This window comes from Gobio gobio (genome assembly GCF_949357685.1).
Source record: "Gobio gobio genome assembly, chromosome: 2".
NCBI classification, from domain to species: Eukaryota; Metazoa; Chordata; class Actinopteri; order Cypriniformes; family Gobionidae; genus Gobio; species Gobio gobio.
The window spans coordinates 33,015,605-33,080,635 of record NC_137098.1 but is presented as its reverse complement, the minus strand read 5'-3'; the positions used below and the strand labels follow the sequence as shown (position 1 = coordinate 33,080,635).

The 65,031-nt window shown below is 39.3% G+C and overlaps 3 protein-coding genes across 3 annotated transcripts in view; all 3 read left to right on the top strand.

Annotated features, from left to right (window-relative positions):
* Positions 1-7,358: 7,358 nt before the first annotated feature.
* lingo1b (leucine rich repeat and Ig domain containing 1b) lies at positions 7,359-21,030 on the top strand. Its single transcript, XM_079802603.1, has 2 exons — positions 7,359-7,676; positions 18,131-21,030. Exons 1-2 carry the CDS (start codon positions 7,665-7,667, stop codon positions 19,985-19,987), a joined length of 1,869 nt encoding a protein of 622 aa, XP_079658729.1. The 5' UTR covers positions 7,359-7,664; the 3' UTR covers positions 19,988-21,030.
* Positions 21,031-36,938: 15,908 nt separating this feature from the next.
* On the top strand, positions 36,939-39,207 carry LOC307118151 (E3 SUMO-protein ligase ZBED1-like; the record flags this gene model as incomplete). The annotated part of the gene is made up of 2 exons (XM_079803634.1): positions 36,939-38,009; positions 38,416-39,207. The coding sequence occupies 2 exons, from the start codon at positions 36,939-36,941 to the stop codon at positions 39,205-39,207; spliced, it is 1,863 nt and encodes a 620-aa protein (XP_079659760.1).
* Positions 39,208-60,630: 21,423 nt separating this feature from the next.
* The window catches only part of kcnq1.1 (potassium voltage-gated channel, KQT-like subfamily, member 1.1), a 45,124-nt gene continuing 40,723 nt past the window's right edge, over positions 60,631-65,031 (top strand). The window contains 1 exon segment of the mRNA XM_079802592.1: positions 60,631-61,152. Coding sequence (XP_079658718.1) covers positions 60,857-61,152 — 296 coding nt within the window. The 5' untranslated portion in view covers positions 60,631-60,856.

Genomic DNA, 65,031 nt, shown 5'->3' with positions numbered 1-65,031 from the left:
CAACAATGCAGAGGTTATTGCTATAAAGATTATGTAAGGAATAATGTACAATCTGCCAGACATTGTTGCAAAACAAACCCTAACTGGGCGGTCAAGACCCGTGGAGCACAGGCGTCTCATATAACCATGACAGAGTTTATTTTGCAAACATTGTACATTATCCAGCTTGTTACATGGCTGCAAATAATGTAAAAGTGGAAATTAAATATTGATCTTAGAAATTGATATTATTGTCTACAATGTAAAAAATAATTACCCTAGCAATAATGCGAACAATGCAACAACCTTGCAGTAATATAAAACCTGAAGTCCTGATGGCCGAAGTCGCGTTTCGATGAAATAGCGAGTCTGTGATGTGATATGAGAGACATGAAAGTAACGCCGTTTTTGGTTACCTGAATGAGCAGAAGTGAATATTAGGAAATATCTAGTCCCTCATATCCATATCTTCAGACTGATGGCAAAAGGTCTGGACTCCATAGCAGCTTTCATTGGCTAAGGACCGGCCAAGAGGCTGTCTTACTAGGGATGGAACGATTACCGGTTTCACGATAAACCACGATAAAATTTACTGACGGTTAGTAATATCGTTTAAAATATAATTATCATTAAAACCGCGTTTGATTATCACAAGTTTGAAAACTTGCGCTAAATCCTGTCCAGCGTCAGTCTGGCGCAGGCGCAGCGCACAACGTTGTGTTTTGAATGAGAGGAAATGGCAGAAGGCAGTGACGGCGGCTGGAGATTTTTCAATTTTTGGCTTTTACAAAAGTCCTGAGGGAAACTTAACCGAAGATGGTCACACTGTCTGCAGAACATGCAAAAAGAAAGTTGCTGTAATAGGGGGAAACACTTCAAATCTGCGTACGTAAGGCAAGTGGACTTTCACCTCGATACGAAAACTACGTCTGGGAAATAATAACGTGAAGCTTGAGCCAAAGACGAACAGACAAGTTCAGACAAGAATAGGGTGACATTTAAGGGATGATAATGTATATTCATTGTACACTTATTACACAGATTTTCTTTACCACATTAATAATTACGGGGGACATATTGAATTGAGATTAATGTTTTAAATCTTACCTGTTTATAAATCCATTTTGTACAGTGTACAAAACAATCGTCCAGACAAGATGATCACAAGAAGTTATGGTAATAATTATAGTAGTATTAATGGTAAAGTTCTCTGATTTCATATTTCAATACAATCAAAAACAGAGGCACAAGTTGCATTTGAATGAAACGAGAGCGTGCGTCCGTTGTGATACGTGGATGTGCGCTGTTATAATGCGTTGCTATTGACGACGGTCATTATAAAGAAAATGCCACAGAACAGAATCTTGCTTAAAAAAAAGTGCATAGACCTTCTCGTTTTATTTATTAACAGACTGGCATGTAAAACTCTTGGACATATTCAATGCCGTGAACTCGACATACTAACGAAAATCCAACATTTAGTTGATTCTGATAAGTCACAGTTTTAAACACAGCTGATTTCTTCTTCCAAGAGGGGGTTTGGCATCACAACAACTTTGACCATTAAAGAATGCAACACATGTCTCCCAGAGATCCTGTAGAATTCAACTTATCAGATGACAACTTTGAAACTCTTGAAGTGTTTCCCATTGTGTGTGCCTTATAAGACATTCAGCCAACGGACCATGGATGTGACTTCTGAGGCTGAGACTATGAATTATCTGACTGCTAAATTCTGCAAATGACAAAGAAGCAAGTTTTACGGAGCTGTGTAATAAATAATTACAACAGCCAAACACTACTGTATATATACTAACATCCATAATCTACCCCACAAAAGGACAGTTAATAGACTATACATTATTATTCATGTTTCATGCAAATCTAATCCCCCACAGTTTTAATAGTGCCCTATACACACAACATCTGTGGCAGCAGAACTCTAGTTTTCATATGCCCCTTGGGTCTCGCACAAAGTTACAAACCATCTCGGTCTTAAGCATACCAATTGGCCGACTTTAAAACTGCTTCTATTGTACTCTGCCATGGGCATTTCTCTCTCGTTATATCAACATGTCTTCACGTTATTCTATTAGTGTGCTTAAAATCTGTTCAGGAGAAAATGACTAAAACTTGCCTAAGGTGACCCGCACATGTGCTTTTAGGTTATTTTAGTCTCGTTTTCCCCTGATGTTTTTCTCAAACCCACATAGTGTACGTGGAGTTAAATTTTTTATTTATCATCGTTACTTACAAGTGCTTTAACATTTAGCTGTCACCCTGTAGACCGTTAAGACCTGGGAGACAGATCTACTGAGGGCTGGATCTAGGCCAGAGGAAAACAGCAATATCTGGAAATACGTCTTTTCATTGAAATGTAAATTTTGGCCTCTGGATCAACATTTCCAAATCCTGTCCTACATTTGTTAGTACAAAACCGATTTTTAAAATCAAACTAACCAGAAGCCCCACTTACCTGTATCATCCATAAATTACCAGTGATGTAAGAAGCCAGAATGTTGGAGGCAACCTTTGTTTGGTGATACTGATATTGCAGTCTGCGTGTAATGAGGTCATTCATCGTCCTTTGATGCAGCAGAGCTGGGCGGCCTGGGAACAAAAGGTGGCTGGCGGCAAACCTGACTCATAATGACAGAACAGACAGAGTCGTCTCTGCTAATGGCAGCCTGTCATGATTCTGATGATTTCTGCAGCTCTATTTCACTGGTTTTGTCCCTGAGCAGTTTGTCTGCATGATGAAGTGCTGAATGCATTTCTGATGGATCGCATTTGGTTGGTTTGCTTTTTTGGTTGTTGCTTTTTTTACCAACAGAATGTGAATGACTGAGTGTGACATATGCTCTTTTCTCTTCTATAATTTTGTAGACACCACTATTATTTTGTTCTGATTTCTGAAATGAAATTGAAAGCACACCCGCCAGGCAAGCTGGGTGGTTTCTGGCAGTTTGAGACAACATATAATGTTTTACTCATTTAGAAGTTTTTACTCAAACCTTTCCATTTTTAATTCTCTAATTTAAATATTGAAGAGCCCCAGTTTGGTATAAGTCAGTGGCATTTGATTCAATGATTAATGCCTTTGTTGATTACACGAAAATGTTTACAGATCTCATACGGAAACTTTTCTGGCTGCTGAATAGTAAATCATCTGCCTGGCCTGAAGATCATGCTCACAGCTCCCCGCAAACTGTCAGGCATATGCTTCACTGGCCAAGGACTCAATTGGGTATAACAACTGTTGTCGTGTTTGTCCAGTGGGATATGACGCCTTCAGAGAACAGCCCTGCACTGCATACAGCTTCATTATGGGCATAAATAAAGCCTGAAGAACAGTACTTATGACTCTCGGACAGTTGGACAAAAGAACAGAATTTGCTGCAGGTGGTGTTAAATAATTCATGGACTTGTGAAACTCCCTACAAGTTGGGAGAGATTTTGCTGTGTGGTAAAAATCCATCTGTTTTTATGAACACTTACCACACTGTTGTTAAAGTAAACGCATGGAACCGGGGTAAAATGTGAGTCGGTGATCTGGCTAAATGTCTGATTGTGTGGGTTCTTGGTGACACTTTACACTAAGTTACGTTAACATTTGTTAATGCATTTGGTAGCATGAATGATACTTTTACAGCATTTATTATTCCAGGTTAATGTTCATTTCTGAATTATATAAATGAATCTATTATGAACATAACAATGCATGGTAGTATGTTTATACATTAACCTAAACAAATGTAGTTTGATTTTAGTTCATGATACTTAATGTGGTAACAGATGTTTTTAAGAAATTAAAACTTACTGTAAAGTTTCTTTATTTTTTTTTATTTTTTTAGTTTCCAAGCCATTTTTATCAGAATCATGACGATCCCACATGGCATGTTCCACTTGTAAAAGACACAAGGGAATTACACTTTATTTACATGCCAATTTCGCTGGCACATACTGTATGTGCTTGTGCTTTATTAGCTTCAGCTACTGATAGAACTGTGTTACGTGCCTAGCACTGATGACACAGATTTTTGTGAGATTTAGAGATATTGGATGCTTGTTAATGTGTCATGGCCAAAAACAGGTTTACATTGTACTGTGAATTCATGTTTCTGAACTGTGAAAAGCTAAATATAGCATACATAATGTTTTCATATGCTTGTCATCACCTGATGCCCCTGTAGACAGAGTAGATTTGTTTTATGATGACGCCGGGTATTACATACACCGCAAGCGTTATGTATTTCAAAATTAGATTGCCCCAAACCATGAAACAGCTGCTTGGAAAATAAGAATTCTTTGGAGCACACATAAAATAGAACAAATACATCCGAAATGAACCTACAAGCATCATGAAGACTGTTTCTTAGAGACATCAAGAAAGAGAGAAATTGATTTCCTTTTCTTCAGCCAAGACTCATTAAAATAAATGGCAGGATCAAAAAGCCAAGTTTGATTAAAGCCACACTTTGATGTAGTCATTTGCCACCTGTGGTTGTGTGTCCCTACCCAAGAGGTTCAGGAGACAATTGGGAGAGCGGCAAGGAAGATGGCATTTCTCTTTGAAGCACATCTGTACCGACCACATCCCCAAAGTAAGCCTATTTTCTTCCATCACTATCACTGTCAGGTGTGAACACTTCAGGTCATTTTCAGCTTCAGGACTTTTTTGTTCTTATTACCCATTTGCAGGGTTTACAGAATTCCAGGGACTCTCAAGGGAATGAGCTTATTCCTTAAATGTCAAAATGTCCCATGTCAAAATCGCCTCTACTGCACTACTGACATCCATAATGTCATTCATCTGATTTCTGTTCCCTGCATTATTTAAAAGAGAGGGACACTGAGAAATATTACAGAAAATAGAGAGGTTCTCTACTGCAGAGCCACTCTGAAGTTAAACACGTTTTTAGGAGATCACTGTTGCAGCAGAGGACCTTTAAATTAAGCTCTTAAAATAAACTCTTTGAACTTTAAAGAACAAACTGTGCATTGTAGCAAATTTGAGATCATGGCTGAATGGTAAGAAAATACCTGTCTTCTGTTGGTTAAAAAAAGAAATGTTTGATTCTATAGGGTTAAAAGTGCACATGCTTGGATTTTTTGAGAGCCTGCTTCCTGTAGTTTAGCTCCAACCTGCTCCAACACACCTGTCTGGAAGTTTCGATAATGTGTTCCACTTTCAAATGCACACTTGGGTGAATCCCTGCGGCCATTTTGAAGTGCGGCCAACGCCCCTCGCTTCGTCAAGTGGACAAGGATAGTTTGTTTAAACAGACCAACTACCCATTGATTTTGACCAAGTGAGTGAGTTTACTTATTCAGGCAGATCCATATACCACACAATACAAAACGATAGTGATGTCACAGCAGATCATGCTTAATTTACCCCCACCCCACACAACTCTAGTGTATGATATATCATTATTTTAAGATATAACTACATAATACTTGGTTCTACCTGACTGTTTGTCGTAGTTTATTGTATTTACATTTTATTTGGAGGGAAGTTAGCGAACCCTAGAGATCCTGAAGACCTCGATTAGCTGGTTCAGGTCTGTTTAATTAGGGTTGGAGCTAAACTCTGCAAGAGAGTGGCCCTCCAGGAACAGGATTTGATGATTTGTTTCTGTAATTCAACAGGTTTGAACTACAAAAACACTAGAATCTATATGCAAGTGCAGTGGTTTGGTTGTGCTGGTGGTTTGTGTCCTAAAATACATTTGATTAAATATATATAATACCACTGGGTTGGGTCATCACTTACTGTCTAATGTAAAATCTGGGCACTGAAGCAAAGCCATTTGAGAACCAACTGTAGCAAACCATGGTTTACAGGCTGTAATAGGTCCTGTCCGAACTTCATGTTTCCATAGAAAATACGTCAACACAGGAAAGATTCATGGGCTCTTGAGACCTACAGTATGTCTCGCCAGGTCATAGCAGGTCATTTATGTGAACTAAATGTGTCAAAAGGCATAAAGTGGTGATGAAAAGTTAGTTATATATAAGTCTACTACTTCTTAGTGAGACCTCTTTAAGGATTAATATTTACTCTGCAACTCGTTGCATTGCAACTACAAAGTACTAATGCTTTTGTAGTATGATTATACCATTTTTTGTGGCTCTTAAAAAAAGAGCAGGTTGTTCAGAGAATCCATGAGGCGAATATTATTTCAAAAAGCCACTTTGGAACTGGCAATTCTGTAATGCACAGCTCTGTAATATGTAGTGATAATTCTATCACAAGAACCTTGACTGGTGCCATATACCACACACCAGCTTATCTAATAAGTCACACCATTGCCAGCTCTGCGTTGGTGTTCCATGGGAAGATTAGAGCATTAACAAAACGTCTAGGACAGATCCACAACGGATCACACACATGCACAGTCTCTCTCCCACATCGTGCCTTGATCTGGTTGTACTGTGCGGAGTGAATCCCTCACACACGTAGGGTCGGTTCTGCTGCTCTTCGTCTTCCTCCTCTGCCCTTTCGCTCACAGGAATATTGAGGCACCTCTTCAGTCTGTTTGTGCTGCTTAACAACCCCTGTGCCTCGTGCTCCACACCACCCTTCCCCTCCACCCCCATCAAATCTGCATTTGATTATCCCCCCCACCACCACCAGTAATCTCGCTTGTCTCCCTACCTGCCGCGCCACCGCCTCTCGCTTATTGTTTAGTATAATGGTGTGGGGACTTACAAGGATTTACACCTGATTATATCCCGCAGGGCGAATCCCCCATAGACTGACCTTGCAGTTCACTACTGCGATTGGCTAAGCAGACTCAGCCCATTCGGCCAAATTCCTCATCTCTCTCTCTCGTTCTGTGTCTCTGGCTCTCTCTCACTCTCTCTCCATTGGCTGTTGTTTATCCACCCTGCCTGTTTACCTCCATGAGTCATCCATTTGTCACATTGCAGCTCCCGGTTGCTTTTGACGAACGCTGCCTTTTGCATAAAAGCCCGGCATTAATCGCCATGTTCTGACAGGATGATGGCGAGGTAGAGACAGGTTTCACAAAGGTATACTCAAATTTCTGTGTCAACCCCCCCCCCACCCCCAATGCCAGCATCCCTCCATCTCTGCTCCTGTTTCCTGCTGCAGTCGGTCTGATGAACAGGAGAATGGAATTTCATTAGTTACATTGTCCCTGTTTTGAGCTTTGTGCCGCTTCTTTTTTCCTTCCCCCTCCTTCTCACTCCTTATCCCTCTCTGCCTGCCAGTCTTAGGTTTTCTCCCCCCCTCCCTCCCTCCCTCCCTCCCTCCCTCCCTCCGTCTCTTCCATCTCTCCATCTCAATGCGCCACAGCTCCTCCCTCCACCTTGCACAGCTTCGACTCCTCCCTCTCCATCTTTCTTCCCTCACTCGCGCTCCCGCTCTCGCTCTGCTGGGTATGGCATGTATGTGAGCGGGTGCACTCCTGTTTACATGCATGCCTGCATCTGGGACAGACTCTCATGTATTCTGTGGACTGTAGCTGCTCGTGCTCCACATTCTGAGAATTTTCTGGACCCCTTGCTTGCTTTGAGGAATTGTTTGTCATTTTTGTTTTTCCTCTCACTCATGAAATTCTTCAAAGGCCTCCTGTGTGCCACCCTGCCACTCTGGAGCGATTCGGATCCAAGCTGCACTCCGGCAGAATGGAATTGCCAAATTTAGACACCACCGCATGACGTTTCTGGTAAGAGCAGATTGCATTCAGTTCCAGATAAGCATTTCGAGAACTCTGAGATCCTGTAAAGGGCTGAAAGATGAGATGAGACTGGGATTTTCAGGTGGGAAATGTGTCCGAGAGGGATAGTGCACAGGCTCAGGAGAGAAAGATGCTGAATAATGCTTCTTAACCGGACATGGGACCAAATACTGTGGACTGTCAGTGCACAGGGAGGGGGTCATTTGCTACAAATGAATATCTGGCCATGTAAGCATTCATGAATATTTTCACCTGCACTGTTTCTAAAAAAAAATATCATTCCCACCCTCCTCATTTTTTTATGAGTATTTCCTTTATGATACATGTTGTCTATGGTGCAGGCTTGAGTGTATTTTCGGTGCTGTTGTCATGGTTAATTGCTCAAGGCTCTTTATATTTCAGGATGCATTATGAAAGAAAATAATGTATTGCTTTCGATGTGTTTGAGTCTGTAATTCACAGACCTCATTATAGAGCCTCTTTTCTGCCTTCTCTCTCTCTCGCTTTCTCTCTCTCACACACACTTACTCTCTTTCTTGCTCTCTTTTTCCTCTCTCCCTGTTTTACTGCTTGGAAGCAACTTCCTCCGCAGCTAATGTGGCGTTTAAAGAAATAACAACATTACACTTCATTTCTTAATCTTGGCAAGCTGTCAAAAATACATTAAGAGGAGCCTTACTGGATACATCAAAGATTCATGCTATCTCAGTGTTCTCATTGGTACATCCGTTACAGCTGTCAGATCCCTCTATCCATAGTTGCCTATGTAAATGTGCATTGTCAGTGCACATCTATAAAAAACAACATTTGTTTTTATATTATTCGCCATCATATATAGAGGCCAAAAATGTCCACACAAGGTGTGAGCCAATTCTCCGATTCAAATCCAAGACACCATGTGCTCTGTGAAAACCACCTTCTGCTGTTTTTTCCCTCCCCTGAACACGGGGTTATCAATCAAAACACAATGCATCTGCAATATGCATATAGGCTTGTGTTGGATAGGGAGACTGGAACATGAAACAACTGCATGGCAACAGTATCCTGGCCACATTCTGAAGATGCTATAGCTGCCAGCGGAGAAATCCAGGCCAAAACATGGAGCCGTGGCTAAAAATTCAGCACTGAATAGTGACACAAATAAGACAGCCTATACATTGAGATATGTTGAAGTATTCTGATGATTGTGTTAAAAGGCAATCTCCCCATCGAGCAGATTCTCAGTTAGTGGTAATAGCTATTATGATAATGCTGCAGTCTGATAACAAACAGCAGATGAAACAAGATAAGGCAGTGCTACAAGAGAACTGCATCACCTCATGGTCTTGTGCCATGCTTTCACACATAGATTAGAGCCTGTGCCTGTCAGCCCTCATGTTTTCACAGCTTTTGTGAATGATGCAGCCCAGGCAGTAAAAAGGGGCCAAAATCCCACAAATCATTGAAATTCAGATCCTTTTCGATTGCGAACCTGCCACTTCCCTCTCTGCTTCCCTATTCATTCTCTTCTATACGCTTTTTAAGCACTCAGTGAGGGCCTGCTTTCGGCCGTGGCATAGATAGACAGAGCAGGCGTGCATTTGTCCTCATTGTGAAGGGATGCAAGCATCGGACGCCATCAGCGCAGCGGCTCGTTTCTGTCACACAAAATGAGGGACTATTGAAATAGTGCTGTACATAGCGGGAAAGCCAGCAAGGGGCTGCTGTGAGAGGCGACCGAGTGGCATATCAGACAGCGCACACTCACTCCAGCCTCCCACAAATGTATTCAGAAGGTCACAGAGTCGCTTCACTGCAGCAGATTCACCCATTAAAATTTAATCATAACAGCTTTATGTAAAAAGTAAAAAATATGAGACCGGGCCCATTCCTTACTTTATTGACACCCCGTTTCTAAGGGTTACGTGTGCATGTGAGTAAAAATGATGTTTACGTGTTTGAAGCAATGCCGTCTGTCGTTTTGAGGAAGTTGGTGTCGTGTCTCCACTGATCATCTGGGTGGCTGCTGATGGCAAAATTTGCGCCTCGTGAAAGACGAGAGGAAGCTATCATTGATTGTATCAGTCAGAGTAATCAAATTATTAGCCTCGGATGGAGTGCTGGTCAGAGGAACAATGCTAGCATAATTCAGGAAGCTCGTGAGTGATTATCCTGTGGCTAATTTCGTGAGATAAGCCCCTACCTAATAGAACCATTGATAAAGAACTCCAAGGAGCTCGGCTTGAGCTAGATTGCTTTTGGGATTACGGGTGTCCTATATTCTCTCCACATTTTCTCTCTTCTTTTGTTTCAATTAAGCCCTAAACAAAGAGCCCAGTGTTTAAAAGAGGAAGAGTGGTTGGAGTAATTACCAGCTTTGCCTGCTGGTAGCAGTAAATTTAAAGTGAATCTCAAGAGCATTAATGAGGAATGAAAAATATTTTATGGATTATTATTAAACGTTGGCGGAAAACTGAGGGGAGGATTGACATGGGACTGGGCCCAATTAGACTTCGCACCATGACAAGGAACCTGACAGCAGCCGTATCTTTGGAAATTTAGCCAGACCATGGGCTGAAATAACCTATATAATGTTTCAGCAGACTGATGAGTGGGCACATGCTTGATGCCACTTACGAGGAAAAGATGTGTTTTATTGTCAAGTGTAAGAGACAGAAACACAGTGCATCTGTTTCATTACCAGCCCTTGAAGGATGCTTATTTTAAACTGCAACCATCACATATTGCTCCATCGGCAGTTAGTCAGAAGACCAATATTTGGAAGACAGGTCGTAATTTATTCCAATCTCAACCATGTTTGGAGTTGAAACATTCATGTCATTTACTCAATTTATGATAGCATGAAACTTCCAGGCCACCAGTCGGCACAAAGAAGAGTGTTGCTCTCGGTCTGAATCTTTTCAAATGGCAGTTTTCATTTCTGCTTCAAATTTAAATGCTTTTAGAGGACAAGCATGGCAAGCCCTGGGAAGTCATTGTGAATATGTATTAATATAAAATTCTATATACAAAGTGTCCATACAATATTCCTCTCCATGCAAAAGCCTCGCTTTGACAGTTTAGTCATACCTTTTGTTTGAATGGTATAAATTTCAGCGCAGTGCTTGGCATTTTTACTTCAACAAGTCTAGAGTTCTCTATGTTTCGACATCAAGGTTCATGTTAGTTTTTCCTTTAGTGGAATGTAGCTTTCCAAACCTTGGGCTTTGATCTAAATCTTACTGTCATCAAAAAACAAGATCAAAAGAGAGGAGTCAAATGGAAGCAAACAGTTGGAAGATACATCTCTGCTTTGAATGCTGAATCCGTAGGCTTAAAACCCAAGCTGATTTGGTATACAATGTTGTTTGTGTGGGGTAGGAAGAAGACAAATGTATGGGGCAAGCAGGGCTGATTATTGATTTGGCTCAGGTCCTCACTGATTAACTGCTGTTGTAAATACCGATAAAGACACCTGCTTATGTTGTGATGAATGGTAGTGACTTGATTTGCTACTCACAACTTGGGCTGCCTTAACGCTGATTTCAGTAACCTAGCATCCAGAAATATTTGTAAACAAAATGTCTCTTTTCCACTCATATACTAGTCAGTTATATTATAGGTACATCGGACAATGATCCCGCACGTCCTGATTTTGCTTAGTTAGACGCGTTCCTGGGACAACATTCCTGTCTGAAAATTAAAACATGCCCATATCCCTAACCCTGAACCTAACCCTACTCATAAGTAATCCCTAAAATCAGAGGGAAACGATAGGTGAATAACACTGCTGTAGAAGCACCTAACCCTGGTTGTAAGCCTAAACTTGACATAAACCGTAAACTTGTCCCTCAAATGTGATTGGTTGATTGGAATGTTGTAGAAATGATCCTGTAGATATTCAGCAAGTGAATGTGACTCCAGCTGTGACAACTGTATCCATAAAACATTTCTTTACATAAAAGTTTTAAATGATCAGGCTATAAATGAATTGAACGTTACAGACACAGAGCAAATGGGTCACCAGTGCCATTTCACAACCAGATTGTATGAGAGCAGACAACTAATTACCAGCAATTTAGCAGATAACTATTTATGTATTGGGAATATTTAGATAGCTGTTAACCACTGATTCGCTTCATACTGTGAAATGCGTGCAGTGTGATCAGGGATGCCAGAGAGGGAGAAAAAGAGTGAGCGACAGACAGAAGGAAAGAGATGATGAATAAATAGATTTGAAGAATGAACAAAATTAACTCCCTCAGGCCAGTAGAGCCAATTAGTTGCTGCAATCTATATTCGCTTTACTTTCAACTCACAGTAGCTTTCTATTAAGACTGTTGTGCCTATTATAAAACATTGTGCTTAGTGGTATCATTTGCCAGCACAAATGAATCATTATTTAATCCTTCTCTAAAAGAATGTAATAACAATCAAAGCAAAATAAAATATTTTCTAATTGTGATTCCAAATAGTTTTTACTTGTGACTCACAGCAGACCGTCCTCAAAACGCATCTCATTTTCATTATTTCTCTCCTGTGTTTTTTCTTCCTGTATTTGTATTTATGCATTTCAAATGAGTAGAAATAGGAATACAGTCTGATCTTTTTGATTTATGAATCATGAATTTTAATTTAACCAGAATTCATTTCAAAAGCCTATAAAAGTTTATTTATGCACTAAAACAGCAACCTGAGTCAGTGTTTAATCTGTTTTCTCTCACTATTGTATAATACATATTCTAAAAATTACACAATGATGAATCACACCACCATTACCAAATTATTATTAGTTAATAGAAAGCACAAAACCCTGCTGTTTACTGTAAATGTTTTTTTTTCTCCCCCAAAGTATAACTCTTTGGAGATCAAAACGATTTATTAATTACTATGTAAAGCATGTTGTTTCATTATTTAACTACATAGTTGTAGTTAAATCCCTGACTGAAGCACTCATTTTGTGTTTAATGTACATAGTAGAACACAGTGCCAATTGGAATGCAAACAGTACATAATAAACCCAGTGCACTTAAAACACAAGTGTGAATGTAGGAAGCAGAAACCAAGGAACAATGAAAACTGTGTGAAGTTAAACAGAGCTTGGATTAAAATACTGTTTTAAAATGGCCAAAATGACCAAAATGGGCCCACTTATTTTACCCAAATAAATAGGGATCTGCAAGTGGGTCACTCCCAAGCTTTCCTTATTTTTCTTGTTTGGTCAAGCTGAGGCTCACCGCCAAGGTCAAGAGTACGATGGTGAACAGGGAGAGAAAATAGAGAGACTGCGTAGAAGGTCCGACGATATATTTGTTTCTCAAGGTTATCGCCAGGATGAAACAGAGGGGATGGAGTGGGAAGAGAGAGCAGGAAGATGGACCTTTGGGTTGAATTACATTTGTACATGAGTGGGAGAGACAGAATATCATCCAGTGAGCACTCAAACACATGAACGGTGTAACATGAAAATATAAAATCAATTCAACTGATAGCCGTCCTCTGTGGTTTCATATGACGATGAATCTTGATATCGCCGTGACGGGCGTGCTTGGTTTCGTCTGTGTAATTAGCCTTGAAACAATACCGCCATGAAAAACAATTGTTTTTTGTTGACAAAGGTAAATACTCATATTTGCTAAGAGCTTCAACCTTAAACATTAATTTCTCTGTGAGGGTCTCTAGCTTAAACAGATAAATAGCTCGGTTTTCCAACGTTGGAGGCAGAATTGATTTTGCCCTCTAGCTTGACAGATAGCCCTGAAAGTAACAAATAGCAAAGAAGAGGACAAATCTTTGAAGCGCAACACTTATTAACTTCATGAGTGCTGGGAAGGTGCAGTAATCTAAAAGAGATCTAGGCCTCCATTAGTAGAGGAAGGAGGCATCAGTCGGAAGACACCTTGTGAAAAAGAAGCCTCGCTAATTCCTCCCACCTGCTGACAACAGATAATTGAAAAGCAAGTCTGCAGACCCTTTCATTATGAACCGGATATGGACTTGTCAATTACTTGCTCATATTTCATTGACTGATTGATCTTGACCTATCAACAGTCTTCTGAATTGCTTGAGTTTGAGTTACTGTGGATGTTGCAATATGGTAAAAATAGGGCATTACATTTGAGGGTCCCTTTCTCAGAGGAGCACTATGTTAAAATAAACGTGTGTTTGACACTTTATTTCTTCCCTTCGAGCTAGCAGGCAGGGTTGAATGGGTATGACCTTCCCATGTTACTGAGGGAAAAGAACAGAGGAGAAAATGTAATTTCCACCACAAAGATCTTAGGAGAGCAACCCACTTTAAACAGCACGCAGCCTGTCGTGTGCCTGAATGTTGGGTAGTAATTATTGAACAAAGGGAATGCTTAGCGCTGTTCTAAAATAGGAATGTTGATGCATACTCAACATATCACACTTTGAATGTAAACAACTGCACATTTAATTAGCTTTTTAAGGGAATAGAAAATGTATGACAACATAGATGGACTTTTAATAGCGAGGTGCATGCTTGTTACAGAGCTGGCTCGACTTTAAGAATCCAATACAAGCGCGCTACTCCCTTTTCCCATATGCAGAATGGCTCTCATTGACTACTGTATATTTCTTCAAATCAATCAGGCTAAATGCGCTCATTTCTGTCTGAATGTATTGCATGCCAGGAATGGCTGGTTACACTAAAGTGCCCTGAGGTAGATATGCCTTTAAAGACACAATTCTCCACATGGAAATTCATGCGGGGGTGTTGACTAATAAGATGAGCTATTGACCATGTGAGTTCACTATATTGAGAATTACTCCGTCAATGCAATGTTCTGGCAGTGCAAAAGAGAGAAGCAGTTTTTTCCTTCTTCATACATTATTCATAGTTGCCTGACAGACTTTGATTTGTATGTTTACAGAATGGGGGCTTCCTGAGCGATGATTTAATCTTTTAATTGGATAATAAATCCAACACTTTGTGTAGTGGCTTTTCAATTGCCATCAGTTGACCACCGAGGCCAAATTAGTTTTAAAGCATTTGCATACCTTAGCATTTGGGCTAAAACAAAGGTTAGAGTGATTCGGAACAAAAGTGTGTGTGTTTGTTTGTTTGTTTTTGTGATTTATGAGGACACAAATTTGTATAATGACACGGGTATTACACTGGTATTACGACATAACGATGAAATATGAGGACATTTCATATGTCTTTAAAACATACTGAACAATGTTTTATTAAAAATAAAAAAATGCAGAATGTTTCCTGTGATGGGTAGGTTAAGGGGTAGGGGTAGTGTAGGGGGATAGAATTTACAGTTTGTACAGTATAAAAACCAGTACTCCTATGGAATGTCCTCACTTACCAAAACAAACGTGTGTGTTTGTGCGTGTGTCTGTGTGTGTGTGTGTGTGTGTGTGTGTGTGTGTGTGTGTGTGTGTGTGGGCATGTTTTCGTGAAATATCAGGACACAAATGTGTATAATGACATGGGTATGACACAGGTATTACAAAAAGAGGGTGAAATATGAGGACGTTCCCCATGTCCTCACTTTTCAAAATGCTTATAAATCACACAAAACAAGTTTTTTTTCACAGAAAGTGAACTGCACAGTCTCCTGTGAGGGCTAGGTTTAGGGGCAGGGGCAGTGTAAGGGGATAGAAAATATGGTTTGTACGGTATAAAAACCATTACGCCTATGGAATGTCCTCACATTTCACAAAAACAAACATGTGTGTGTGTGTGTGTGTGTGTGTGTGTGTGTGTGTGTGTGTGTGTGTGTGTGTGTGTGTGTGTGTGTGTGTGTGTGTGTGTGTGTGTGTGTGTGTGTGTGTGTGTGTGTGTGTGTGTGTGTGTGTGTGTGTGTGTGTGTGTGTGTGTGTGTGTGTGTGTGTGTGTGTGTGTGTGTGTGTGTGTGTGTGTGTGTGTGTGTGTGTGTGTGTGTGTGTGTGTGTGTGTGTGTGTGCGTGCGTGTGTGTGTCTGTGCAATCCATAATTTCAATTTGGGAAAGAAAAATAGAAAAACGTCTGTGGTACATGTTGATTAGGCTTTTTGGTTTTCCTTTTTTATTTAAATTATCATCATTTTCAGTTCGCCCATTGGCAAGCATTTGCAAATTGCAGGCCAAGAAATAACAGCACAAATGTTTACAGTGGGCTTTTCATCAGTTGTAAAACAGGTACACATTTCTGCCCATGAGCAGAGCTACTTTCTTCCTGTGGGAGTACTATGTGACACCACAACAGTGAACAAAATACTAAATTTTGATATTGGAAGCCACGGCCATGTTTAATTAGGAAAACTGTGATCACACCAAAGAGACCTACTGTAATTTGATAGTGATTTTCCATCTGGTTTTGTTAGCTTTTTTTTATTTTAAATTACCAAGCAAATTTGTCAATAGTTTTAATGAGGCAGTACCTTTGACCTGTTCTCTCCTCAGACAAATCCCCCCAATTATTGTTAAAGGTCAAAGGTGGTTGTTTGGCAGATATTCGGGAGACATGCAAATTGAACACATAAATTTGCATCGCGGGAGATGTCACACATGATAACAGTTTAAACCCTGTTGTGCCTCCGGAGGCTTGATGCTTGCTCAGCCGGGGTAGATTGTGATAGATTCAGCGTGATTAAAACATCCTGATCTTGGCAGCTCTGTTTACGTCATGACCTTCACCCTCACACCTCTTCATGCCACACTAGTCGTTTAATCGATGTAGTAATTCTCTCACAGTAGCCTGATTGCTCTGCTCCCCAACTGTATGCAGATCACACTCGATAGATGAATGAGGGATAAGCACCCTTGACAGTAACGGTCCTTTTGATCTAGCTGAGGAGCACTAATATGAAATTGTTATTGTTGAATCTACTCACCTAATTTCACTCCGGAACTCAAAAGAATCTTGCAGATTTCAGACACACCTGACAACACCTAGAGATGAAATCTATGTATTAAGCAGGCTTTCACCCCGTTTTTGCAGGCTGTTTCATTCGATCAAACTAGTCTGGCCGAAGCCACTTCACAGTGCTGTGAGTTGTGTTGTACTTTCCTGCCAGAGAACACTCTTTCTGCGTCTTGTAGTTTTCAGTGAGTGGAAATTATATTTTGAAGTAAAATATTGTCAAAAGCCATGATAATAGCTACCCTTGAGATATTTTATTGCAAATCTGTAAATACAAGTTAGCTATACATAAGATTTTCTATTCATGTGTGTTAAAATATGCACTCTACTGTTGAACCTACATAGTATCATAATGCATCCATTGAGTCTGCATAAATGTATTTGAATTCAGGTATTTAATTCTGGGTCACTTTCACTTGCTTTACAAATGGGAGCTACTTAAAGTTTACCTAATCAATTATTAAAGCTGGCCTGTCTACTTAACATGATTTGTATTTGACTAGTCCAATTAGCAACCTCGTGCCTCATCGAATGCAACTCGTGTGTCATTTTGGCAAGTTCTGTGTGTCTTGTGGTCCTTCACGTGTCAATATTTCATGAATCTCTTCACAAGCCCTAAACCAAGATCTCCATCATTCTAAAGCACAAAGCAGAAAGAGGCTATGAGATTGAGACTAAGCATGCCCGATCAATTTGAAAAGCTAAGTTTGGAAGGCTCAGGTGTTTTGCACAGTAAAATTGTAGTGAGTCAAAGTTGATTTGGATTTATCTTGTTTAGAACTGAATTGTGTTCCTCAGGCCACACTTCAGTTCTACTCGAAAGGCAGCCATCAATAATGTTCAGTAAAACAAAAATCAAATGATCACATATTAAGTTATTTAAAGTTGTTGTAGATTCATGTTGCTGATTTATGTCCCTTCATGTAATTTTTTTTCAATAGTATACAATATACCATCTACTATTTTTGTAGGTTTAAGTTATAACTACACTGGTTACAATTGTGCCATGCTTCTTTTCAAAGGAATATTTAATTATTGTTTCTTTTTATTCAAATTGTAAATAAAAGTTCTGCTATTTTGTGTATCCCTTAGGTTGCATTGACATTACAGTAGTACGCTTAAATCATAACTAATTTGAGGTGGTCCAAGCGATTATTAAAAATGTAATTGTCTGCGCTAGAATGCAAAAAAGAAAGTACCACTGGAAATCAAAAGGATGGAAAATACAAGTTACACGTCCAAGATATGTTAATTTCTATTTAAAAAAAAAAAAAAGTATATTTCTGTGGCTATACTTCTCGATGGCCAGTGTTGTTTATGGTTGTTTTATTTTCTCATACAGTCTTTTACTTTTTAATGCCTCTGTTATATCATTAATCAAAGCTCTGAGTTGGCTCTATGCAGCATGTTCCAGTGCAGTAGTCTGTTACATTTTTTTCAAGCATCAGCATTTTCTCCAACACCATCTCTTGCTATTTTAAGAACAGGAGCAGTATGATTGTTTCTCAGTTCCTTTGCCTTTTTTCTGTCTTGTGAGATGAATTTTGTCCATATTGTGACCCAATCTCTCTACCCTTTTTCTCAGCAGGTTACCATCAAAATGGTGGCCAGAGAGGCAAGTGGGCACAGCTACCTGGTGGCATGCTGGCAGCCCATTCTCATCCTGATGCTGGGTACCGTGCTGTCCGGTTCTGCCACTGGCTGCCCCTCTCGCTGTGAGTGCAGTGCCCAAGAGCGCTCGGTCGTGTGTCATCGGCGGAAGCTGATCGCCCTCCCCGAGGGGATTCCCATTGACACACGACTGTTAGATCTCAGCAAGAATCGCTTGAAAGCCATCAACCCTGAGGAATTTTTCAATTACCCACACCTGGAGGAGCTACTGCTTAATGAGAACATAATTTCCGTCATTGAACCAGGGGCCTTCGGCAACCTCCTTGGCTTGCGGACACTGGGACTACGCAACAACAAGCTGAAGTTGATTCAGCTGGGTGTTTTCACTGGCCTCAGTAACCTCACTCGGTTAGATATTAGTGAGAATAAAATTGTCATTTTGTTGGACTACATGTTTCAAGAACTCTACAACCTGAAAGAGCTGGAGGTGGGGGACAACGACCTGGTGTTCATCTCTCACAGAGCTTTTCATGGCCTCAGCAGCCTAGAGCAGCTCACTATGGAAAGATGCAACCTGACCTCTGTGCCAACAGAGGCCTTCAGTCATCTTCACAACCTGATGACCCTCAGGCTGCGGCATTTGAACATCAACATCATCCGAGACTTTTCCTTCAGGAGGCTTTATCGACTCAAGGTCTTAGAGATAGCAAACTGGCCTCTTTTAGAAACCTTGACCGCAAAGTCCCTCCATGGACTCAACATCACAACCTTGAGCATCACAAATTGCAATCTCACTGCCGTCCCTTACGTGGCCATTCAGCACCTGGTGTACCTTCGATTTTTCAACCTGTCCTTCAATCCGATTGAGGTTGTGGAGGGCAACAAAATGCACAATTTGCTGAGGCTCCAGGCTTTTCACTTGGTGGGGGGCCGGCTAGTCAGCATCGAGCCTTACTCCTTCAGAGGACTCAACTACCTTCGGGTTCTCAATGTATCCAGCAATAGTTTAAGCACTTTAGAGGAGTCTGCCTTTCACTCAGTTGGCAATCTGGAGACACTTGCTCTTCATGACAACCCCTTGGCATGCGACTGTCGTCTCCTCTGGGTCTTCCGCCGTCGATGGAGACTTAATTTCAACCGCCAGCAGCCATCTTGTGAAACGCCAGAGTTTTTGCAGGGTAAAGAGTTCAAAGACTTCCCAGATGTTCTCCCAGCAAATTATTTCACTTGTCAGAAATCTAAGATCCGAGATCACAAAGCCATTCATAGATTTGTGGATGAGGGGACCACTGTCCAATTCCCTTGCCAAGCAGATGGAGACCCTGCTCCCATGATTATGTGGCAGTCTCCAAAAAAGCAATTTATCACTACTAAAAGCATTGGCCGGCTGTCGGTGTCTCCTGATGGCACCCTAGAGGTTAGATATGCCCAAATACAAGACAATGGCACATACACGTGCATTGCTGTCAATGCAGGAGGTAATGACTCCCGTTTGGCTCACCTACACGTTCATAGCTACTCTCCCAATTGGCCACATCAGCCCAATAAGACCTTTGCCTTCATTTCGAACCAGCCCAATGATAACAGTGCCAATGGAACTGGTTCGATGGATCCCTTCCCCTTCGATATGAAGACTCTCATTATCGCTACCACCATGGGGTTTATCTCTTTCTTGGGAGTGGTGCTGTTCTGTCTGGTGCTCTTGTTCCTCTGGAGTCGAGGGAAAGGCAATGCCAAGCCAAACATTGAGATTGAGTATGTGCCACGGAAAGTAGATGGAGAAAGCAGCCCAAATGAGGGATCTCACAAGATCAGTATGAAGATGATTTAAAAGACTAATCACCATTGTGTGTGCATTACGTGAATAGGTGTTCTTGACAACAGACTTGCCTTGAGGGAGGAATGAGGGCATAATCTTTGCACCCCTTACGGAATTATGAAAAGAACAATGTTCTAACAAAAGCCTTTTACATTTTTTTTTACAGACTGTACAGATCAATCACACAGGCATTGTGTCCTCAAAGGGAAAGCAGACAGGCCATTTGAGGGTTTAAAAAATCTGTGTACTTGTTTGGGTAAGTGTTGAAAAACATAGTCCTGTTGCAATTTGTGTGAAAGCCAGAATACAGAGGACCGGTATATATTTATACCCGTCCTCTTGTCTCTTTTTCTGTACATAATGATTTTGATGTACATTGGGCAATACAGTACAGTGGTTGAATGCAGCCAATCACAGGTTATGGGTTGTTGAGCCTACTGGAGTGCATGTGCTATATCTAGATACATGCAAAGTGTACAGGTCTAAATTAAATCACTGTAAATGTCCATTACCAACTCTTTATAAGAGATCAATTTGTTTTAAACGATTTATTGATTAGGCTTGACAATCATTAATATCTCAAAGGTCAAGTATTAATCATGAAATATTGTTTGATGGTGCGATTTCAATTTTGACACCTTACATACTATCATAAAGCCAGATGTAGCTTTGAATTTAAAGCCATTTGCTTTGACTGAACATGTGACAAAACTATTGGACCTGTGGTTGTACTCACACTAAACTACTATTCCATCAGACAGATCTCCTCAGTTTTTATTCACCTACTGGTGAAAAGTTTACAGTTTTATTGATTTAGTCATCAAAATGTCGTCAATTTACCATGCTATAATGCATTTTGTACCACTCTCACGAAGCAGGAGTTGCTCAGTAGGTAAATGTGTTCTACAACCCGTGAAACACTTACAGTGCTGTTTTTGGGACAATGGATGGCTGTAAAACATATTAAAATGACAAGCTTTTATACTTCAATGTCTTTGCTCATTTCTTTTGCTCTGCTCTGTGAATTAAACCTTGAGAGCTGGTGAGCTACACACGAAGATTATTGAGTCGTTCCTCTAATGTGCAGCTAAAACCTTCGCTCTCCCTCACACACCATATTACTATTCAACATTTTCTGAAAAACATCTCTTCTCTGTAAATACTCATTTCAGTGTTAGTGGATAGAACGCATAACGTTAGTGAGAGTGGAATTGAAATGCTAAATCAACCTAGGATTATAGGTTGAGGCCTCTTAATTGAATCTGCTTAATTGGTAAATGGATTAAGTAAAAAAAAAATAATAGTTTTGACCCTAAAGAAGAATAAGCAATAAATGTAATATCTGAGCTTGCATTCGAAATCCCTTAATGCTCTAAAAATTAGTCTTTTTCTTTTTTAGAATGGATATGCATAAGTGTGTGATCTGCTAAGACTAGTCTGCAATGATAGACAAAGTGTATTTATTCGTTCTGTTAAATAGTTTCGAGCTCCCTGCAACTCAAAGCCTGGCATTTCCCAATACTCACCACATACTGTACACACACACACACACACACACACACACACACACACACACACACACACACACACACACACACACACACACACACACACATACACATACACACACACACACACACACACACACACACACACACACACACACACACACACACACACACACACACACACACACACACACACACACACACACAGGCAAAAAGAAGTAATCTATAACATGTTACAACAAATCCACAAATATTCAGAGATGCTTTCGTTTTTGAATGCACTTGTTTAGACAAAGCTACCAGGGACAAAGCCACAGCACAAATCAGGATAGGACCAACCTGACAACCCATCATCTCTCACAGGGGCATAATGGAAAATGTGTCAGCTTGAGTCTAAGCACAGAGCCCTCATGTTTAAATGTGAAGCGATAGTTGTTTAAGATCATCTTCCTGCCCTTTTTCTACCGGGATGACTCCCAAACAGTTGGCCACCCTGCACAGTGCTTTAATACTGAGCAAATACAACAGCTAGGGAGGGAGTGGGAGTGGTGAACATTAATAAGGAAGGAAGTGGAGCATCCAGACGCCAGAGAGAAGAAAGGCAAAAAAGAAAGAAGAGATGATTAATATTTAGTGAAGTAATACCATTAAAAGCCAATAAGGATGCTGTGTTGTTCCAAAATTATTCATTCAGGTTAATACAAAGCGGGCTAAACTATTTACTAACCATAAGTAACTACAATATGAATTAAAATGTAAAAGATGAGGAGGCATATTCCCTCTCTATTGGATTACTTTAGGAACTATTTTGCCTTTTTGCTAGTCATCTGTTCAGCCTCCTTGGCCAGGAGGTTTCAGTACAGTTTTTGGAAATGGTGTCACACTACATTAAAAAAAAAGTTTGCTAGTAAATTCCACAAATAATTACAAAGAAATGTCAAGTAATTACAGGTACAACATTGAATTAAAGGTCAAATTTTGAAGAAGAAAAACTGAAATGGTATTTCCTTTTAAAATGTCCTATAATCTTTCTATGAAAAATCTTACTGAATTAACAGTCTTAGACACCAACATATTTGAACAAATGTGCGTGTTTAACTGTAATTCGTTAAACTGAAGCTCTCTGCCATTGTAATTTGTAGATTTCTATTAAGATGACCATTTGTTAATCCTTCAGGCTATATGGAATACAATCTATACTAGTTGTGACATCTGTGAGGTAAGTGTTTCTGTAATGCATGGGAAGCTAAATTCTCAGTCTTTTATTATGTCCGATTACGCCACTTCATTTATCATGTGAGTGTATTTACCCTCCAACTTATATAGAATTTGTTGGCTCACAGTGATAGGATGATGGCTACATGCAATTTTGGATCAGTAAAAAAAATTTCAAAGCATTGTGATGTGATTTGTTAAAAGAGGGGTTAATAACTTGACATTAGATTTGATTATTTTATTGGCATTAGGTGGATTCTACAAGGCACACAAAATACCGAACCACATCGTTTGATAGATTCTTTTGACAGACCTGAGTAATACAAAGGAACATTGTAATTAATAATAATTAGTTTTTCATCAGAATACTGACCAATTTGAATGTCCCTTCATCCTTGTAACAGTGATCACCAGTGAAATCCATCGATCAGAAAAATTGTAATAACTATTGACTGTGAATAATGTGCAATGATATTTACAGGTAAGACCCCTATTAGCCAATTTTGCTCTCACCTTCAACCTATTTTTCTGTAACAAGCTTAAATGTGTTGCACAGAACATGTTTTGAAAGGTAAATGTCACGGGTTAATAATTCCAGTTTTTCAATTATAAAATGTGATTCAGTTCAATAAACACGGAGTGATACTACCTACTACCCTAAGTGCATGAATTTTGCAGTTACTGTGATGGGACTGAAATAATGTAGCGCTTAAGCTTTGTAAAAATGCATGATTGTTTTAGGAAGCTGTAGCCACATATTTAGGATTGTTTAAAAATGTGCCATTGAAAAAGAAAAAGAACATGTTTGACAATAATCTAAATATAGAGGATACATCCCCTTACCATCCTGATACTTGGGCCTGAGGTGGGAACCTTCTCAAATGAAAGTATTTTACCCTGAAGGTTTTTGTAACAAGTTAAAAGTCTGGAGTCGGTTACACTAGCTGTGCTTCCTCAAATAATTATACTGTATAATATTAATTAACCATGTACTTCCTATAAAGTTACAGTTAGGGTTTGGTTTAGAGTTAGTTACTTGTAATTATACATAATTTACTGTTATTACTTTAGTATCATGTAGTATCATGTAACTATACGTCGCCTTAAAATAAAGTGTTACCCTGGAGTCCTTCTTATACGAAAATAGTATTTGTTAACTATGTGCCACTGAGATATTCACATAGATTATTTATGGGTAGTAGAAAAACAAGATGACAAGGTCAAATAAACAGTGAAATATGTTATCATAAACATTATGTGCATCTCTACATATTTCATGATACTATTTTTCAAATTAAGGCACAATGCAATCACTACAAATTGAAAGTTCTCTAAATGTAACTCTAAATATAAATGTCTGGTATTTTTTCAAATTGAAAAACTCTTAATATATCACTCACGAGCAAGAGCAGGCATTCCTCTCATCACTGTGGATCCTCGTTCCAGGCTATACGCAATATGCATTTATCAAATATGGAGCTGCTGTTCAAGGTCATTTTGAATTATTTGAAGGCATTTCTTATTTTCCAGTCTGTTTAACTGTTGGCATGCAGGCACCGAGCAACAGCATACAGCACTATAAAGCATGGTAGGCTTCCATTAAGTGTTTACTACATCTCAAGAAATCATATTAAACTGTTGAAGGGATGCTGTATGAGGCACAGCACTACAGTGGACTATTATAATGACATAATATCAGATAAAGCTCGGCCAAAAGATATAGATTAACAAACGACTGTGATTTTCTGTCGCCATTCACTTCCATGAGCAGTTAACAGAATAAATCAAGCTTGGAGGAATGGGTGTAGGGGAGTGAATTATTCTGGCATGGGGGTCTTGCTCTTTATGCATAAAGCTGCGAGGAGAACAGCTCACTCACTGAATGGTTTTATTTGTAATACAGCCGCTCTGGCGGGATCAAGTGGAGTAATTTTGTAATGTTCGCAAACAGCCAGGAGCTGCCATCTCTTGAATAAGATAAAGGCACAACGGTGTCACTCTTCTTGAGGCATTACTTATGAGTCACATGATGGACATGTCTCTGCATGTTTGGTGGCTTTTTTTGAAGCCAAGTCCCAAGTGTAAACTCTCTACACAGCTGTTGTACTCAATAATGTCTGATCATTTCTTTTCAATTAACTCCACCGATCAAACTTAGCTCTTATATTACTAATCAGTTTTGCCATGGTGAAGCAGGAAGAGAGCCCTGCAGCAGAGAAGAGTAATTACAGGCAGATTGGCCACTGTTGAGAGCCAATGACACAAAGCGTCTGTGTGATGGAGGAGGATAGCACTCATCAGGGTCCCACGGGCTTACCACATGGGCTCACGGCTTCCCATACACTCTCTTTACATAATGCTGTAGAGTCAGAACACACTAAGAGTACTACTAGAAGATAATTAGTTTAAGTTTGATGCCGTCATTTTAGTGGTCCTGATTATATTTATGAGTTCTCGTATTTAATATTTAAGCTAAATGGCAGAAGAGTTCATGCATAAATACACTATATTGCCAAATGTTTTGGGATACCCCTTGAAATCATTGAATTCAGGTGTTCCAATCACTTCCATGGCCAAATGTGTATACAATCAAGCACCTAGGCATGCAGACTGCTTCTACAAACGTTTGTGAATGAATAGGTTGCTCTCAGGAGCTCAGTGAATTCAAGCATCGTACCATGTTAGGTTGCCACCTGTGCAATAAGTCCATTCATGAAATATCCCACGGTCAACTGTTAGTGGTATTATAACAAAGTGGAAGTAATTGGGAACAACAGCAACTCAGCTCGAAGTGGTAGGCCACGTAAAATCAGGGGAACAGTTCTTGCCTGACTGCATTGTGCCAAGTGTAAAGTTTGGTGGAGGGGGGATTATGGTGTGGGGTTGTTCCAGTGAAAGGAACTCTTAATGCTTCAGCATACCAAGACATTTTTGACAACTTCGTGCTCCAAAATGTGTGAGAACAGTGTGGGGATGGCCCCTTCCTGTTCCAACATGACCGCACCAGTGCACAATGTAAGGTCCATAAAGATATGGATGAGCGAGTTTGTTGTGGAGAAACTTGACTGATCTCACCCCAATAGAATACCTTTGGGATGAATTAGAGCGGAGACTGCGAGCCAGGCCTTCTCGTCCAACAGTGCCTGACCTCACAAATGCGCTTCTAGAAGAATGGTCAAAAATTCCCATAAACACACTCCTAAACCTTGTGGAAAGCCTTCCCAGAAGAGTTGAAGCTGTTATAGCTGCAAAGGGTGGGCCAACTCCATATTAAACCCTACGGACTAAGAATGGGATGTCATAAAAGTTCATGTGCATGTAAAGGCAGGCGTCCCAAAACTTTTGGCAATATAGTGTAGAATAATTCAAGTTGATTTTTGTTGTGATATATTACACACATTTTTGTCATGCATTTCATATAGTTTAAATACGTTTTGTAAGTAAGAAAGAAGATTTTGCAAATAGAGACCATGCAGGGAACATATATCTGTCATTTTTGCAGGGTTTAGGGATGTTCACTTCCCACTGGATTTTGCCCACTGACAAGCGAGTTTGTGAATCTTTTTGATTGACTCATTAAAATTGGTTTATGAGAGTCATTTGTTTGTGCTGTGTTCGCAGTTGTGTGCAGGAAACAATGCAGCAGATGTAATCTAACTAATGCCACCTTATGAGATGATATCTGGATGCTGACAAACTTTAGATTTTTAGATTAGCCTATTGTCGAGCCTAATGTCACCTCGCTGGAACAGACTTTTTGCATCATCAACTCACTACACAGCAGTGCACTGGGCATAATTTCCATCAAATGCGCTTTCAGTGCACTTATATTCTTGAGTGCAGAGCAGTTTTCCTCCCGATTGACCAGTGGAGACAGGTGGCACATTGGCTCTTAGATTACAGGGTGAGATAGTGCCAACCATCAACATGCTGAAGTGGTATTTAACCATAGCAGAGTACTAAGTGAGGAGGCGAAATATGAATTAATGGAACCGCTCCCATGTGGCAAACAGCAGTAAGTAATCAAGTAATTCATATGCTTTTCCTCTCTGATAGGTGCTGCCAGCTGTGTCTGTGCTGCATAAGGAGATGACAGGCCTCTGATGCCAGCTTGGGTATATTAGGAGGACTACCATACCAAAATGCCAGCTGCTATGACTTTCTCAATCACCAACACTATTGTTGGGACCATATGAACATGCCAAAAAGCAATAGCGAAGGGTGGCTGAGATTTATTACAGACTATATTTTAAATTGGGTATCTACCTTATTTTTTTTAGCACGGACATAATTCCTGTATTTCCTGTGCAAGACTTCCAAATCATTAGCCACTCTACGTAAATAACTACAAGAATAACAAACGGTAAAACTATTTGCGCTACAAACCAGTGTGTTTATGATAATCAATCCATAGCAAGGACAATATTCCCTTATTCTTTTCCCACACATTGCACACTGAATAAACAAATGTGTAAATGGTCCATTGCCACATAAAACACGTGAAAGGTGAAAGAAGTAAAATCAAAAGGAAAAAGAGAGATTTTTTTTTATTTTATTATTAACAGTAAATGATCATTCACTGTACACTAATTAAAGCAGTGAGGGTGCTGGAGAGCCTCTCAGCTGGAGTTGAAAATTAACTAAAACACACAATTAAAGGCAGTCCATGCACTGTAATTTCAAAGGGGCATATTGAAAACTGCACACAGCTCAGATGCACTTTTTAGATCTCCTGTGGCCACAGAACTACTATACTACTCCATCCACTACAGTTAATATGCACCAAATATATGCTTTTATGGTTTATGGTCAAGCATGGTTCCCACTCTTTTTCAGCGATCATTTTCCAGGACATTTTCAATTTTACTACAGCAGGAATAAAAGATAGGTATCACCTACAGAAAAAATAGTGCTCATTAAGTCTTTAAAAGATGTACAGTTTATTGCCATGACTTAAAATCAGTTTTTAATATGAGCTCTTAATCATACATTATGACTAGGAAAGCTTGTTTCCGCCACTAAATAAAACATTCAAAAGGTAACTGCGAGGTTATATCACATTTATGTAAACTTGCAATTGCGAGGAAAAAAGTCAGAATTGTGAGATAAAAAGTCGCAATTACCTTTTTTATTTTTTATTCAGTGGCGGAAACAAGCTTCCATAGTTTATTGCCATGACTTAACAATATAATCAGTTTTTATAATGAGCTCTTAATCATAAATGATGACAAATGGTTATTTGTGGTTCAAATGGTTACCAGTGTCAATATAGCAAAACATATTGGAACTATTTTAATGTTTTGTTTAACTATTTGAAAAATAGAAAGATTAGTCCAAGACAAAGTTAATGAACAACAAAGAAAACCATAACACGTCATAGAACATGTGGCAGGTCTATTAGTCTGCATTTACACTTAATGCACATCTATTTTGACATCGGAATTTTTGGTCCTGTCCAATGTTGGTTATCACCATGTCGATCAATATCATTTTGGATTCAATCCTGCATTTAAATAAGTTAGTCATTCCCAAAACTTTACAGTGTCCAAGCTAAGCAGCATGGAAAATCAAACTTTTTTCAAATTGCGAAAGGGTTATATACAGATAGAAAACAAAGAGTGTTCCCTTCATAATCACTGCAGCTGTCAATCACTTCAGCGCAAGTTTAGTGAGTTCTGCACTGTTGTGAAAACTCCTTTTATAATCAATGAAGCTGAATACATTGCACAATGATTCTCGTATTGCCCTAATATTGCATCAATATGATTATTTAGCAAATTACTGAACTGGGTATAGCTCCAGTTAACATTCGCTGCATACATTTGAGCAGTTAATAACATTAGCTAACTGCTGCAAGTGACAACAAGACTAAACATCATTCAAAATACTACTCTCGCATATGAAGCACTCAGCATTCCTCAAAATCCAAAAAAACAATTTCCAGGAACATTTTCCAGGACATTTTACATTTGCTCTAATTTGCCATGTGTTTTCCAGGCCTGGGAAATTTGCCATCAATTTTCCAGGTTTTCCAAGATGCTTGGGAACCTAAAGCATGTACAATTCAATGCACATTTCAATCCTTTACATCCTCCCAAAATAACAAGGTTATTTTGTACACTATGTAACTTTTTTGTTCAAAATGAACATTTAAATAATCAATACATTATCAATCCTTCATTCAAAACACGTTTTTGTCTTACCCTGATTCACTATGGTAAGCCTATTATAAGCATAAATGTCAATTTAAAGTGCCTCTTTGAGGTTAAAATGTAGGCTATTTCCATATCAGCTTGCATGTCTTGCTGTGTTTCACACAACAGGTGTCCTTGTCATTATTAATGCTTATCCCTCATAGTTTTAAGATATGCCTAGTGTTTGATCATATGTTGTGCATTCACATGTAAAATATATAACTAATTTCATTAGAGCTTTTTCATTTACTGTTACATTTATTACCACCATTACAATTATAGTGGTTAGAAATATATTGTTAGAATACATTTAAATTTAATTTAATTTAACAACCAAATGTTTGTATTTCATCTAATTAAATTGAACACACTTTAAATTTGAAAGGGTATTGAATGTCTCTTATATCAAGAGTTATAAGGCTTTTATAGTAATTTCCGGTGTAACTTTTATTTAATTAATGATGTTTATTTTTATGTAAAATTAGTTTTGTTGATCGATGCGTTTTGTGAAATCTGTGCATGCCTGATTCATTTTTTTAAGTAATAAAAGTTAACCACCAGTATACAGTGGAGCATACCACAATATTGGTTTTAAGATTGCTATTTTTGAACACATGATATTGCCATATATAGTGCAATCTGCTTCAAGTTATGATTGTCTGTCTGACAATAAGTCTAGCTTATTTTCCCCAACCAATTGTATTGTAACACTATTACACCAGCCAGGAGAAAAAAAATTAAAAGGAAAATAGTCAGAGCCAAAGATAACACTAATCATGCTAGTGTTGTTGCTATTGTGTTGTTGTAGATGCTAGATTGGTTTATTGAGTCAGCCAAAATGGTCGGAGTTGCTCTAAAGATATACTGCTGAAGCATTAAGATATCTGCTGACATAAAACAAAGAACATTACCTCAAAATTCTTGTGGAACTGCCATGGAATGACTGGTACGAGGATTTAAACCACAAATATGATCCATTCGATAGACATTATTGCTTTGAAGCAGGTATTCTTTTAACTCTTATTTGAATATTCCAATCCTGAAACTATATGGCATATTTAAAGTAGCTGTTTAAATATACTGTCATCTACCCCTATAATGATAACATTCTTCTGTAGAAGAAGTCAGAACAGGCCAAATGCACTGAAAATCGTGTACTGACAGCTGAATGAAACACAGACAGTCCACTGAGATTGTTCAACATGACTGTATTGTATGTCCAGGACAATCTGGATTCCAATCATTTGTTGTGGACCCGATTTCATTTGTATAATAATGAAACTGTTTAACAGTCCATTGTGTTTTAATGCAAATGGGGCATAGAGGTGAGTGCAAGAGATGAAAATACTCCCGCACACTCCTTTTAAAATGGACAATGTAAGAAAATTGAATACATTAACCTTTCCTGCCTTTGTTTTTATTCTGCTGCTGGATACTTTAAAATGAAGCAACAGTGGTCAGCAATATTAGCAGCCTTGGGACCAAGGCAAACCGCCAAATTACCTGACTGCAATCAGCCTTTAAGCAAGAAAATATACTGGTAAAAAGGGCATGCATTAGGGAAACGGGGGTTTTGTCAGCAAAGGTACATCCCCGCTAATAAAAAAGGGCTTCAGTAGTCATCATGCTGTATGAATGAAAGGTCACCAGTGCTTCTCAAGCAGTAGGAGACCACAGAAAGTTCCATCAGCCATTTCAGATTGCCTCACAAAATCACACAAAGAAGTGTTAGAAGCGACTTACAGAGGAAAATGTTTTTTGTTGTTGCAACCCCCCCCCCCCCTTTTTTTTGAGCAGCTACGCTTGTGACAGCTCCTGCCTTTTGACAGCATCCCTCATTATGAAGCATCTTGCATCAAAAGCATCCTGCCTGACACATGGTAAGCTCTTGAAAAAGCTATATCCTACCATACAACAAAGCAAGCTCCAATATATTCTCAACAAATCAATATAAGACAGCACTTAAATTGTCAGATTAAAAAAAGGAGAATCAGAAGCGACTGCAGTTTCACGGTCAATTTGCCAACATAGAATCATTAAATACGTTTACAGTTACTAAACATTCCTGCGATGGCAAAGCTGAATTTTTAGCAGCCATTACTCCAGTCTTTAGTGTCGCATGATCCTTCAGAAATCATTCTAATATGTTGACTGTTGCTCCAGAAACACTATTTATTATTATCAGTGTTGAAAAATGCAGTTCACTGAACTTTCTATTCATCAAAGAATCCTGAAAAAAAATGTTTCCACAAAAATATTAAGCAGCAAAAACTAACATCATCAACACTGGTATTTTCCCTACCGCATTCAAGCAGGCTCGGGTAACCCCACTGCTTAAAAAAACCAAAAACAAATTAAACACGCCACTTGTAAATAGTTACAGACTCTCTAATACCATTCATGGCGAAAACACTTGAAAGAGTTGTTTTTAACCAGGTATCATCTTTCCTCGGACTTCAACCAATCGGGTTTCAAGAAAGGCCATTCAATTGAGATTGTATTGCTGTCGGACACTGAAGCCTTGCGGATTGCGAAAGCTGATTCCAAATAATCGATTTTCATTCACCTGGATCTATCTGCTGCCTTTGACACTGTAAATCATCAGATCCTTCTGTCCACCGTCTCATCACTGGGCATCACAGGAACTCCACTTCACTGGTTTAAATCTTATCTCACAGGTACTTCTTCCTGGGTTGCCTGGAGAGGGGAGGTATCCAAAGCACTCCAGCTGATCATGGATCCTCAGGCTTCAGTTCTTGGACCCTTAGATCTTCTTCTCCATGAACACTACATCACTGGGATCCATCATACAGGCACATGCTTTCTCCTACCATTGCTAAGCTGATGGCACACAGATCTACCTTTCATTCCAACCAGGTGATCCCACAGTAGCTGAACAAATCTCAAGCTATCTGGCGGACATTTTGGCATGGATAAAATTAACATCATCTGCAGCTCAACCTGGCAAAGCTCCTCGTCTTTCCTGCCAATCCGACTCTACAGCATGCTTTCACCATCCAGGTTCATTCTCAATTACCCTATTTAGGTCAGCCAGAAATCTGGGAGTAATCTTTGAGGACCAACTGACCTTCAAAGAACACATTGCAAAGACAGCTCGATCATGCAGATTTGCACTACTCAACATCAGGAAGATCAGGCCTTTCTGAACATGCAACACAACTTCTCGTCCAGGCCCTGGTCATTTCTAGGCTTGATTACTGCAATGCCCTTCTGGCTGGACTTCCATCATTTGCAATCAAACCTCTAAAAATGATTCAGAACACTGCAGCACATCTTGTCTTTCATGAGCCCAAAAGGGCCCACATCACAGGCTCAATACCCTTACTTCCCCTTACTTCCACTCACTCTTAAGAGTCTACATCCCTACCAGAAGTCTACGATGTGTAAATGAGCGACGGCTGGTGGTAGCATCACAGAGAGGCACAAAATCACTCTCCAGAACATTTTTATTCACTGTTCCTTGCTGGTAAAACAATCTCCCCAACTTCATCTGGAATACAGAATTCCTGAAACTCATCTCGTCCAGTACTTAACCTGTCTCTCTCTCTCTCTCTCTCTCTCTCTCTCTCTCTCTCTCTCTCTCTCTCTCTCTCTCTCTCTCTCTCTCTCTCTCTCTCTCTCTCTCTCTCTCTCTCTCTCTCTCTCTCTCTCTCTCTCTCTCTCTCTCTCTCTCTCTCTCTCTCTCTCTCTCTCTCTCTCTCTCTCTCTCTCTCTCTCTCTCTCTCTCTCTCTCTCTCTCTCTGTATATATATGTTTTCACTTTCCTTTAATCCCTCCCTATTCTAGTTTATGCTACTCTAAGCAATGTCTGAAACCTTGGGCTTATTTACCTCTTCACAATGAATAGCTTGTTGTATTCCTCATTTGTAAGTTGCTTTGGATAAAAGCATCTGAAAAATGAATACATGTAAATTAAATTAAGTCTGTGGTTTTGTTTTTATTAAAAAATTTTGTTAAGTAAATTTAAAAATAAAATAATTGTTTTTGTTTTTAGATTATAATATTACAATGCAATGTTTGCGCATTATATATAGCATAGCCTATATTACATTCACTATATTTGTTTTCATAGCCTTCAATATGAACATTGTTTAAAGGATCATTGGGCACGATGTGAAATTATAATAAATAAATAAATAAATAATACAGAATTTTTTTTTATCCAAATAGAAAAGAAAGAAAATACAGAGATATATTGTATATCGCCATTCAACCAAAACATACAGAGATATGATTTTTTTGGCCATATTGCTCAGCCCTAGTCTAGTTTACTAATGTAATCCCCGTTTCCTGAAGGAGGGAACAGAGATGTTATATCCCTCCTGCCACAGCCCTTAACCACCGCTGAATGGCCAGGATCCCTGTCTTGGCTCCTCAGCAAAACATGAATGAGTGAGTGCCTGCCTGCCATATTTATACCCGTATGTCTGGGTAGGAGTGGCTCGGCATGCAACTCTCACTGGCCAATATCCATTGGCTCGTTTAGTTACCACTTGAAGGTGATTGGGCTCAGGCAAGACCCCAATATCTCAGTAGCGTATACATTCCCTCCTTCATGGAACTGGGGTTACATTAGTAACCAAGACGCTTTCATCACTGATAATAATAAGAACCATAGTAAATAAGCACATATAATACATAATAATAAGTAATGGCTGCTGAAAATACAACTTTTCCATCATAGGAATAAATTACATTTTAAAATATATTCAAAATAAATGGTAATAATATTTCACATTATTTCAGTTTTTACTATATTGTTGATCAAAATGCAGCCTTGGTGAGCATAAGAGATTTTCTTTGAAAAATGGTAATTATTTGAATATATATAAATTCTTGACCAATTTTCTGTGAATGAGTGTCACCACGCACATACGCACCGAAAAGACGGCATATAGTTATATAATTACCCATATCATGATATAAGAGTTGGGTCATATCACCCACCCCTAAAGTGTTGGCTTTCAAACGCAGTGAAACTTATGGATTAATATTAGTTTAAATATTCAAATGTAATATATCTCAACACTATGATGGTGGAAGTTCAGCCACTGTGTTAGAAAGATCTCAAGGATAGTGGAGGACTCTAAAGGTCCTTTCAGAACATGCTGGAGACATGGGCTGGGGACATGGTTGCAGAGAATAAATATTGATTTTCCTCTCTTCCCACTGTGGGTTGCTCCTGCAGTGACAAGTTCAGGCCTCACCCACGCTGTGTAGAAACCAGTGTGTGGGATTTAAGTGAATCAGCCATATGTCCCCTTCAAAAAATGTCCTCTCAGGCTTTCTTTTTCACACACTCATAAGCAACATATCAACACATCCTTCAGGGATGTCCGTCTCCTCTAATTTAGATTTCAATTCAGTCTCCCTCGTCCCCCTGTGATTCACACACGCTGTGAGCACTGGGTTGTTTCCATGCATGTTGTCCTATTTTCATTAGACCTGTCACTCCCATTGCCATTTACATGAGCACATTTTCGTGAAAGCTCCCAGATGCAGACATCGCAAGCACCACGAAGCAATGACAGCCACATCAGCATGCTTCTCCTAATGCCTAGCTGCCTTCTGGTTTCCTCAAACAAAGCTTTCTCCTGCTAATAATATGCTGGCAAGAAGGAACCATCTCCTCTTCGAGAGAGATTACATGCTTCAGAGTGGGGTGTATGGCTTGGTAAGTGGTGTCTTCCAGGGATTATGCCATTACATCTGTGTGTGTCAGTTGATAAATGAAGTAGCTCAACTGTGCATGTCGGATAAAATATCCAATTAAAATGAACCATGGGGCAAAAACTGAACTCACTGGTGGTACAATGCAGTAGCATGAGGGCATGTAGGAGCAACCTGTGAGCTGGCAAGTTGCTCTAAGAATATCATTGTGCCTTTAAGCAAGGTATTTCAAAACCATATTGTAATTAGCTTAAATTGTTTCCTATGAAAAGAGTCTGTGGAACATCATATTTAACTGAAGTTTCTTATATGGTTCAGAAAAAGGCATCTTGATTTGCTTTGAGTGTGCATGAGCTGCAGATTTTTGAACAGCTTCCCAACACTTCTCCCCTAACACACTAAGTTTCTGGGAAAGATAACTTATTACTAACATGTTTCCAGATTGATTCATTCACTGCTGCATAGTACATAGAATAAATTGTAACTGATGCATCATGTTCCTTGTAATTAGGCTATTGATTTAAGTTCCGATCTTGTTAGTAAGTTTTACAGTTCCTTCGTTCTCGATTTTTTTTTCTTGCCCTTGAGGGATTACATTTTTTTTTTTTTTTCAAAATATAAGAAGTAAAAAAGAAAAAGAGAACATGTTCATGCCATCTTGTCTTTGGTAAATAATATAACTGCCAGAGATTATTTGTGCCTGACAGTATATAAAAATTCAAGTTGCCTGCCATTTTGAAGACATTTCATGCTCAGTGCAAATTGTCCATTATTAAGTTGTTGGAGTTTTAATACTGATGTATCTGAAGTATGGCATTGAAAACATATTCACACACACACACACACACACTTGTTTGAGGACTCTCCATAGACATAATGATTATTATACTGTTCAAACTGTATATTCTATTCCCTTAAGGCCTGTTCACACCGGGACGATTTTCGCGCGCGTTTATTGCCGACGTTTAACGCCTCGTGACTAAACAATGGGCGCCAATGTGAGTGTGCACACCGAGGCGCAAAACGCCAGGCGTAAAAGCATCATTTAAAAAAAAACGCCTCAGGTTCGTTTTTTTATTTTGACGCGGCGCGTTAAAAATTGGCCGACCAATGAGATCAGCGCTTTAGTTCACGTGCCTGGAGCTGTTGAAGTGACAGTAAAACACGACTTGATGGCGCTCAAGCACAAAACGGTCTTGCCGAGCACACATTGATACGACGAAGAAGTAGTAAGTAGACAAAGAAGAAGATGAACTGCTAATGCTGCTTGACAGTTAGCAAAAAGTCTGTGAATGGTTTTGGCAAGCACATAAATACTGTCTCTCTTCTCCTTCTGTGTGACAAGCGAGTGTCAGAAGCGTAAAGTGCCACAGCACCACCTTGTGTACCGGGAGCGCATCTACTGAATGTGCACGTTCACCCGGCGCATCGCCAGTGGAAATCGCTTGGGTGTGAACACTCAAGACGCGCCGAAAAACTCTGCTGCGAAAAACGCTGGCGATAAGCGCGTGCGATATTTGTCCCGGTGTGTACAGGCCTTTACACTAATCATACCCCTAAACCTACCTATCACAGAAAACTATCTGTATTTAAAAATAAAAAAACTCATTTTAGTATGTTTTTAAGCCATTTGGTTTGTGAGGACATAGGAAGTGTTTATGTTGTAATACCCATGTCATTATACACATTTGTGTCCTCATAAACCATGTATACAAGAACACACTGACACACATACACACGTTAGGTTTCCATGTTTTATGGGGACTTTCCATTGACATAATGATTTTTATACTGTAACTGTATATTCTATCCCCTAACCTTAAACCTATTATCACAGAAAACTTGAATTTTTACATTTTCATTTTTACATACACTTAGTATGATTAATAGGCTGCTTTCGAGGTAACTCACACTGCATCGTAAGTAGTAACGCTATGGGAACGCCTCTGCATGATTGCATCTACATTAACATTGTATATTCAGACTTTTATCTTCAAGGAGGGCCCCCAGGCGATCGTGGGGCTCGCAAATGGGTCTAGTGGAGGGGTTTGAGATGGGCCCGGCCTTTTCTTCACCCTCACTCGCTAGATCTAGCGCTCTCTCTCTCTCTGGATTTGGAAGCACACGCTGTGGTTTCTTCTAGGGGTGCGCCAAAATATCGATGTGGCGATATCTCGCGATATTTACTCCCGCGATCGATTCTCGATGCGCTCTCGCCAAGTATCGATCTTAAAAGCCGTTATAAAACGCTATATTCATTATCCCTTGATGAGACCCTTCTACGGAAGTAGATAGGGGGCGCGCGTTGCGAGTTTGGCTGTTGTGGGCGAAAAAAATACGTACACACACTTGAAAATGGCGGAGTCAAGCAAGGAAAGAAGTAGTGAGAGCAAGAAGTTAAAGGACGCTCCAGCATCTTTTAAATCCAAAGTGTGGACTCACTTTGGATTTTATAGCAGTGCGGACGGGGCAAAGCTAGAAAAGGACTACGCAATATGCAAGAACTGCTTTGCAAATGTCCGCTACACGGGAAACACGACCAACATGCACAGCCACCTCACGCGGCATCACCCGGAGCTCTGTGAGAAAGCCGTGGTTGGTGCTGGCTCAAAGCCGACAAACTCATGTGTAAACACCTTTTTCCAGGCAAAGCTACCACCTTGTTCTGCGAGGGCAAAGTCTATCACAAATGGGATCGCTGTTTACATGTGTAAAGGGCTCCGTCCGTACAGCGAGGTGGAGGATGAGGGGTTCTGCTTTTTGATGAAAGTCTTAGAGCCACGCTTTGATATTCCCTCACGGAAATATTTTGCTGAAAAAATTATTCCTGCACTTTATGACCAGACCAGGGCTACAGTTGAGTCAGCACTCGAGTCGGCAGAAAGAGTGGGGCTCACGTGTGACGGGTGGACATCGAGAGCCACGGAGTCCTACATGACGTTCACTGTACATTTTATAAACAAAGACTGGGAAATGAAGTCATATGTCCTGCAAACCCGAGCAATGCACGAAACCCATACTGGGACACACATTGCCGATGTACTGAAAGCCGCAGTGGGGGAGTGGCATCTTGATGCTAAGAAGCCAGTGGTTGTCACCGACAATGCATCAAACATGCGTGTAGCAATGGACTTAGCAGGATACCAACATGTTAGATGTTTTGCTCATGTTTTAAATCTTGCATCCCAACGTGCGCTGAAAATGGCTGCTGTTGCCAAGGTACTTGTCAAAGTTAGGAGGATCTCAACCTTCTTTCATAGAAGCACAACTGGAGCAGAAGCACTGAAAAGAAACCAGAAACTTCTTGGCCTCCCCCATCACAAGCTCATCACGGACATGCCTGTTCGTTGGAATAGTGCCTATGAGATGGTCTCCAGGTTTCTTGAGCAACAGCCAGCTGTCTGTGCTGCCCTCTTATCACCAGAGGTAAGAAAAGTGTGTAATGTAGAAGTTGTAATCTATATGTAATAAATGTGAATAATTTATTGTGAATAATTTATTGTAAACAATTAATAAGTTTGTAAATAAATACTAATGCATATGATATAAACTTACTTGATTCAATGAATAAATACTTTATACATACTAAAAAGATATCAAAAATAAATATATATATATATATATATATATATATATATATATATATATATATATATATATATATATATATATATATATATATATATATATATATATATATATATATATATATAATCCAAATAAAAACATTAGATTACATCATACAGTTTGCTATACAGTTAAAATAAAGAACAATAATTATATACATTTTATTAATAAATTGTATTTTGCCTTTTTTTCTTTTTTTATTAAGGTGAGAAAGAATGTGACTGACTGTGCACTGACAGAGAATGACATCTCAAGCGCTGAAGAGATGGTGGAAGCACTTAGACCAATGCTTGTGGCAACAAACATCATGTGTGAGGAAAAGAATCCCACCATTTCAGTGGTTGCTCCTCTTCATGCCCAACTGCTGCGAGACACAACCAGCACTGAAGAAGATTCTCCTCTGGTTCGAGAGATTAAGGGAGCCATCAATCAAGACCTTTCAAAGAGATATCAATCAGAGGTGGAAAAAGATCTCCTACGCATGTCCTCAGCCCTGGACCCTAGATTCAAATCCCTTTTATTTCTGTCACCTGAAGAAGTGCAAGACACTTATGCAAAACTACAGTCAAAAGCTGCAGCTTTAAAGGAGGATGTTCCAGTGCCTTGTGGTGATGTTCAGGGGGATTTAGAGGAAGAGGAGACCTGCACAGCAAAGAAAAGAAAGTCTGCACTTGTTGATCTTCTTGGTCAGACCTTCAAGAAGACCTCTTATGTCTCTACATCAGCAACCTCAATTGCAGAGAAGGAGATAAAACAATATCAAGATGCTCCTTCTCTGCCTCTCACTGAAGATCCACTGTTGTGGTGGAAATCTCAGCAACATGTGTTCCCTCTCCTCTCCAAGCTGGCCCATATGCATTTGTGTATTCCTGGGACCAGTGTAGCAGCTGAGAGGGTATTTTCAACTGCAGGAGATATCATCAGTGCCCAAAGAAGTTCACTCACTCCTGAACATGCTGACCAACTCCTCTTTCTCAAGAAAAATATGAACATATAAAACACATCACATGAAGCTGTTTTCTATTTTGTTCTTAATTCTTTTGAATTTTTTTTTATTTTGGATGCACTTTAAGTAGGGTACATTTTAGATGTACTTTATCCCTGATATATTTATTTTATTTTTTTATTTGAAAGCAGTAGCCCAAAGGTTTGTTTCTTGCACTTAGTGTCACTGTTCATTTTTATGAAGGACAATTATATAGTATTGTTTACACTGAATCTGTCCTCAGCCTTACAGCTATTTTGCACCCAAATGGTGTCACCATTTGTCAAAGACATAGTATTACTGATTGCAGCAACGTTACACTAAAATAGTGTCTGTGACTGTTTTGTTGCAACTAATAAGACACAAGTTGTTTTTGTTATTGTGTTTCAGCAAAAAAAAATAAATGGAGATTAATTTTCCTAATTAAAAAAAAAATGTTTTATTTCTTAAAACATGATATATCGTGAGTTATTATTGATAATATATCGATTATCGCAGTATCGCCATATCGTGATATTATCGGTATCGTGAACAATGTATCGCGTATCGTATCGTATCGTGAGGTACCCAGTGATTCCCAGCCCTAGTTTCTTCCCACCAGAGTGAAAGCCTGGAGCTGGTAGTTATCCAGCTTCAAGGAGGAGGATGTGCTTAGCATCGAGGCAGGAGGGTTTGAGGACTCGCCACTTCACTCTTCTGCTTATGAGGAGCGGGTGAAGGTTATATGCTGTGGCCAAGTTAAACATCGACTGGCCAGCCGAGAGGCAGGACATTAGATGTTTCCTGCCTGTTAAAACACAAACTCCATGTCGGGCCTGTTGTCCAGCTCTTCAGTCCCCAACTCATGTTCAAATATAAGGGGGCTGAGAGAGCATGAATGGGGCGATGCCTAAGGTGGAACAGACGCTTGTGATCTATCTGTCCCCTATCATTGCATCGTCCCTCAAGGCCCCGACATGACCCGTTTTGAACTACTTTGTGAAAGCACTGGTCTGTTGTTCTTTGGCTGCATTTAATTATGAGGAATTAAATGATGAAACAGTCACCTAGCTTTGAGAAGTCCAGATGTCTATATAAGAGCTGAAGGTCACTACTTGAGCCCCCCTCATAGAGATGGGTCGAGGTGGTACTTGCAGCCAGAAGTCCTCCGAGGGGCGGACGGATCTGAGGACCGCCATCCTCTTGAGGAAGGACCGTCATCCTCTTTAGTCCTGATGCTGCAGGGCTCAGGATTTCGAGGTGGCTCACACCTCATCATACAGTGCCCGCTTCTTTTCTGTGCCCCCTGGGGACCGTTCTGCCAACCTTGCCACCACTGGTGCTTTGGGGCGCAGAGTTTGGTCCAGCTTCGGCTCACTTCCTCTGAGGAGGGTATTGGAGAATAATGTTCGGTTGTCCCCTGGCGGTGAGCCATTTCAGGGCACCGGGCATATTACTCAACCTACACAAAAGGTCAGTTTCGAAAGACTGATATCTCTTTAGATTATTTGCCAGCTTGGGAAAGACCATTTCTGCCAATTGGGTTGCTGTGGGTTTTGCAATTTAAGAGAATATAGGGTTTTGTACCTGAATAAACCAGTGTTTTGAACCGATTTAATCGGTTGAGTGACTGATTCAATGACTTAAAGTATCATCATTTTTGTTATTCCTGAATGAATCAGTTGTTGAATGAATTGATTGAATATTTCAAAGACTCATATTTCAAGACTTTGCCACCTACTGGCAAAATGATGTAATCTACAGAAAGAGGAATGATACAAATGGTGAAAAGTCCCAGTGCTGTTGGACTGGTATGACAGCACTCTTGGAAAAAGTACATTAAAATCACACTTTAGCAGAGCTGCTCTCCAAAAGTCTGTTAATGGATGTTTTAAATAATATGACTTTGGATAATGAGTTTTATTTGGGCTGAAGGGCTGAAGTCCAATGTAGCAGTGTCCTAGATGTGTTTCATAAGTCATGTAATAGATAATGATTGGCCTGCAGTGTGGGAGTTCCAACATTTCAAGGAAACAGCCAAGAACTGACTAGAGTTGTTTGTCATGGTAGATCGGTTTCTTCCCATGTTTTCACAAGGGGTTTGGCAGGACTGAGCTGATTTGCATGAGTCTAATCACTCACTTGCACACATTCTCAGGTAAATGGATATAAAGAACTCTGACTTTCAGGTATTATTAATAATAGAACTAGAAGGAATGATAGCTGGTCATAACCTAGAAATTACAGATCTGGACTGTCTGTTGTAAACAGATCTCCCCTGCTGGGTAATGGGAGTGAGCCAGCAACTGGAGGGTTACTGACATCGCAATCCATCTCTGCCGTCAATATGTCCTTGAGAAAAGCACTTATAGCTAAGTTGCTCCATGGGGACTGTCCATGCAATTAATCTAGTGTAAGTTCAATTGAAAACGTGGCTTCTAAGTCAAAATGTTCAATTTTAAAGGTGACATCCTGCATTAGAGATGGCTTGGCAAGGGGGAAAGCTCAGATTTGACAAGGTGAAACATCTGGTACTTGGTGGGTGGTAAGAATACAAGTAGCCACTGGCAGGCTTGCAAATATTCTGTACCTGTGCTTTCAGAAGCAGGAAAAAAGGGAGAAAAGAGATGTAACTCTAATCAAAGAGTGAAAAAGTCTAAAGTCATACAGGGCCAAATAACAGAATATACTGTCAATAATACTGTCCTCTTGGGCACACTATTTTGTATTTTTAACACAATGGCCAGCTGGGTAAGCGCATTACTGTAGAAAAGCAATGTGTAGAAATATTTGTTTTAATATTGTTGCTGCTTATTTACACATAATAGTCTTTACAATCCATCATAATATGGAACCAATCTTTAGTATAATTTTTTATTTTATTTTATATTGTCAAAATAAACAAAATATATCATGCATGTCTTTGGGGGGTTAATAATATTATATCGATCAATACAGCATTTAATTTAAAGGTCCCATGGCATGACATTTTTCTATTATTTTATAATGTTTCCTGAGGTGTACTTATATTGTTAGTATAATTTTTACAACAAAAAATGTCATAATTTAGAAATAAAAGGCATTTTTTCTATACTGTTATTACCCCTCTGGCTGAATGCCCTGTTTCAAGGGGCATGTCTGCTGTGAGACTTCAGTGAAAACGCCTACTGTTGTGATTGGCTGACATCTTTGCATTTGAAATGAGTGTTAGATTATGTTGCGGAGGGGGCGTGGTTTAGCGAGGCACTGCACGCATTGCATGCATGAGAGAGAGAGAGAGAGATTTCTAGCCACTTGGGGACAATATTCAGGCTAGGGTTCCTCATATTATTGTTAAAAATGAAATTTTCATGCCATGGGACCTTTAATAGGCTAAATACACTATACCGTTCAAAAGTTTAGGGTCAGTAAGATTGTTTTTTTTTAACCTTCATCCGTCCCTCGCACTCTGTAACAAATCAGTCCTTTGCGGGTCAAAATGACCCAAAGCCCTAAAATTATACTTTTTTTTTTGGTCCAGAAAGCTTATATCATTTAATTTTTATAATATTTTATTAAATTTTATTAAAATTAAAGGACGTTCAATTGGAGTCATATTAATAAATATCCTGATGTTTCCAAGCTTTGTAATTGCAGTGAACAGGGCTCAGGACACGAGTTTGAAGCCCAAAAAAGTGCATCCATCCATCATAAACGTACTCCACACAACTCTGGGGGATTAATAAAGGCCTTCTGAAGCGAAGCGATAAACTAATAAACTAATCCTTTAATACTTTCATTCAGCAAGGTTGCATTAAATTGATAAAAAGTGACAGCAAAGACTTTTACATTGATACAGAATTCTATTTCAAATAAATACTGTTCTTTCAAAATTTCTATTCATCAAGGAATCCTAAAAAATGTATCATGGTTTAAAGTAAACGTTTTTCAGCTGCTGAAAGTTCAGCTTTGCCATCAAAGGAATGTAAAAAAAAAATGTTTTTCAAATAAATTATTTTGTAAGCATTTAAAAATCTTAATCTGACCACAAACTTTTTTTACGGTAGAGTAAATGTCTTTAATTCATATCAATAATAATATTAATTGTGGAGCTGAAAATCTACACAGCTTATTTTGACAAACAATTAATAGTGTTAATAGTTAAAAGAAACATGGTATCGCTCCAGAAGCCCTGCCAAATAAATACAAAAAATTCTAGCCCAGTCAAGTCAATAAATATTAAATGGCTTATCTATTATTCAGCCATCTATCTGAGATAAACGTTTGTTTATCTGGGTTCTGCATCTGCACCCGCACGAAATAGAGCTTAAATTCAACTTCTAGCTAATTCACTTCATGTAATGTGTGTACCCTGTCGTCGAGCATCACTCTGCAGGAAAAGCCTAAACCCTGGAATGAAGGAAACAGCTGTCTGGGAGCATTACTCTCTACTAGTGCCAAACTATGTTTGTCAGAGGTCAGCCTTGGGGAGCAGCTCACCCTGGTTTTTAAACAGTGCACAGAAAGATGACAGACGTAATTACCACTGCTAAGTTTTGAGGGTCCCTTGTTTATTCTCACAAACCAACAGCAATTGCGAGGTCTTTGACTTGATTGTCAGGCTTTGCCATTGTTTTCCGGCTCTGCCCTGAAGCAACGGAGCTGAGTGGTGCAGTACATATGACACAGCCCCCTTTGAGTGGAAGGTGAGGGGGAGCAAGGGGAGAGAAGAACAGGGGGAAAAGAGAGCGAAAGGGGCCTCCATAGCTCGCGCAGCCTCCAGGCATAGCGGCAGTATGGTGTCAGTAATGAGAGTCCTCCAGCAGAGCGGGGACCAGGCACTCTGCCTTTTCTACTGCAGCAGATGTCACCGCAGGGACAGCTGAACAGAAAAGAGGCATGGGCCAACCTTCTTCTCCTGCGTTATGATACAGATGCTGCTGATAGAAGAGCTCGGTTCCTAGCTGTGCTTAATTACGGTGCGACTTCATGAGTGTTGTTAGCAGGCTTGTGAAAAGTAACAGGCTGAAAAGGAGGACAGTAATTCTACCCCGTGGTGCTGGAGAGTCTGAGAGAGACATATTCATCACTCACACTGCTGTATGGATTGCGAAGAGAAATGGATCACAGTCCAGACTGAAAGTCACAAGAGTAGAAAAAAAAAAACCCGGTGTTGCCTTTATTAAACCCCCTTTCGCTGAAATTACGAATATAACAAATACATTTTTCATGATGAAACTAAGTTATTTGTTCTTCAGTATAATTGATTATCAGAATTACTTGAGTTGCACTTTTTACATAAAAATGCAAATATTAAAAAACACTTATATTCGTCATGCACTGTACACATCATGTTCCCATCCAACCAATGCTGTAAATGTTGTGGGAACATATCAAGGTTTGTGAACAGAAAGTTGTTGGTTGGATTCATGCCATGCATGAAAAGCACAACCTTTATTTAGCTAAACTTGGATTCATTGAGTACATTTTGACTAGCAAAATATGGCTGAAGCTGCTTAACATAGTTGTGTGGAACCACTTGGCTTGATATTTTTGAGCTAAGAGAAATTATTATATGCAAATTAAAAAATTAAAATATTGTACAATAGTGTTCAATCTGTTTGTGAAGCACCATGGTAGAATAAATGAATATATCCACACAATATATATATATATTCAAACATAGTTTTTAGGTTTTCTTGGGCTAATCAATATACAAATCTCCTTGCAGTTTACATACTACTCTCTATTTGAAATAAATAACTTCCAGTCTGTCATTTGTGAGATAAAGAATAAAGAAAAGGTGGCTTTAGAATCACTAAACAGATCTGCAAAAATCAGGTTTCATCAAACAATCCCACTGTCACTCATTGGTCAGTCAAGCCCGAGCTACTGAGAGTTAATGGCACTTTTCAGGGAAACTCAACCTATAAATGGATTATTTATAGTTGTCTTTGCATTTTAAGAGAAAGGAAAGGACATGACAGGACATTTATTTGAACAAAATTACACGTTTAAACTTTAAATGCCCCTTAAATAGTGGCGTACATAAAACAGGGTCAATTTTATTCTTGGCTGTGCGTAGTACTTTCTTTTCCAGTGCGGCACAATCTTTTGGTCTAATTTCACAGGCATACAGGTGAAGGTTCTGTGTACCCTTCTAAAAGTAGACTTTAAATTTCAAGCCACATTAATCCTCTTTTGTGCCTCTAAGCAAAGAGACTTGCCTTTTGTTAGTCTTTGTCTCCCTCAGACTCTCCAAACAGAGACCCAAACCCTGTGTCATTTCATGCCTCTCAATAGTTAAGCCCTCTAAGCAATGATTGTGATCCCAGGCAGAGTGCCATGAATATCTTCTTCTCATTATCTGTGACATGACATAGCTTTGTCAGTGGGAAGTTGCTATACTGGCTGACAGAACTCAGGGTCGGTCCACCGAAATTTGCTCCATTCTACTTCGGTTTTCTCCGGGTTGTTGACAGGTTCATCTGCTCCTCTTCGGCATATCTCACAATGAATCTTTCAGATTGAGCCCCACAAACCATTCACTGCCACATATCAGGGTTTCAACAAACAGTGCAGCCCTTGTTCTGTTTACTCTGGGGTTTCCTTTTCCCATTGATCTGTCATTTCCTCCATTTAGGCCTTTAGCTACATAATTGATGCTCTCTAATAAACAAAACAATAGGAAGACACAGAGTTTATGATGCAACTGGTTTGCCAAAAATAATTGAATTTACCACTAGAGAGCATTTTATGCATTAATTAAAGCAGTGTGCATGCTGAAAGATGCCAAAGCTCATCTGGTATTCATCAGGACATGCTCACTTTGATTTAGAATGCAAAAGGGCATTACAGAACACACTGTGTCTATTCACTCATTATCATCAGTGGGCCACTCTGGGTTTTTTATAATCAAAAATTGAAACCAGGCATAAATACTACCAGGACAACAGGATAACACAGAAACTTAGTTTGTATATGGTGACAAGATGTTTCACAGATCTCCTCTATGATCAACTATGCAGCTTAATAATGTATATGGCTTATAGGCCGGGGAAGAACAAAGGCATGTTCTCAATCTAAATGCATCTAGTTACTTTCAGAGGCACGTTCAGATGAGATCTCCAGAAGAGCAACGAGCTTGACAAACCCTGTCATGTGCTAAATGTCACTTCTTGCCCTTATCACAAGATTACCTTGATGGAAAGTTATCTAGACATCAAATTCATAGCTTAGCTCTCACACTTAAAACAGTATCACATCTTTTGACGCCTCTCAGAAGTTGCAAAAAAATTATCCTTTTTAAGTTGCAGTTGGTTTTCATGCTTATCTTTTTTGTTTATAAATACAGTTAGAAATTACTGCAACTGATTGATCAAGTGTCTTACTGAAGTGAAAATATTTCGCTTTTTACTTCGTTACACCAATAGGTGGTGTCAAGAGTGTCTTAATGAGTGATTTTGTTTTAATTCGTGATTCATTCAGAACACTGATTCATTCAGGAACAAAAAGCAAACAAACATGATGGTCCTTCAAGTCATTGAAACATTCACTTAACCGTTTTGTTCAGAAACACTGGTTCCTTCAGGATTCACGAAATGATGTTTAATTAACAAGGTTCGGGAGGAGCACGTTCAGATTGACCACTTACATACACGGGGGTGTATTGAATCACGGGGGTGATTGAATCAGGGGTGCCGCCAGCAAATTTGGGCCCTATGAAAGAATATGATGTTGGGCCCCCTACCGCACCAACCTAGCTATCCAAAATCTTTGTCTGCAATTGAATAATACTGACCAATTATGCTCTGCTTGCTCAACCCAGAATGCCCCAATTGGCTGATGAAACATTGATTAAAATGAAGATACAATTTATACAAAACAAAACTTAATGAAGTGGTCACAATCATGTCTGACCCACTCCATGTCCCCTGGCATTGCACATTTTATGATATGTCCTTTCTCACTCATGATGTTCACTTTTCATAATCAACATAGATTGACAGATTGACAACATACACTCTAAAAAATGCTGGGTTAAAAATAACCCAAGTTGGGTTGAAAATGGACTAACCCAGCAATTGGGTTGTTTTAACCCAGATGTTGGGTTAAATGTTTGCTTAAAACAACCCAATCGCTGGGTTAGTCCATTTTCAACCCAACTTGGGTTATTTTTAACACAGCATTTTTTAGAGTGTAGACATAAACATTTTACATTACATTTAGTCATTTAGCAGATGCTTTTATCCAAAGCGACTTACAAATGAGAGCAATAGAAGCAACTAAAACAGTCAAGGGCAACAATATGCAAGTGCTGTAACACGTCTCAGTTAATCTAGAACAGAGCACACAGGACAGAACTTTTTTTTTTTTTAATAAATAGACAAACAGAAAATGAATAGAATGATAAGTATTATTCTTGATTGGTCAGGTGCTGCTGGAAAAGATGTGTCTTTAGATGTTTTTTGAAAATGGCTACAGACTCAGCTGCTCGAATAGAGGTCATTCCACCAGGTGGGAACGGTCCAGGAAAAGGTCTGTGAGAGTGATTTCATGCTTCTATGGGATGGCACCACAAGGCGTCATTCACTTGCAGAACGTAAGCTTCTGGAGGGTTTGTGAGTCTGAACAACTGAGTTTAGGTATATTGGTGTAGAGCCAGTGGTTGCTTTGTAGGCGAGCACCAGTGCCTTTAAAAAATAACATTATAATATTTAAACATAAATATAAAACTAAATACCTTTTCTTAATGGCTACAACAATTATAGTAGCCTACAGTACCGAGAAATTTCATGTCGGAGTGGGATTTTTTATCGATGAGCGTGAGCGGTTCATGAGTGAAGCGTTTTGCTGGATTTTGCCGGAAATGCAGAAATAAGCCAGAATTGTGTTATATTTGTAACTCTGGTAGATTATACATTTATACTTTCTATTACATTACTACTAGTACTGTTACTACTAATAACACCAATCTCAGGGGGCCCCAAAAGTGTGTGGGCTCTTAGAATTATCCTAACCCCCCTCCTTAGCGACGCCCCTGCATTGAATCATCCATTCTTTGAACCATTTATTCAATCGCTTAATTCAAAACACTGATTTATTCAGGAATGAAAAACATGATGGTATTTTAAATCATTGAATCCTTCACTGATTTCATTCAGTTCATTCAGGTATGAAACAAGTGACTTATTGAATCATCCACTCAATTCGTTCACAACACAGAATAATTTAGGCGGTCAATTCTGTTTTCGTTGGTGGAGCAAAAACAGACAAAGCAACTAATATTGTAGAATGTAAGTTTCTCAATATTAATCTCTTGTTTTTTGAAACGTTGAATATAAGGAATATCACGCTTGTAACATCAGCACAGCCTTGTGGTATTGCTTAAATATTTTATGTAATTTCATATTTGTTTGTTTTTTTCAATAATGAAAAATGATGATATTGCAAAACAATTGTTTAGTTCACATGCGTTGCAGCGTTTGTTAAAATGCAATGCTTACAACATATGGGCAAGTATGCTTTATAGATCCCTGTGGGAAATTTAGGCGCAGGATAAAGCGCACAAGATATGTATCCTATTATGGCAATTAACCAAGACGGAACATGCAGTGCTGTAGCATTACATACATTACAGTCAGAGATATGAATGTGTTATCCGTTAATGGTGATAGGTTCTTGCATGGGAAAGTGTGACCTTGTTCAAAGTCATTACTTCTGACTATAGGGGAACTGCTGGAGTAATGTGTGGAGACGCATGTGAGAAGGAAATAGCGTTGTACAGCCTAATGATAGCAGCCAGCAATGATTCCCAGTAGTGCTTCTTAGAGTAGAGTGCTTGAACAAGCCGACGGCTAAAGGTGCTTCAAGATAGCAGACTGTGGAGAGGGTATGAAGAATTCTTTATTATGAACTCCAATTTTATCATCATCCTCTTCTCTACCACTTCCTCACATGAGTCTGGGGTAAAGTATTTAAACTTCCTCACAGTTTTTTGCTGTAGAAAGAAACTATGTACAAATCCATGTTTCTTCCTTTGCAGATTATAGTTTGCATGTCATATCAGACAGTATACAAAGTAGCTCTTAATTGTTATGCATCACATGTTGTTTATTTTGAATTTCCTGAGGCATAAACAAAACAAATGCTACATTTGCATGGATCTGGTGATTGATCACCTCTCTGCGAGAATTCCGTCCCCAGCCACATGAGACGTGATGTTTCATTCGCCGACCCATAAGTCACTTTGTGGCATTGCACGACGGCACCATTGACAGTAGCATGAGCTGAGAGCCGTACCCCTGATCTGTCTGAGACTGGCATATTCAGCAGAGTCGCTGTAGTTCTGTGCTGATCCCATTAGTTTAACAGCATGGAATAAAAAGTGTCTTGGAGGAAAAGAGTGACTCAACAACCTACCCTTGCCTCTCGTCAACCATTACTGAGTGATGTCACAAAATAGTGAACTCTTCCATTTCTAAGCTTTTTGGAGGTGAAGAGTCCCAGTCGTTCTGTCAACATAAATGTGTTATGGTACATATGTGTATGTGTGTGTGTGAAACGCCAGCAAAGGAGCAATTACTCATAAAGTAACAGACGATAGAGAGTCTAAACATAGTATCTATGAGATAGAAAATCAATGGAACCAAATACTGGAAACCATTTAGACGAAGCCTAAAAATGGACCATGGCATAGCAACGTAAGTAATATGCTGTAATATCTCACACTAAAAGTGCAGCAGGTTTGGAGCAATATAAATGCAAAGATATGTATTAATTTATGTGAACATTTAAATGTAACACTTTGAAACAATGTTACATTTGTTGGTATTACTTAATGTGTTTCATCAACTAACAATAAACAACCTATTTATTTATAAATATACTATTGTTCACTGGTCATATTAATTATTCATATTCATTTATAAAAAATGACAGACTATAAAAAAAACAAAGACAGACTATATATAAAGAAATTGATATACATATTATTATAAAACGTTATGTAAAACTATATATTGTTTATAATTTAATGATATTAGTTATTGCATAAACAAATTAATGAAATTAATGAATGCATTAATGAAATGTTACTAAACATTTTTTTGGAAATGTTAGAACGTTCATAATTCCTGCCATTGTCAGGGTCCTGTCTCTTAATTGCTCTTGATTTTTAGTTTGGTGATAGGATCCTGACACTCATGTGTTTGTCCCGTGTTTATGCGAGCGTACCGATTTGGGATTGTTCTATGGTTTGTGCGCTCTTATGTCTCTGTCTCTTGCATGTTAAGGGCATGGTGTCTGGATCCTGACATTTTGGTCTAGTCTTGGTTTAGTTTCGGTGTCGGGGTCCTAACATTCATGCTCCGTGCAGTTCTTCTGTCTTGTTTTCTGTTTGGGCTTTTGTTGCTCTCCCTTGTTACTTTTCTGATTTCCTTCCCTATTTATCATCTGTCCTGTGCCAGATTGTCATCTATGTTCCTTGTGTGGTAGCCTTTTCTGCTTGTTTGTCAGTCCTACTGCCCTGGACTATCACCCCCATTGTGTTGTGTTGTGTTGTGTTGTGTTGTGTTGTGTTGTGTTGTGTTGTGTTGTGCTTGAGTCCTCACCTCATCCCTTAAAACAAGTACAGCCAAGTAATCTGAAAAAATATTGAGCTTTTAGTAGTAGTATTTTAGGTACTAAACACTGTCTGTAATGGATTCACAGGAAAAGTACTCATTTGCTTTACAGTTTATTATTTTAGCACTGTCAAATTGACTTATTGCATCTAACGTAAAGGTTTGTGTTTATATAATTTATGTGTGTACATATATTATTATATTTATATATATATATTATATATGTGTGTGTCTGTGTGTGTGTTTATATATATTTGACAGCACTAATGTGTGTATACACCGATCAGGCATAACATTATGACCTAATATTGTGTTGGTCACCCTTTTGCTGCCAAAACAGCCCTGCCCTGTCGAGACATGGACTCTACTAGACCCATGATGGTGTGCTGTGGTATTTAGTACCAAGATGTTAGCAGCAGATTCTTTAAGTCCTGTAAGTTGTGAGGTGGGGCCTCCATGGATCGGTCTTGTTTGTTTAGCACATCCCACTGATGCGCGATTGGATTGAGATCTGGGGAATCTGGAGGCCAAGTCAACACCTCAAACTCGTTTCCCTGAAAGGGTGTACATGGTCTGCAACAATGCTTAGGTAGGTGGGACATGTCAAAGTAACATCCACATTTCACACTGCCTCACACTGCCTCCGCCGACTTGCCTTCTTCCCATAGTGCATCCTGGTGCCATGTGTTCTCCAGGGAAGCGACACACATGCACCCGGCCATCCAAGTGATGTAAAAGAAAATGTGATTCATCAGACCAGGCCACCTTCTTCCATTGCTCCGTGGTCCAGTTCTGATGCTCACATGTCCACTGTTTGGCACTTTCTGCGGTAGACAGGGGTCAGCATGGGCACCCTGACTGGTCTGCAGCTATGGAGACCCATACACAACAAACTGCGATGCACTGTTTATTCTGACACCTTTCTATCAGAACCAGCATTCATTTCATGACGCAATTTGAGCTAAGGTAGCTCGTCTGTTTGATCGGACTACATGCATCAATGAGCCCCATGTGCATTAATGAGTCTTGGATTTGACCTTGGATTTGGATTTGTCATTTGACCCATGACCCTGTCGCCAGTTCACCACTGTCCCTTCTTTGGACCACTTTTGATAGATACTGACCACTGCAGACCGGGAACACCCCACAAGAGTTTTGGAGATGCTCTGACCCAGTCGTCTAGCCATCACAATTTGGCCCTTGTCAAACTCACTCAAATCCTTACGCTTGCCCATTTTTCCTGCTTCTAAGGCCCTGTCCACACGAACACGGGTATTTTCAAACCCGCAGCTTTTTCTATGCGGTTTGGCTGTTCGTCCACACGCAAACGCAGTATCCGGTTACTGAAACCGGACTTTTTTGAAAACTCCGGCCAGGGTGAAGTTTTTTAGAAAATCTGGTTACAGCGTTGTTGTGTAGATGGTGAAACCGGAGATTTAGGCTTGTTAAGTCAAAATGTGCGCCGTTCTCTCCTTTGTTTATCCTCAGTTTGTGCGCCGTTATCGCTTTTGTTTAACGTTACATGAGTCGAGTCTATGCTGGACGTAGCTTTTAATAACTCTGCTAATAGCGCTTATCACATGTAGCCTATACAGATACATGCGCAGTTATCTCATTGTATTGCAGAACAGAGGCGCCAGAATGCAATAATACAACATAGTAAGGCAAGTGTGTGAAGCTTCAGTCCACTTGGGCCTGCCCATGTGTACAGTTACATGTCACTGAGTCCAAAGTAAACTTGTAGAAGGGTTTCACTGAGCCCATAGCATCCCTCCGTGGATGGGACCCATGTGGAAATCAGGCAGCCAATCATAGCGTGGTTTTGCGTTTTCATGTGGACGGAGATTTTTTTTTAAACCGTGCTTGTGTGGACGCAATTGTTTTTTTAAACGGAGGAGGAAAAACTCTGGTTAGAAAAATACCCGTGTACGTGTGGACTAGGCCTAACACATCAACTTTGAGGACAAAATGTTCACTTACTGCCTAATATATCCCACCCACAAACAGGTGCCGTGATGAAGAGATAATCGGTGTTATTCACCTCACCTGTCAGTGGTCAAACCTTTATGTTAGATGATTCATCGATTTGACAGCACTTATATGTATGTGTGTGTGTGTGTGTGTGTGTGTGTGTGTGTGTGTGTATATATATATATATATATATATATATATATATATATATATATATATATATATATGCAATGGTCTGAGACACCATGCAGCTTCTCTCCAGAATCTAGACACTAACTTGTCACCATTTTTTGTGCCTTCTTTCCAGAGTGCACTTCGAACACGGTGACTTGCCAATAAAGGAGCGTTTATAAGCCATTAGTCTGGATGTATACTGCTTCGACAACATTTGAGAGGTGAGAAGAGGTGAAAGCACTTACACTCTATGAGGACACAGACAAGCATGGGCACACTGAAGAGCTATTGTGTTCCAATTCATTGCAGGTGTAAAAATCCTTGAACTACATTAGTATTCCTGATGTCAGCAGTGAATCCTCTCTTTTCAGTCAGTACCTGTTCAAGGTTTTGTACAGCTTCACGGACCACCCCAGGGACTTTATCCCGGCCAATCATTGACATAGTTGACATGAAATGCATTGAAGATCAATGATTCCAGGCATAAAAGGCAGACACTGTTGAATTCCCAAGCAAATATACTTGTTCTTCCCAGGATAGAAGATCTGTTGGTAACCCACCAACTTGATCAAAGATACTCTTGGGCATCCATCAGTTATAACAGAACCTCTTTATCTCATGACGACATTTTCAACATTCACTTCCAGCCCATTCCAGTTGTTTCAATCCTGCACTGTGGATAAAAATATCCAGTGATTTTTTTTTTCTTCTTCTTCTCACTTCACTGAGCAGGAGCTCAACGCAGCCCGCTTAGACTCCTGCGGAACACAGCCATCCACACACACACCCACGCTTACAATGTCGTGCAAAGCGAGGGGTTTAATCCCTCAGGGTGTGATGGTGTGAAGCAAGGTAACTGTGCTTAAGGGTTGGCAATGGTTAATTTTGTGTTGTAGAGAATGGACAGAGTCTACTCAGTTAGAGAGAAGCACTTTTCTAGGCAATACATAAAAACAAGTTATCAAAAGCCACTTCAGTTGTAATGAATTTGAGCTCTGCAGGGCTCAATCAATAGGCACCCCAATAGGTACTTTATGATACAGTTCATTGTATGGCCGGTGCTCAAAAACATTGCATTAAATCCACCATATAAAGAAAGTGTTCATGACATTTCATCAGCCAGCTCTTTTCTGCAGCAGGGAGTCATAGGTAGCACTAGCATCTGCTCCAAACATCAAAACAAACCACATAAAAGACAAAAATAGTCATTCTTCCCTGTCTCTCAAGCTAAATGGATCATTACAGATCCATATTCTGCCATTTAGATCCAATACCTCTGTTTACCTCTCCATTAGAGGGCTCTGTGAAGGATCCAAGAGATGGGCCTAATTAAAGCTTAGAGCCTGTGTTGGAGTCATGCTTGCAAGCAAAGGGAATTGCATTGTCATTCTAGCTAAGATTACTGATGTTCGGTCTTTTGGGTCAAAAAGTAGGTCAGGAAAGGTACCAATAAAAAGTTCCGAATGTAACAAATTGGTTAAAAATCTAGTAAAAGAACATCCTGTTGCTGAGAGATTTTGAGACAATTTGTGTAATGGTCTTTGCCAGTGGCGGGCTGTGCATTTCACACCTACTGTAGGCTTTCAGTGGTATCCTACCTGAATTAATTCACCTCTTAATGAAATCATCATGACGCCTCGGCTATAGACACCATTAATATTATACAGAAACGCAGTATAACAGCAGGGCGTTGCGTCTCTCATGAAGCGAGAATGAATTATTAAATTATTAAATCATTTAAGAATTAACGCAGGAAACCCAATTGACACAACTCAACAAGTTTTCTTTTCACTGCAGCCACAATTGCGCCACATACATCATATCTAACAGAAGCATTGATCAGCTCCGGGTTTTCCGTGCATTTTTGAAGTAGGCTACCTTTTGAGTTCTCCCAAATTGTGTGTTTTTTGTGCAAATTCTACAGGAAAGAAAACGCAACAGCATAAATGGTTCTTGAAAAATCTTACCAACAGTATGCCAAATTTATTTCAGGCGAGGTTCAGAGATAATACAAAGTTTTTCATGAGAATTGATTTAAACCCACAAAACTCACGATTTTAACAGTGTGAAAATGTTGAAAATAATATATTTATAACGAAAAGAATAATAATTAAAAAAAATTTTGTTGATAAATTTACAAGAAAAAAAAATCACATTCATCACAGAAAAGACGGGGCACGGATTAGCCAGGGTTGATTGTAGGCTATAAAAAATGTAAATAAAATGCATTATAGCTTACTCACCAAAATAGGCTATGATTATTTGTACACAAAACATGCCAATGTGTGCAGCTGACCCATGCTCTCAAATAAATCAAGGAGATCCGCGGGACTTCAAAATGTCAGTTAGTTCATTTTTAGCCGGGACAGATCGAATAGCGTTCCGTGACTGTGCGTTAAGCTGGAGAAGGCTGTATGGGGAAATTTTGAAAATGGCTTTGTAAGTATTAATAGATTCATTTCTTCTTCACTGTCAGCCATTGGGGTTTGAAAAAAATGCTATTAAAACTACAGATGTATTATGTTGTGCTTTGCTTATTATTCGGACTAGGCCACTATAGTAGGCTCTCTGACCATCCAATCAAAACACGTGAATATGCAGACGTGAAATCTGATTGGCTGATTAAATCGGAGTGATTATCTGATTGGTTGCCATTCATTTTAAGAGGCGCCTGCAATATTGATTGTGAAGGCCTCAAGGCAGATTTCTGTGACCCTGGCAACACATGATGCCTGAAATATGATTGGATAAAAGCTCTAACATAAATAAACACTACTGAAAGCAGTGCAACCAAGAGAAAAGCTATACAATTAAGAAAATAGACTATTGGGAATAATTTAACACACATTCATGGAAAAAATATATAAAAATTTAAGTCAGAGATTCTGATAGTGATTAGGCCAGCAGATAGTGATAACGAAAAGAATAATAATAAAAAAAAATTTTGTTGATAAATTTACAAGAAAAAAAAATCACATTCATCACAGAAAAGACGGGGCACGGATTAGCCAGGGTTGATTGTAGGCTATCAACAGATTGTAGGCTGTTGATTGTAGGCTACCTGACGGCCCACCACTGGTCTTTGCTAAGAACTTCTAAGAAGAAGGTTGTGATGGCACGGCTTGTAAAGTGATTTCTTAACAGTGAGGAGTGTGCCACGTTTGACATAACATTATGGGTCTTGATTTTTCACAGTGATGTCAAACACGTCATATAAACTTCAAAAAATTAACATTAACAGGTTACTCTTGCGGTTCTGGGAGTAAGGCATGAGGTGAATTTATTTTTTCCTTACAGAAATAAGACCATCTGGAGCCTGTATGTATTCACAGTGAAGTCTAACCCATTTATGAATGCTCATCATTTCTTATTGTTCCATACGAGAAATGTCTAGGAGGACCTCATTAATTTGCTGTGGAAAATAAAATGCATTTCAGATGGAGGATATAGGATCTACTTTGTTTCTTGCTAGATGTTTAGTTACCTATGAAGGCATATTCAGTTTTCAGTGATGCCACTCTAATAATTCATTCACTTTAAGCAACTGGGTGTCACTGTCAACTCAAACAGAGCTTTATAAACCCAGTGGGAGATCAAGATCTTATAATGTTTTGCTGTTTTTGAAAAGGGAGGGAGGAGAGGTCAGTGAAAATGCTGCTCCCTGCTGTACATTGCAAAATACTGCAGCTCAAGTTAAAAACAGCTTATGCTACATTCAGAAACATCTTTATTTAATAACACTAGGGGGATTGCAAAATTGAATGTGCTTAAATAAACCAAATGGCATTTCCTGCATCGCTTTTAATGCAACCTTCAAAGCAATGCATCTAAAAATAATAATGTATGATGCATGTCTCAAGCTTTGGCTATTTGAAATGCATCTTATGAAATCTACGGGGCCATTTACGCATAAAACATTTTATGCATTTTGGCCGTTCATTTCCATGACAACAGCGTTTTGGGGGCCTAAAAATGCTAACTTTTGACAATGGGTTTCAAAGAGCAAGGTTTTGAAAACAATACCATTATCACCTCATTGTAAACTACAAAAACGTGAATTTGTGAAAACAGTGATGTTATGCAAATGCAGTTTCTTTACAAAGTGACATCGGCCACTACATGGCCTTGCAGTCGTTTTCGCGGATCCGTGTGAACGGGGATCGTTTTGACAATGAAAACGTTTTCAGTTTTTAGGACATGGTTGTTGTGGAAATGTGCCCTACAACTGGACTCAGTTACGGATCTCATTACTTTTTCAACAGCTGCCTGCATGGGCCAACATGAAACAGCTATAGATGTTTCCTCAGCAGAGGTGTAAAGAGCACCTGAAAACCATACTTGAGTAAAAGTACAGATACCTTAAAGTGAAAATGTCTCCCTTACGAGTTACAAGTCACCAATTAAACTTGATTAAAAGTCTTAAAGTATCTAATATTATAGTACTTAACTATTTTACTTGTACTGATTGTAGGCTCAAAGATGCACTAGTCCTCAACACCTAAGGCTACGTTCACACTGGCAGTACAAATCCGATTATTTGAGTGTCCAATTGCAATCTGATCTTAAATTATTGACTGTATACAAACTGTTTATCTCAACTGTTCAGATCCTATTTGTGCACAAAATATTTTTATACATATGCACACAAATCGGATTTGGACTGTGGCCAAAAACATTTTTTGCTCACATGTTTCTCTCATGACAGTGTGAATGGCACAAACCAAATGAAATCTGATCTTTTCAATTCTGATTTGTGCCACTTCCATATGTGGTACTAAACCTGATACAGGTCAGATGTTTTGCAATGCGACCACAGTCTGATCAGTCATAAAAGTCCCTGTTATGTCACCCTCTAGTCAAGAGCAACATTCGTCACAATTCTGCGCTCATGGGAAACACTTGAAAATTTTTGTTTTAATATTTTGCAAAAGGTAGTCAGTGAAGGACACTGATGTGTCAGAACTCTATACAATAGAGGCAGCTCTATATACAAGCAAAACACGAGGGCTTGTGTCATACATGTTTAAAAAACTCTGTCCTCTTTTTTCACATCCTTGTCTTTGTTTTATATATTGCCTGCGCATAAATTTGCTGGCTTCCGCTGCAGATCAATAAATAAATACATTTTAAAAACTCTTTTACCGTGTCCGTGTCAACAACAAAAACACGAATTTGTGAAAACGTTGACGTCATGCGTATTACGTGTTTGCGGTGTGTTTCTTGACAAAGTGACATCTCCAACTACTGGTCTGGCATGCATAATACAACCTTTTTAGTCATTTTCGCAGATCAGTGTGAACAAGAATCGTTTTGACAACATTCTCATCTGTTTTTAGTGCATTGTTGTCATGTAAATGACAACTGATATTGGCCACATTTAAAACAATGTGAACACTACTCACCCCTCCCTTTTAAAGCACATAGCGAAGCTACGGTGGCTGACACAGGACAAAGATGTCGTCGTCTGAGGCAGCAGAGAGTAGGTAGCTCTCTGTAGAGCAGTTTGCGGTGCAAAATGGTGACTTCACTGTAAGGGGACCCGCAGTGTACGTAGATAGAAATGGCTCCTTCTAAGGTAACAAAAACATAACAGTTCATTATGTAAGGTCTTTACACATCACTGAAAACATAGTTATGTATATTATATTGCATTTCTGTCAATAGATCCTCATAAATATTACACAGTGTACCTTTAAATGTCTACAAACACAAGTTTTTTTCAAACTCAAGTGCTCAAAAGGGCATTTGTAAACCAATATCCTTTAAAAACATATCTTCAAATTAACACATAATTAAAAAGTAATGTTAAATAAAAGCCTATACTTGCAATGGACATCGTCGGCCTCATCACCGACTGCAGCCATGTCCTCATCTCGTATATGAAACACCTGCAATTCAGCAACCACCTGCTAATGCACTTGTTGACAAGTGGTGATATTGCTTCTTTCGTAGCAGAAATGAACCACTTCAGAGTTAGGTTAGTTAGGTAGCAGGCAAAATGAATTGCTTTTCTCATTACAAATGTATTGGAGTAAAGAGTATACTTATGCAAAAATATAGTAAACATTTCTAATATATATTTTATACTCAGTCAAATTGCAAAGTAACCAAAAATATACATAAGTGCAACATAATTACATTTACTCCAACATTTTACACCACTGCCTCAAAGTCATTATTTTGCAACTCTGAAAAAGCACTACAGAGATTCCTAAATAGCATCAACAGGAATCATGAAGTTCTCTGACCTTAGCAAGTCTGGTCATTGTCTGCAGTGCTGAAAGTATTTGAGGATAAGCTACACTAGATGATCTCTGCCTTCATCTCACGCTGGCCTATCTTAATATCTACTTGACAACAGTATCTGTCATCACGTCACTGCCACATGACAGTATTTGAAACCTGCGTCTCAGTGAATCAATACCTTCCTGACATCTCAAGGGTGAGGCAGCATTTCAAGGTCATGCTGAATGAAACTGCACCTTCACCTTTGTCCAAACATACATGCCTGCTAACTTTTTTTTTTTTTTTTACTCACTTTTACTCACGTTTTTTAATGTTCATCTCATTCACAGTAATACCAAGAGTTTTGACTTTATACTGACGTCTTTGCGGTATATATTTTATTTCCTATCTTTGTCCACATCTCACAGTAAACTCGTCTACAAAACAAATAGTTAGATTCAAATTACATTTTTTTTTTATGTTTTGTGCTTTCGTTGGTACACGCTGGTGAGTGAATTTTTTCTCAATCTGTAGAGTAAGAGCTGCGTAAAAAAATAAATAAAAAAATTACGTTTTATAGGCCTAAGTGAATACATTTGTATTAGTATTATGCCGCGTTCCAGGCAACCCATAACCCGTGTTTTTCCAACCTTCTACCCGTGAAAGTGGACTGGAACGGCAGCCAAACCCGTGACTTCCCACCCGTGAACTCGTACTAGATATCTACTCCCAGTTACGAGTTTTGACATCACATAGCCCGCGAAGCAACAATGGCAGCCCCCTACGGATGCAGTGTTTATGAAACAAATATACAAATAACGTAAAATAAAAGGTATAACAGCTTTTCTTGCCGTCTGCGCTGTTTTTCTCCTCCGTTTCCCTCAAATAAGCAAGGAGTAAGCACCTTTAGCGATGGAAATGATTGTAAATGAGCATACACCCCGCACGGTCCACCATGCTTTGTTTACATCTAACTACCACACAATTCCTTGCACTCAGGCAGTTTGGCGTGACTTTGCCTGGAACACTACAAAGTCGTGAGTCGTGGTTTGAAGTTGTAATTTACGGGCTCAAAAACCTGCCTGGAACGCAGCATAAGTAATAGCCTAGTAGTTTGTATAATTGCAAGACACAGCTGGTCATGTGATGCCATCATGGCGCTGCCCATGAGGGGGCGACCCACTCCATCTAGAGAATCTAGTTTACAACCCTGTATTCTAGAATCTAGAAGACTAATTCATATTCATATTATAATATTATATTTCTTATTATAATATACATTTTTATGATTGATATTCAAATAATATTTGTATTGCATTGAATTCAGTATACAGAAGCGCACTAGAATACTAATTGAAAATTGAGCGCAATCCCTAATTTACTTTGTTGCCGATGGCATGTGCTTCCTGATACGTCACTCACTGTTGAGTTATGAGTATTTATGCATGTGGTAGAAACAGTCAAGTGCCGCTGCTGATGGGCTGCTTCAGTCTTTATGCTGCCTACTGCTCTGCCAGCTGCACTTCACTCTCAGATGCTGCTGTTCTCCACGAAACACGAATGAAACGGTGCAAAAGTGCTTTTTACTTTTTTGAGCGCAGGAGAAGCAGGGAATAAAAACAGCCTAAACCAAGTTACTGGTGCCGTCACACCAATAGTTGATAGTTTTGAATTGGGTAAGAGCGTTAAAGTCTCTTCCCAGTAGCAGAATGACCTCTCCACCTCACAGTACAGCGACAGAGCCTTCATGGACTATTGGACTTGCAGAACTGGAGATGAACGAAACTCTGCACATGCGAAATGACAATGTGCGGTTCGGCAGGAACCCTTCGGCGTCTGCGGAGCCGGCAGTGATCACTCAGCGCCAGGCATCTCACCTCCATCCCCGCATGTCCGTGTACAGCACCACCCGTCCCACACTCTCTAGGTCCTTCTTTCAAGGACGTGTATATAATTTCTTGGAGAGACCAACGGGATGGAAATGCTTTGTGTATCATTTTACAGTGTGAGTATTTTACTTCGACTGTTATAGGGAATTAAGATTAATAATAAATAGGCCTGTTTATGTTTAAAATTATTTTATTGTTGCAAGAGGCACTAAATAATTCATTGCAATTTATTGCATTTGTTTTTCTATAAAGGTTTTAAATATTAATCTACTGGTGTATTAAGTGAAAGCTAAAGAGATAATGCTACTCTGTAAAAACATAAAGGTGTACCTTTACCCCTCAAAAAACTGCCAACGCTTTTTTGACTTTTGAATGAATCTACTTAATTGGTAGCCTATAAGTAAATATAAAATTACTTGAAGTAATATACATATAATATTTATTTATTTATTTAGTATATGATTTCCTAAGTCATCAAGGGATCTATATAAATAGTTCCCTTTATTTACATGGTTTTACATTTGTTTCAGTATTATGAACAATGTCTATGAGGAATGCCCATAGATAAAGGAGTGCATGCCTTAAGCCGGGTGCACACGCACGATTTATAATAGTCCTTTACGACTATTGCTTGTCAGAATGTACGAGCATGATCCCTGCTCACACTGTAGGATCTCAGTTGTCATGACAGACTGTACAGCAGACAAGACGCGTAAAAAATGGAAGACATAAGAAGCACACAAGAAGACTTGTCCGGAGTTTTACATCATCAATCCGTGACGCTTTCGGTGACTGTGCGCTGCTGTGGGATAGAAATGGTGGCTAGCAAACAAAAACAATCTGTCACTGTCAACATAAACCAAAACTGCAGCTACAACCTGTCCACATACAAAACATGAGCAGCGGTTACAACAAATGTTAGACACTTGAATATTTTCTTCATTTTTGATTGAAAATAAACGCCTTTCCGATATGATATGTGATGGGAAAAGGAAGTACAGCGAGTTCGGCAAAAGCCGGATTCGAACCTCAGGTCGAATTGCGTCAACTTTATGCCACACACCTTACCCCTACACTATCACAACTGACAGATACTTATGGCGTGTTCCTAGCTTTACAGAATTAACCTGCGCTTGGAATTGAAAAGTCTTACGGCTACTTGCGGCCTGATGGATGGGTTCTCTCCCGCGTTAATGCAAGTTTTTAAAAGTCATTTTTATAGAATTTTGCATCGCTGCTGTTTATCTATCACACAACTGCAAATTATAGGCTAAGTGAATAGGCAAACACACTTCATGAACTCAAAGGCGCGAGCCGCATGAGACAGCCTGACACCTAATTGCCTAACGTAGCTGTCAATCAAACTCATCAAGAATTATGCAACAACCATAGACTGTAAAATAACACTTTTTATTTATTTCTGTATTTGAGATATTTTAATAATTTTGAAATTACGTAAAAATAAACAAACAACTGTTATTTAACAAATATTATTATATTTGTATAATAAACTGGGGGGGCCTAGTCATCATAGTGGGCGGGCTTGTGCCCGTCAGGCCCTCTGACACTGGCAGAATTTTGTCGGAGGTCAGATTTAATCGCAATTAATCGGCTGTCGGCGAACATGTCAAACTAGCGATCAAAGACTTCAGATTTTGAGGGTCAGAGGAATCTTTTTGGATTCTTGACATTTGTCTCAGACGGCCAAATTGTGGCCAAAATCATACTGTGTGAACCCGGCTTTAGAAAGCAAAGTGCTTGTGGTCCTGAACTAATGAGATGATATCACATGAGTACCAAGCCTGCAGTACTCCTGTTAGAAACTGAAACCTACGCGCCTCGATCGCCCCCAACCTCCGCCCCTCCGTGTATTCTAATGGACACGAGACAAACTAAACAATCAAATTAAACTTCAAAAAATGTTTCCCCAAAGTTCGTTTTTGTCATTTTAGGCAGCTTTTATCACGCTGATTTAATTTCAAGTGTTCGTTTTTTAAATAAGTTTAGTTTTAGTTAGTTATTTGATGCTATAAAAACAGGGGGGTGTGACGTCATGATTGACACTGAGGCACTAACTGCCTTTTTTTCGGGATTTTCGGGAGGAGATTGGAGCTTTAGCTTTAATTTTCTACATTTCCATAACTGTTTATTTCGCACCAACATAATAAATTGTTCTGCATCTATGAGAGTGTGGGTGGGCTTTTGATATCGCGCCTCTACTTACTGCTCTCTAATGTGCAGACTCCCGAGGTCACTACTGCGTAGCCTGGCTCCGCCCTCCTACGTACTTCCGCTCAATTTTCATTTTCCTTCAGTACTCCGTCCTGGACTGTGGTATATTCTTAGGTTTTCTCCGAACAAATTTTTACCGGTCCAATCAGCGAACAGAGGGAGTGGCTGAGAACGATGACGTTGATGGCGTGCGCTAGTTTGAGTTGTAGTTCAGTAATGGCGGTGGAACAAGATGCAAGCAAAGCCATTCATTCCGTTGTGGCACCGCTACCGAATATCCAGAAGTTAAAGCCGGAGCAAGAACAAACTTTGCTGAGTTTTGTTGGTGGCCATGATGTTGTGTCTTGGGAAAAGTTTGATTTTCCAGCTCGCTCCGTTAGTGGTGGAGGAGTTGGCTGAAGCCCCGGTAATTGTTTCTCGTGCGGTCGAAGGTATTGTCATCATTTACAGGGGCTAGTCAGTGATTTTATTGCCGTTCGTCTCCCACAACCCGCGTAAAAATCCTCTGCCGAATTTCCTACTGTTTTAGACAAACACCAAGGTCGTGTGGTAATTTAATTGCTGTCCAATCCACATCTCTGAGTTTTCAAGAATATTTCACTTCAAAATTCACTGTTTATATCCTTTTTGACCACTGCAAAGCACCGTGCGGTTGCACTTTGCTGTAATTTGGATGCATTTCTGGACTTGTATTTCTTTAAATGCTGGCAAGTATTTTCAAGAGCAATATATTTCATCGCCGCTCAAAAAATAAAAGGAAGAAAAGCACTTAAACATTTAAATTGGGCCGTTATTTACGGCAGCATTTATTCTTATCATACCAAGCATATAATATTTTATTTACAGTATACAATAATGTTACGGACCACGTGAGCAACGCGTTCCCGATCACAAAACTCTCCCCTCCACCGAGAATAAATCACAATCCGAATGCACAAGGTTTTATCACTGAGGCGGCTGCACATTTATTTTTACGGACTTCCATGTGAGAAATAAAGGCGAACGGCGCATGACATACGTCACGACCAAACGTTAGCGATTGGTTATGGCAGATCCAGAGTGGCTCTTGGCAGATCCAATAGTTTGAAACTTCAACAGAGTACCCACCTTCAAGGAAGTAAACGCTTGTCAATGGAGAGTGGCCAGACTCTCTGTACAAATGAAATGTACGAGAGTCTGGTAGGACCAGGCTAACTACTGTTACTGTGTAACTACTGACAGTGGAAGCGAATGAAATCGCATCATCCATATTTTTGTATGGTCTATGATGAGTCCTCATTACATGAATACTGATGATCTGATAAACACTCATACACAGACCTCAACACACAGCAAGTTCCTGTACTTCAAACAGTCTCAGCAATGCTGAGATTATGGGTTCAATTCCCAGGATGAATTGGCACAAAAGCTGCTCTTTAAATGCAATGTAAGTTGCTTTAAATAAGATGACAACAAATGGCAAGTCAAACAATGCAACCATATTAATTATTCATGTCCTAGTGCACGATGTGAAGATGGCAAATGGATCTAAACCGTTTAATTTAAACAAAAAAAAATGCATTAATCTAACTATACTGCACACTTTACTAAAACAGTAAAAGAAGGAAGTCCATAAAAAGCTGCTTTGAGATACATTAGTTGAGCTTCTGTAAACTGCTATAATTTTGTAATAGTAAGTAAATAAAAAAATGACTCCAAATCAAGTAAACTAATCTTTGACTGTTGTCTAGTATTACTTGATGTAAGAATCTTTATTACAGTGT